The sequence below is a fragment of the Uranotaenia lowii genome, chromosome 2 (assembly GCF_029784155.1).
Source record: "Uranotaenia lowii strain MFRU-FL chromosome 2, ASM2978415v1, whole genome shotgun sequence".
NCBI classification, from domain to species: Eukaryota; Metazoa; Arthropoda; class Insecta; order Diptera; family Culicidae; genus Uranotaenia; species Uranotaenia lowii.
Window position 1 is genome coordinate 179,225,493 of NC_073692.1, and position 72,089 is coordinate 179,297,581.

The 72,089-nt window shown below is 33.4% G+C and overlaps 1 protein-coding gene across 2 annotated transcripts; it reads right to left on the bottom strand.

Annotated features, from left to right (window-relative positions):
* Nucleotides 1-24,971: 24,971 nt before the first annotated feature.
* On the bottom strand, nt 24,972-59,183 carry LOC129746698 (coiled-coil domain-containing protein 170-like). Of its 2 annotated transcripts, XM_055740549.1 has the most exons (10): nt 58,868-59,183; nt 40,037-40,081; nt 38,943-39,687; nt 38,709-38,890; nt 38,477-38,647; nt 38,254-38,421; nt 37,991-38,110; nt 26,097-26,234; nt 25,729-26,022; nt 24,972-25,605 (listed from the first exon to the last, which is right to left on the bottom strand). In XM_055740549.1, the coding sequence occupies exons 1-10, from the start codon at nt 58,952-58,954 to the stop codon at nt 25,198-25,200; spliced, it is 2,358 nt and encodes a 785-aa protein (XP_055596524.1). In that variant the 5' UTR covers nt 58,955-59,183; the 3' UTR covers nt 24,972-25,197. The 2 variants fall into 2 exon arrangements, with proteins under 2 accessions (XP_055596524.1, XP_055596525.1); XM_055740550.1 differs by lacking the exons at nt 26,097-26,234; nt 37,991-38,110.
* Nucleotides 59,184-72,089: the final 12,906 nt, after the last annotated feature.

The window sequence follows — 72,089 nt, forward strand, 5'->3', positions numbered from 1 at the left end:
TTTCTTTGTTTACGACAACCGGAAAAATTCGATAGTATTCTTAGGAACAGCCTTTCCAATCAAAAGGTCAATTCAAAACAAACAATCAGCAGCAGTAGCCTTAAAATCCAAATCAAAATGATAAAATCAGCATCAGCAGCAGCCTTCAAAATCTACGCTTCCTAAGCCAATTCCGTCTTTTTCAACCGGAAGGCCAAATCAAAACAAACAACCAGCAACAGCAGCCTAAAAATTTGTACTTTCATAGCCAAATCCGTTTTTTTTTCCACCGGAAGGCCGAATCAAAACAAACGATCAGCAACAGCAGCCTTGAAAATCTGCACTTCCTAAGCCAATTCCGTCTATTTCCACAGGAGAGCCAAATCAAAGTAAACAATCAAAAGAAGCAGACTTAAAAATCTGCGCCTCCTAAGCCAATTCCGTCTTTTTTCACTGGAAAGTCAAATCAAAGCAAACAATCAACTGAAACAGCCTTTATAACCTGCGTTTCCTAAGCTCATTCCGTCTTTTTCAACCGGAAGGCCAAATCAAAACAAACAACCAGCAACAGCAGCCTAAAAATTTGTACTTTCATAGCCAATTCCGTTTTTTTTTCCACCGGAAGGCCAAATCAAAACAAACGATCAGCAACAGCGTAGTTGAAGATCTGACCTTCCTAAACCAATTCCGTATTTTTCCACCGGAAAGCCGAATCAAAGTGAACAACCAGCAGAAGCAGCCTCATAAATCTGCACTTCTTGTGCCAAATCCGTCTTTTTCCATCGGTTTGCCGAATTTAAGTAAACAATTAGCAGAAGCTGCCAGAAAATCTGCGCTTCTTTAGCCAATTCCATCTTTATTCACCAGAAAGCCAAACCAAAACAAACAAACAGCAGCATCAGAATTAAAAATCTGCGCTTCCAAAGCCATTCCATCTTTATCCACCGGAAGATCAAACCAAAACAAACAATCAGCAGAAGCTGCCTTGGAAATCTGCGCTTCCTTAACCAATTGCGTCTTTTTTCAGGAGCAGAATCAGAAACAACTTTGTTCGTAGCAGCAGCTTTTAAAATCTGTGCTCGCTGTGCCAATCTTTCATTCTACTGGAGGTCAAATCAAAATCCTTTTTTTCTTTCGTAGCAGCAGCTTTAAAAATCTCTGCTTCCTGTGTCAATTCGTCTTTCTACCAGAGGGCGAATCAGAACTAATTATTCGTTGCAGCAGCCTTGCCAATCTGAGCTCCCTGTCCTTATTCTACCAACCACGCCATTGTCGTGATTTAACGATTATTATGGAGCTCAATCCAGATACTAGATAAAGGGTGATACGGTCAAAATTTGGTCAATATCAACTTGACCTAAATCTCTCAATTTTGCATTTAAAAAACCTGAACACCCCTCATTTTTAAGGTGTGTGTGTGTCGAATGTTGCTCCTATTTTGATTTTATAATTCACTCTTCAGTTGTCAAAATGCCGTCCAAGGAAGAAGAGCAGCGTATCAAAATTTTGCTCGCGCATCGCGAAAATCCGAGCTACTCGCACGCAAAGCTGGCAAAATCGCTAAAAGTTGCCAAATCTACTGTTACAAATGTAATAAAAGTGTTTGGGGAACGTTTGTCGACAGCCAGGATGTCTGGATCGGGGGGAAATCGAAAACCGGAAGCCACTGAGATGACAAAGAGAGTTGCCGGTAGTTTCAAGCGAAACCCTAACTTCTCTCTCCGAGATGCCGCAAATAAGCTAGGTGTATCGTCTACAACCGTGCATCGAGCCAAAAACCGAGCCGAACTATCGACTTTAAGGAGGAAGTGACTCCAAATCGTGATGATAAACAAAATACGACGGCCAAAGCGCGATCCCGGAGGCTGTACACGACGATGCTGACGAAGTTTGACTGCGTGGTAATGGACGACGAAACTAACGTCAAAGCCGACTACAAGCAGCTCTCGCGACAGGAGTTTTATACGGCAAAACAAAGGGGAAAGGTGTAGGATAATGTACTAGAACTGGAAATAATAATAATAATAATAAATAAAAAAAATATATATAGTTAAATTTAATACAATATTTGTCCGTTGATAACCCTATGCACTTTTGGTCTGAAACCCATAGCAACGCAAACGCGCGTTCTGGTAAGAAGAAAAGAAAGAAAAAAATCCACTCGCGTTTTCCTCTGCCCACCCGAGTATTTTAAACGTGACACGCGGGTATCACTCGCTATAAATAAAGCAACCTGTTCGCTTAAGACGTCATTCTGAAATCAGAGCTCTTATGAGCAACAAGTAGTGCTTGTGCTTGGTGGTCCGTATCAAAGGTTCGCATCAAAGATCCGCATCAAAGGTCCGCATCAAGGGTCCGCATTAAAGGTCCGCATCAAGGGTCCGCATCAAAGGGTCCGCATCAAGGGTCAGCATCAAGGGTCCGCATCAAAAGGTCCGCATCAAGGGTCCGCATCAAGGGTCCGCATTAAAGGTCCGCATCAAAGGTCTGCATCAAGGGTCCGCATCAAGGGTCCGCATCAAAAGTCCGCATGAGTGCCAAATTAGAGAAGACGGGGAAACGGATCAGCACTAATGCTGATCTGAGACGTGTGGCAAAACAAGCCACAAATCACGACAAAAGGTAGCAGATATTTTCGGTTGTTCCGTACTGTTTTGGCCGGATTTGGCATCTTGCCATTACGGTAAAGAGGCCAAGGAGTGATACGCCGCCAACAACGTGCAGGTGGTTGGACAAGAACCCTCTCAACACGCCAGAGCTCCGCCCAATTGAGATATACTGGGCTATTGTCAAGCGGAACCTAAAGAAGACCAAAAAAAACTGCTAAGGACGAGCAGCAGTTCAAGGCAAACTGGCTTTCTGCGCCGAAGAAGGTGGACAAGGTGGCTGTACAAAATCTGATGGCACGTGTTAAGCGTAAGGCCCGGCAATTCGGATTTGGAAAAGCGGAAGCCTAACTGAATATTTTTCCTGAATCTTATACTAATCAAACTTGAAAAAGAAATTTAATTTGTTTTTTCAAATAAACGATTTCACCGATTTACACGCATTTTCCCTTGACCGTATCACCTTTATTTAATTTTTAATATATATTTTAACATATATATTAATCATTTCGTATCCTAAAGCTTTAAGTACCACTTGTGAAACAAAATAAGAGTCAATATGGTGCAGCTACCTAATGCTCAATTACAACCGACAACATTTGTCGGTGTTGCATTAATGCATCGTTAAATATTTATCATGTTGTTGTCAATTTCGTTCTCGGACAATTTTTTCTTCAACCAACCAACCATCACCTTCTAATGCAGTTGCTGCAAAATTGAAAATTCAATCAAGTCCAAGAATCTTAGCGACAGACAACCTGGCTCCAAAACCAGACCAATGCAACAAGTGAATATTTAATGCAATCATTCAGTATGCTGTTCGAATTTTTTTTATCTCTTCTTTCCTTCAGCATGAAAAGGAAGGTGTTTCCAACTCACATAGTGACTCGATTCTGGTCCCCAGGTGAAAGTTTTACGTAACGTAATGTTGCCTGTTTTCCATTTTTGGGTTCACGTAACTTGTTGCACTTTCGCTTAACGCTTTTGCTCGTTGTTTCTTATCAGCTTGGCCCAGTCCCTTTTGGGGACTGGAGACTAGGTGACCAATATTTTTCCTCGGGCGAATATGTTTCTCAAGGAATCAATCATTTACAAATTATGGGGGTCATTTCGAAAACAACACGTTTTCAATGGTCATCTTAGATAAACGTTAAAGTCAATGGATTACCGAAATTAATACTCCATCAACAAACTGATTCTATCTCCGGGCATTGCCAAATGAAATGATGAGGCAGTCAGTGCATAAATAAAAAAAAATGAACATTGTGTTTAATTTGGTGTAGCATCGCGCATTCTCTTTTAATTTATGTTTTCAACTTAAACCAGCCATTAAAGCCATTATTGGCTATCTTTCTCCTCATTTTTCTTTTACCCGGCTCCAGGTCATAATCATAATCACCCACGATCTCTGCGACTTTTTTTTGCCTTTGCAAGGAGATATGGCCCAGGGTCAGATGATTTACACGAAACTCTGGGTTGCTTTTTTCTATCTGCATTCTTTCAGCTGTTCATCTTCAAGGAATGGAGATCGTCTTCGGTGAAGCATAGACCAAACCAAGAAAAAAAAAGCTCAGTCAAGTGAATCGTAAAGAGGAGCACTAAATTGTACCATTTGCGGATGAAAATCTTCCGGCACGTTTTTCACGTCTCTGGTTGAGCAGAGCTTGGAACGAAAACAGAACCTCGAGAAGGAAGCTTCTTTCTTCTGTCTGCTTCTGGGAGCTTGGCTGGGGTGATGGAAGAGGGAAATAGAAGTGTTAATGATTTTCGAGCGTGTCATCGAGTCTAATCTGAGCGGGGGTAATCTGTTGAGGTAGCGCAAAAAAAACGATGCAATTGAATTCAACTTCGAACACCTTGACTGGAAGATTTATTCGCTTTCTTTTTTTTGGAATTCATTTTTCCAGTAGCAGTATTTAATGGTCATTTTCCATTTTTCATAATTCAAAAACGTTGTCGCCTCTCCTTAGAAGAAGGATACGATGTAAATGTGCTGTTTATTAATCATTATTTTATTTGACTGGAATTGCCAATCCAAAAATCTCCGATTTTTTCATAACTGAACTAAAATTTTACTATTTTAAGAAAAGGACCAATCAAAGAGCAGTGGGGTTAATTAGTTTTGCGCAAACTTGCGCAAAAATGCTAAACTCTTTCATCGAGACGTCCGAAAATAACTTGTAGTCATAGTCGGTGTGATCCTATAGGGATGGTGGTGAGGCGTTGGGGAGTGATTTTAAACAATTTCAAAAACCTGCCAATAAAAACAACTTTAATATTTAGCGAAAAAAGGTAAGTTTTGAAAGAGTTGGGAAGGAGTTGGTGTTCTGCAAACTGCCCCTTCTCGGTCAATTTGAACTCATTGAACTAAATCAGAGGTACCGTAATCCGGGGTAATATTGATCACTTTTTTTCAATATATTTTGATTATTTTTTCTGTTAAGGGGAATGTGGCATGTTTCATATTTTCAAAACCAGTACTGGACTCCGATGAACATAAAACATGGGTGCAGAAATTTATTAGGCCACTTTGAATTTGATTAAAAAATCAATTTCGTCTTCGTTCAGAATTTGATGCTTTGGGGTGACATTGATCAGTCTCTATTCTGACGATTTTAACAAGTTTTCTTGATCATAAAGTATACAAAATACCTTCATAATATTTACAAATACCAGTTTATCAATTTAACCTTGATTTGCAACGTTTTATTTAAAAAATATTTATAATCTAAAAAAGAACTATGATGCTGCCTACATTTAGGGGCAAAAATAATTATAATTCCTTATTAGTTGGAGCTTCAAAATACAAATGGAATTTTACCTTCACACATTCCCCTTGGCCCTCCCAAAATTTCCATTTTCATTTTTTCTTCAAAGTTAACGATTTTATAGGGTTCCTATCCATTTGTCCAATGTGGGCTTACTCTTGGAAAGGGTTCTTATTTTTTAAATATCAAAAATACTTTGAAAAGTTTCAAAATGAGAGAAAATGTATAACATTTTTATTCCATTTTCAATACATACATAATTCGATATATTTTGATACAACTTTATTCAGCGAATCAATCATTTTCAACGAGAGAAAATGTTGAATAAAAGATTATTCAGAATTATTGCTTCGTGAGATCAATACACTTGTTGTTGAAAAAAGGAAACTTCAGTAAAAATTTCAATAATTTCTTTTTCCTGACCTTTTTTTTATATCAGCGCAAGGTCAAAATAATGAAATATTTATGATTCTTATTATAACTTTGCGTTTGAGAGATAATTAATTTGTGATAAAAAATATTTTTAAAACTTTTTTAAAATTTTTTTGGATAGGTATTTGAAAATTCATTTCTCATCGTGAATTGTGATCGAAGAGTCTTGTTCCTCAATCTCAATTCAATTCTGAAATAAAATATATAATGTTATTCTGTAGCATTGTGAACCCTACTTTCATTTGTTTGCTCTAGAATTTTATGCTCTCATACAAACTATTTATCTTATTCAAATCAGAAACGAATGAAATGAAATTGAAGACCTCCGTTTCGAAAAGTTACAAATTTGCAATAAAAAAAATGAATGAATATAGTGAAAAATGTTTTCTTTTTCATTCCTTGATAGATATATAATTTCAATTTCTTTAAATGATTAAAAATAAAAAAAAGGCATGAATTTCATAATACTTTTCCAATTCAAAATAAAGGTTTAACATTTTTTTTTCGAGGACTGTGAGTAATTTTGACTTCTAAAAATGAAACCTAACTTTTTTTTCTGTAAGAAATAATTCATCTGCATAGGACAAAAATCCCAGAAAAAGTAAAGAACAAAATATTTTTATATAGTTCTTCGAAAATTTAGGAATTTGATAAAATTTCAAAGCCATTTTAATACAAAATAAATCTTATAATTTTGAAAGGAAACGCTTTGCAGTCTTCAACAAATTTGTTAAATTAACTAAAATCTTTAATTCAAAAAATGAAAAAAGCCCTGTTATGTTGTCAGAAATACATACCTATTATTTTTCTATTAAATATTCTAAAATTGAGAAAATTTAATTTTTATTCTTAAGTATCGTCGAACGGGGCGCAACAGCGCGGTTGGATGCAACATTTATATAACACCACACTGAATCAATGTTTAACTTAATGTTTTGTTAAAAAGTTATCTTTTAATGATAACAAAATGATGATGACATAATTTCTCGCATCTTAAGCTAGTTTTTTTAAAGTTTTTTATTTTTATATAAAATTTGAAAAATCGACATTTTTTTATGCTTTACCCAGTATGACGGATTGGCTTGAAAATATTGCCTACAAACTTTTTACTGGTTTCCTCATGCTATACCAACACTGTTGGTGTAAAAATATTTTTCGAACAATCAACCAATTTTTTTTTAAAATAAATCATGCATCACGCGTTTGTATACATTGAAATTTCATTCACCCAAACATTTATTTTTATGATTTCAGCTTGTAGAATTTTCCGTAGGATTATTCAACCCCTAAATGTATGCAGCATTATTATTTTCAGAAATTAGTTTTTACCTACAGACCAAAAAATTACTAATTGGTGTTGTCATGCGAAGGGTCTTCAAGGCATCGCAAATATATTAAAAACTATAAATTTCCATACGTGTTCTTGAGATTTTTCATATAAAACAAAGTTTGTTGCAAGTTACTGCATTTTCTAAGGAGGGTGCGAATCGCATGTTTTTAGAAACCAAGGCCGTGTGAACCGTGAGGAGGGGGGGGGTATGGGGGTTTAACCCCCCCGCCCTCCATAGAGATTTTTTTCAAGTAAAATTAATTGTTCAAGTAAAGAATTTACCATATACACGCGAAATTACTTGATCCCAAAAGGTGTTTAAAAATAGGTGTTAATAAACATGTCAGAAAATTGGCTCACCTCCGACGGTATTTAGTCCTAAACTACTCAAGAATTGAAACTTATTATCAATTGTCAATTTCGATGAGCAAATTCATAAGTCTTTTGTACTGAAAATCAAATTCCTAAACACAAAAACCATACTTCGTCTTAAAAAGGTGGTATTTATTAACCAGAGTATCTAAACAAGTTCATCCATTACTTTATTGCTAATTTGATAACAGAAAAAAAAAATTGAATCGAGATGCTATGAATCTACAGAACTGGAAGAGTAGGCGTTGGAGTGAAATGTCGAAAATTTTCTTCCGAAGAAAATTTTTTCTCTTAATTTACCCGAGAAATAGAAAAAAATGTAATTACATATTGGTGAAAGTGAAGTGCCTTTTATTAATCTCAATTAAATGGAAATATATAAAGTAAAATTACTCCGGAAGAAAACAATGTTTTCCAAGTGACGAATCTGGGCTGGTGCTGAACCCTCCGGACCGATATTGGATCATTTGACATCGAGACACAGAAAGGATCCAGATTCAGCTAAGTGTTTACTTGTTTCCTCTAGATAGTTTTTAAGTTGTTGATTTAACAAGCGTTTTTTTCTACATACTTCTTAATTGAATCGAAGTTTTCATAATTTTGACGGTGATTTCACAGTAAAGGTTAAATATTTTCGGTGGATATTCCCACGGAAATATTTCAACGGCATGTTACCTTAAAACTTGTGCATAAGGCTAATATAAAAGCAGCATGCACTCAGGATTTTTTTTTGCAGAAAACTCATGAAGTTAAGCAAAACTATTTTTTGATAAACTAAGTTTTTTTTTCGGTACGGTTATAACTGGTTTACGATTCCTATGTATATAAAAAGAAAGTACGTTGTAAATATTTTAATTATTTATTATTACAAATTTGCTGTTGTTTATAAGGGATTTTTTTTTCTAATAAAATAAATTGTGCCAGAAGAAATAATTTAAAAAAGACGTAGTTCTCGAAACTTGTATACCGGCCTTTAATACTGCTAGCAGAGATTCGAAACGCATCAACAAATTTAGAAAAAAATCTGTAAAATTTACAATACATATTTATTTCAGTGAAACAATAACAATTCTTTTTTGGTATTTCTGATCATATATTCATTTTTCATTTCTAATTGGCAGAGATAATCAGTGTGGTTCTGCTGATTGAAAAGTTTTGCATATTTCAATATAAATAATGTTTGTTGAATGATAAATTAATCAATATCTCTAATAGGAAAATAGTGTGCTTATGACTAATGCAACGTTCAAAGTTCTTCAATTTTAGTATTTTTTATAAGCATCTTTAACTTTTAGTGGATAATTTTTTCAAGTTTTTTTTTCGTATATTCATGTTGAATTGTTTGTTTCCGCCACACAAAATAGTAGTGAAAAGATTTTTTTTCTTGATTGTTTATGTATATGTTTACATTTTAATATAGCTTTTGTTGTCATATCGTTACACTGCAAAAAAGTTATTTAAAGTAACAAAAACAAAGCGTAAACTTCTATTTACAACCAACTCTCTACTAAACCTGGGGCATACATTGATGAAGCATTGAAGAATTTAAATTAGTTTTTTTCTCTTAATTATCATTTATTAATTATCTTGAGCTTTGTTGATTAACCACAAAATCTATTTATTTCATGTTGAAAGTCAATCTTTTTTTTAAAGTTGATAAGCAAATTAATTGAAGAGTATATACTTGATGAAGAGATACAAGTTTGTTATTATATATTAGGACAGTAAGGTTGATTTACTCTTCCTTTTTTCAATATCTTTCAATTCACTTAGATTGTAATGAATAGCAATTTTGGCTTTTAGAATAGGACAGTAGGAGGTTTAAAAAAATCACACTAGTCAAAAGTGTCTCCCGATCATATCCTTTAACCCAACCCTCCAAACTAAAATTGCTTTGCTAGGATGCAGAGGTGACCTCGGTCCTAAAGCACAACATTGTTCTTTTATCCCCCCTCTTTTTTTCCAAACTATCTATTGACTACTAGGACGTGGCCGGCGCCGTTATTGATGATTAAAGAGAGAGCATCAGTTTTGGGCATTGTGAATGTGCTGTCAGTCCCAGACACCGTTCATTTGACCTTTGAACAAAATTGGTGGCCTCGGTCAATCACGGAGTAGCAACCATTGGCGATGTGGAACACGTTCTACTGAGCCACGCCTGCGATCATGGAATTCTAAATGCATTGGATTTGATACAACTGTCATAATGATAAAATAAAACTTTAATAAAATACACTAGGGATCGAACGGAATTGATCAATTATGATCTATTAGTTAAAACTATGAATAAAGCATTTCGGGTTCAATGATTAAAGGTGGATGTGAGTAGTCAATCAAGCTAAGCTAAGCTAAGCTAATTTGATAACAGAAAAAAAAATTGAATCTTTTCAATTTTTTTGCTGATATGAAATGTACAAGAAAACAATTTCAACCTGAATTTTATTTTGCATTTCTTCTTCTAAATGCACAACTTCAAAATCAAAACAGCTTTGAAAAATTATACAAGTAAAAAAATTAACATTTTTCTGAGGTGCAAAGAATTTAAGCGCTTATTTAGATTAATTTTGGGGCGCTAAAATTTGTGAAAATAGGTAAAATAATTAAGAAAATTTCCCGCTTTTCTTTAAAAATAACAAAAAAAATTAAAAATTATCGTATTTATCAACTTTTTTCCATACCACCATTAATTTTTACTTCTGCGGAAAAAAACTTGAGGTGTTATGTATTTGGTCAATTTTTCAAGTCTATCATAAAAAATAAAAGAAATTTGAAGAATTTTTCAGAAAGTATTAACTAGATTGAATTCAAGATATTTTATTAGCAAAAATATAATCGTTTCGCAGACTTCGACAAATTTGTTAAGTGAAATAAAAGCTTCTCTTTCTTCAGTAATATCAAAAATACTTGTTTTTCCAAACTTCAAAAAATTGAAGAATTGAACTTTTTGAGATCATTTATCGTCATCATCACTATCAAAATATAATTTCTTGATTGAATAAAGTGTAGAAAATAAATTCAAAACTAGTTTTTACTTTCATGTAGATTTGATAGTTCGTCATTTTTTTTAATGTTTTAATGTTTTTTTTCGCAATGTTGATAAAATTAGTATTTGCTTTGTGTTCTCAATTTTTACAACACAACTTGGAATTTCTAATTTTTTATTTTTATAATTTTCATATTTGGTCATTCACGAAAAGAATTTGAATATAAAATTGATTTTTGTCTCGGACCTTGAACACTGGCACTCTTGGAAAAAATAACGTATTTTCTTTTTATCAGATGAAATTTAATCCTTATCCTATGTGTTTCAAAATAGAAAATTCACATTTTAAATATTCGTTTAGTCATGGTTCATTTCTGACCTCATCCTAAATTTATTTAAGAAATCGGATTTAATTTGAACTTTTTACTTCTCCTGTGTAGTGATTTATGTACGAAGCTTTAAATTCTGGTTGTAATCTAAATTTAAACTTGCATTAATTTACTGGTGTTTCGAAAATAGTGACATATAACTTTTTGTTTAGATTTATTCAGTATTTAGAGATTATAAAGAATTTTGATGTAAAAGTAGAATTTTGCTTTCGACTGTGAAATTTTAATAATTTTTTTTTAACTACGCCAATTTGATGTCCCATCATCCTTAAAATTTTTGATGCATAAGGGATAGGATTAACTGTGAACATAAGTTTAACTTCAACTTATTTTTCCTAAACTCACTGAACTCTAGCTATATTTTTATGTAACTTTTGTTTAAAATGACTAACTGGGAACTAACCTCGCCATTAGACGGGGCAAATTTTTCATCTCTTCTGCCTAACTTATAATAGATTTTTTAATAAAAAAACTCAATCCAGAATGGTGGTTGCTTTCTGCCAACCATTTTTGTATATCACAAAACACATTGAACAAGGATTTCATCATTCAGTTTCATCATGTTTTAAAGCTTTGCTAAGCTGTAACCATATTTTTAATAAATTAACAGGAAAAAATGTAAAAGCAACTATTCGATGTGGTTTTATGACTTTTTTAGTAAACTTCGCATAAAGGCGGAGATGGAAACAAAGGTTCAAAGAAAGGATATTTATAAAGAAATAAATATTTTTAATCAGTTTTCAGTTATAATGCAGTTTCATAAGTTTATCAACTATCAATGACTGACATCATTGAACAATGGTTCATTTTGAAATTTCCACTAGTTATATAGGGGTGCTGATTTCGAATCTGTTAATAGTTCTTTGAGCTTTTTTGAGCAGTCTTCGGATGAAATATTTTTCATAGTTTATACTTTAAGAAAACCCAATTTTGAAAAAAATCGGCCGTCGGGAACCAAAGTTATTGGTGAAAGACTGGCAGTTCATGTTTCTCCCGAACAAAATGTCTCAAAATCCCATACAAACTTTAGGCTCGTTGAGCGACCCCTTCCCGTGATCCGATCTGGCCCAAATTTGGCATGAGATCTTGTACTAGGCCTAGGATCAATTTTAACTGGCAGCGCATAACTTTTTCAAAAGTCTGGTCATTTGGGGCACTCTAATGTACACATATGTAAATATGTTTTTTTCTTCTCTAAAAGTGTGGTGCTTTTTTAACCTGCGAGTATAAAGCTCTATAAATCGACAATGGAGGCATAGTTCAGTTGATATAACATCTGCTTTCCGAGTCAACGTCTATATGCTTTCAAATCCAGGCGTAAACATCGAACGAAGTTGAAGCTTTTCAATGCCCTTCCGTTTGTCAAAAAAAAAGTGCGAATGACAAAAAGACGTTAAAATAACATTGATGGATTTTTTGTTTTAAAAAATATTATGATATTTTCTTTACTCTTACCATATTGCGATTGAATGTCATGACAAAACGAATGCATGGATAAGGCTCTCATTAGACAATTCAGCTTACATTTTAAACGAATAAATGTGTTTTTGTTCATATTTAATTCATAAGTAGGGGAACTGGGTCCAAAATGCCCAGAGCGGGCAAGATGCGCCACCATCAGTATTTCATTAATCAGACATTTTCAGCATTTCTGAAAAAGCCATTTTGTTCTATTTACACTTTTATGCGTTCATAAACATTTGTGGATCTTCTAAGTTTTTTTATACCACGAAAATTTGACGAAAAACGAAAAAAAAATTGTTTAGGAGTTTTTCTAGCAATTTTTCAACTTTTCTCGTAAGGAATTATGCAAACTAAAAGCAAAAAACCACCTGTCATCTGTTGTAATGATAAACATGTGTTTTTACATTCATCAAAAAACAAAATATTTCCTAGTTCATAATTATTTATATTAGTTAAGCGAATTTAATTAAAAATGTCGAGGCGGGGAAAAGCGCGCCATGTCTTTAAGCATGTTTCATATTGGCTTAAATTTATGTACAATTTTAAACACATTCCTTTAAAAGAAATTTGTGAATTAAATTGGAAAACATAACTTTCATATAAACGGAAAACTTTGAAATTTCTGAATTTCATAAAGATTTATTTAATTTTTCACAAGAATGACAGTATATCTGGCAACACTGTGCGTAGCAATACATTTTTCAATCTGTGAAGTAAAATACAAATCTTCAAAACTGTCATACACTTTCGGGGGCACTTTAATCAATACACACTTAATAAACGTTAAATGGCGCGATTGGGTACACAGATATGCGCATTATACCCCTACTGAATCTGAAATCCAATTTTCAACTAACTCTTCAAACTTCATTAAATTTGTGGCCTTTTTTGACCTTCTAGTTATTCTAACTGTCAGATTTAGACAACAAATAAACCAAACTGCTAAACACAATCGAAAATTAAAGTTAATCTTTTCAAATTTACTCTAAAATAAGGGTTTTCTTACTACCTACATTCACTGATTTTTTTATGAAATGTTCTTAAGCTTGAAATTTCTGGATTGTGAAAAGAGTTTCATTATATTTATTAGCATAACTTTTTAATCACTGTAAAAGTCACATAAACTTCGTTTCAAGATGGAGAAGATTTCAAAATTATAAAAATCAAATGAAACATTCTCCAGAATCATCATTATTTAGCAATCTGCCACTAGCATTACCCAAAATGAGATCTTTATGGTAATACTGATCTAAGTACTGAAAAACTATAAGTTTCGCCATGCTACAAATAATTATTTATGCGACAAGTTGCAAAAAGTAGATTTCTCAGCGCGAGTCGTAAATTTATCCAACGAGAGTTGCCGAGTCGCATAATTTAAACGAAACGAACACAAACACATACAGGATCTCAATTAAACTTGATGTTTCCTCGAAGAGATACCCTTTTCTTAATTCTAAACGTACATCTTTCGAGGATATGATGGCTAGCATCTTACAAACGCTAAAACCACCAACCCACAGAAAGTGTACTATGTATGCCGTGACCGGGATTCGATCTCATGTCCGCTGGCTTAGAAGACTTGAAGACTATCCTCTACGCCACGGGCTGCGGCTAAATTACGTCAAGTGCTAAAAAATCGAGCTAACGAGTTGTATACACAATTTTATGCAAATTCGAGAAATTCCTTTGAAAATTTACCTACAAGAAGCGCATTTCAACAAACAACAACATGTGGTCGATGCCAACAACTAAAAATTTATGATCAAGTAGGTCGTGGAGTTTTCCTTCCGACACTGAATTCAGTGCTGAAATGAAGCACTTTTCGACACTTTTAAAAGTGTCCAAATGTTTGCTGAATTGCATAAACGTTATTTTGAATAAAGAAAGTGCATTGATTTGCATCTGATTTCCACCAGTTTCAAAAACAGAAAAATAATATGAGTGATATGGCGTGTCACAATGTCACACTGTCACGTACTCAAATGGAGCTTGACAAAGAAAAAATGCTTAACAAATGACATTAATTCAATTAAAACCAGTTTTGCTTACAACTTTAAATGCAATGTCATGTTTGATTGGTTGAAATGTGACAATAATAGGAATTGCAAAGAAAAAATTTAAAAGATCATTCTCAAAAAAATAAGGGATCAAAGAAAAAGCAAGCAACTTTTTTGTGTGATGTGCAGTTTTGATGAAGCAAAATAAATCAAACGTTGGAAAATTTGATTTTTCAATTGAAAACTTTGTTGAAAAAAGGCGATACATTTTGAGTAAAAAGCAGGACGGCGGAACATTAGCCAAAAAAGCAGGACATGTCTCGCTTTTGCGGGACGGATGGCAACCCTACTTTATTCAGATTTTATCAATACAGCATAACCCAGACAATCAGTTGGTGGGTATTTTGAATTTGCAACACAAATATACGTGAAAATATACATATGTACGTGTAAACATATCGTATATAATGCAGCAAAACCAGTACATACGTATCATTTTGGAGGCCATATAGGTACATTAGCACACATATTCTTAAATTGGATTGTATTGTCGTAATAAAATCATGCAATGCTTTTAAATACGATAAAGGATATGCATGAGCCGCACATTGTAGGTGCAGATATACGAAAATGAATTTAAATAACATTCTATACGATATCATCTGTTAAATAACATACGACTTCTGGTTGTCTGGGAAGTACATAACTGTACACATATTGGAGAAATTTGTTAAAGTGTTCATTATAAAAGATTAGCTTAAATGTTTTTCAGTTTGATTCCATCAAAGGATTTTGATATCAATAAAAAAAGAGAAAGTCCCAGAGACTCTCGAACATAATTAATTTCTAAATCGGTCCACCTGATGAAGGTTGATGAAGGTTTTGTTGTCTTACATAAACCAATGCATTGATTCATATTCACAAATATTCTGAAACAATCTGAGGTGTCTAAAAAACGCTGTATCTAATGTTGCAAAAAACTTGTCAACCATGCCTTAGGTGCCAAGGTCGGGTGCATTTACCCTACACAGTTATGAGAACCAACAGAAGAAGATTAGGAATTCTAATGTTAATTCTATCCTTAGTTATCACCTTCTAATGAGAGAGTACAGTTTAAGGTGAAATGTGGAATTGGATTGATTAAAGGGTTAGACAAGTTTTTTAAACAGGGATGGGCTTAAATGAAAGGGGAAAGTTCCAGTTTGCCAATAATGGTGCAAAGTTGTTCCTTCTAGATACTCTGTGATTTATTGATAAAACTTTGTTCCTTTTGGAGTTCAAAACTACCTGATCAATGTTATTCTTAAATGGGTGATAATGAAGTTGATCCTTCAATGTAAGATCATAAACCGTTTTGATGATTTTTATCGGTTCAGTAAATTTTTAAGGACAGCTCAATATTCTTCTGGAATCACCAAAATATATCGATCAGATTATACATTTTATACAACCCAAAATCATCACTTCGTTTTGATCGAACCTGGGGAAATATATTTTCATTCGTTGCTGCATCTTAAGCACTTCACAAATTTACAATCGACAACAGGCACTCTGGATTTGTTTCGAATATAAAGCTGTTATTCCAAATCTTTCGATTTATGTTTTCCATTGAGGGCTACCGGTTTCCAATGGGCATATCATGCTCGAGCGAGGGGGCCTGAAAATCCAGCCAGATGCATATTGGATGTAAATTGCCAAAAGGATAACAACCTTTGAATATTTCAGGCACCGGTTATTTGCTTCCATAAATTTTTCGGACCAGCCATGGGGTTTGCTCTCAAGAAGAATGTGGCTGAGACTGGCTAAGAAGAAGGTTCGACTTTAAACCAATGCCATACATGGCTCCCATTTTTCTGATCCCAGGGACGACCCAAAGTTTATTGTCCAGAACATCGACACGATTTGCTAATAAATAAGATACATTTGGAAGACAGACATTATTCGGCAGTGTCGTTCATTGCACGTGGCTGTCAGGCAATAACGGTTGACTTATTAGCGTTGGATATTGGCTTATTGCTTAGTTGAAAGCTCGTTCAGCTAAGTAAATAAAATTAATCATCTCAAAAACTAAGTACGTAGCCCATTATACTTAGTATCGATGATTTTTTTTTCTAAATTTTTAGCTTGATTTAGTATTTCAAAACATTCCAAACTATTTTAAGGCTAAAAATACAAGAAGCAATTTTAAAACCCAAAAAAATGCATTTATGAAACTAAATCTCATTTATCACATTATTGAAACAACAAAAACTATTGTAAATTTTTGTTCTGGTCAGTTAAGTTATTTCCATTGAAATTTTTTGTCTCAGCAGAGTCATAGTTGATGAACATTATTTACAAGAATATCAAACTATATTGATCTTGTTGAAGATTTTCAAATCACTATTGTTTTTGAAGCACTTTTTGTGAAGCACTCTTCTAGATTTCTGAAGAATGATTTATTTGAATTTTTATTAATGCAAGTTTTACACTAACTATTGGTAGTTATCCCTCCTATGAATAGAAAGTATAATATCTTTTAAACGATTATAAAACTTGAGTTCAGTTAGCGCAAGCTTCAATTACACATAGCTCATTCAACCTGCATCATTCCGCACAATCGTCTCGAAGCTCGATGCATAAATCACTTGTCGAGAAAATCTTCATCGCACTCCAATCTTGGGACAATCATCGTCTTTTGCACCGAATCCAATCCGGTTTCTTTTAGCAATATGGAACCGATACCGTGTAAAAAGACCGTTCCGAATGGCCAAAAGGATCACAACCGTCTGTCAACCGAAATGGATTGGAAGGGGGCCGATGGGGTCAATTTTCTTCAATTCATCCACCGAAATGCCGGTTACTCAAAGTTGTTGTAATGGCGAATCGAACTGCATCACGCAAAGAAAGTGAATTTCTCCATTCGTCTCCAATTTGGCCCGAAAGTGAAAAGGTCATTTGCGACAAGCCAGCGCACTTGAGCGAGGGGTGTTTTATTATTTTGCAATTGCACTTTCGGCTAATGGCTCGGACAGGTTCGGATTAATGGCTGTCTGCCTTGTTGGCTTTGTTTACGTTTTATTTATTTTTCTAAACAGCGGTAAATCAGCCATGGTCAAGTCGATGTAAATCTGGCATTGGCATTTGGCTGACCACTCACTGGCTAAGCATATACATAATTAACTTCATTGGAGGTAATTAATATAGATTTATTATTGTTATTAGGTTAGTACATTTCACTGTTTTCGGTTCATTGATGGAGGCAAATGAGCGCTCTTTCGTGCCGCTTTGAAGTATTCAAAAAATTCTCCTTACCAAGTACACAAATGATTTGCAATTTAAATGTGGGGCAGAATATGCTGATAATTTCAATGTTTCAAAGTAAATCTTCAATAAAATTAAATTTTGCAATTTAAGAAGAATACAAAAGTAATTGTTTAAGAATAAGTATAATGTTTTTGAGAACTTTTTTTGCCGCATAAATGAAATATTGAAAAATCAATATTAAAAAAATCGTGCAGAATAACTGTTCTTGGAAAATTTCGGAATGCCTTGAATATATCTTGACCTGAATGAATGTTTAATCTTCAAAAATTAAACTTAACTTAATACAAATCAACAAAAAAAAAACTGAAAAGTTTTGAATACAAAGAAGTGTAATCGATAAAAAACGCTACGCTTTGATATCTGAATAAGGTTTTAATGCATAAAGGGTGATACAGTCGAGATTTGGTCAATATCAAGTTGACGTATCTCTTTCAATTTTGCATTAAAAAAACCTGAACACCCCTCATTTTGAAGGTGCGTGTTGTAGTGAATTTCTTTCACTAAAATTCAATTTTGTTAATTACTTTTTGTTACTACCTTATTTCAAACTAAGTTTAAAAGAGAACTTCCGTTCGCGACAAGAACAGTTTTCTGACTGCCTTGAGAACTTGCTTTCTTTTCGTTTGTTCTCAAGACTCTCTCAAAACTAAATCGTTTCGTGATATCTCTCTCTTGAAATTATTGAATGTGTGTCATATGAGAGAGTGTTCTTTGCGTTCTTTGATGTCGAAACACTGAATGTAGATAAACTACAAGAATTACTTAATTTGTCATGTATTAGCATTATTAGATCCTACACGTGTGTGTGTAGAATGTTGCTTCTATTTTGATTTTGGAATTCACTCTTCAGTTGTCAAAATGCCGTCCAAGGAAGAAGAGCAGCGTATCAAAATTTTGCTCGCGCATCGCGAAAATCCGAGCTTCTCGCACGCAAAGCTGGCAAAATCGCTAAAAGTTGCCAAATCCACCGTTACAAATGTAATTAAAGTGTTTGGGGAACGTTTGTCGACAGCCAGGAAGTCTGGATCGGGGGGAAATCGAAAACCGGAAGCCACTGAGACGACAAAGAGAGTTGCCGGTAGTTTCAAGCGAAACCCTAACTTCTCTCTCTGAGATGCCGCAAATAAGCTGGGTGTATCGTCTACAACCGTGCATCGAGCCAAAAAAAACGAGCCGGACTATCAACTTACAAGAAGGTAGTGACTCCAAATTGCGATGATAAACAAAATACGACGGCCAAAGCGCGATCCCGGAGGCTGTTCACGGGATGCTGACGAAGTTTGACTGCTTGGTAAAGGACGACGAAACCTACTTCAAAGCCGACTACAAGCATTTTCCAGGACAGGAGTTTTATACGGCAAATGGAAGGGGAAAGGTAGCAGATAATTTCAAGAACATGAAACTGTCAAAGTTCACGAAGAAATATCTGGTTTGGCAAGCCATCTATACCTGTGGCTTGAAAAGCAACATTTTCATAGTTTCCGGGACTGTCAACCAAGAAATTTACGTGAAAGAGTGTTTGAATAAACGTCTGCTGCCTTTCCTGAAGAAACACGGTTGTTCCGTCCTATTTTGGCCGGATTTGGCATCTTGCTATTACGGTAAAAAGGCCATGGAGTGGTACGCTGCCAGCAACGTGCAGGTGGTTCCCAAGGACAAGAACCCTCCCAATACGCCAGAGCTCCGCCCAATTGAGAAATACTGGGCTATTGTCAAGCGGAACCTAAAGAAGACCAAAAAAACTGCTAAGGACGAGCAGCAGTTCAAGGCAATCCGTTATGGTTAAATTGGTACAGGCGTATGTTATGAAAATCCGACTATGATCAAAATGTGAAAAGATTCAAATACACAACATTGTTTTTTAAAAAAGATGTTTATGAACAATATTTTGACTTGTTACTCATTCAAATCATTCAAATATATCATTTCTCTTGATAATCTTGCTTGTTTTAATAATTCTACCACGACAAACTGGTGAAAACCCGTTTCAAAATTATTCGCGCATTCTGAGTAACCGCTACTCAGTTGTCGCGAATAGGGCATTTAGTCAGTTCTGAGTAAAGGCCGTTTAGTCAGATCCGAGTAGGTGCGGTTTTGGCGACAACTGAGTATCCGTCACTCTGAACTGAGTAGCTGACAGTTAGCGAGTAAACAAACATTCACTCTAACAGACTCGGATGAGAAATATACAGAATCTATGCAAATAAGACACAACTTGAAAGGTTTGAACTGATTTCCTTGAAGTTGGTACACAAGTAAAATTGGACGTAGCAAATGTTTTCTTGCATTTCTTTTTTAAAAGCAGGAGGGTTGTTGAAATTGGAGGTAACATACGACATTCCCGATTGATTTCCTTAAAAATTCACACAAAAGATGTTCAACATAACCAGCTCATTTATTGAACTGAATTTCTTGCCCCTTTTAAAACAGTAATGTTCTTTACAAAATTAGTTAAAATTGAACATAGCTTGAACAATTAATGAAGGAGTTTCATTAAATATAGAACACAAACAAGTTTCAATATCAAAAGGATTTTCATAACATTGAAAGACTTCTCAATTTGTTTTAAAAAGTGAGGCGAATGTAAAAACCATTACTGAAAGATCCAAATTCAAACAACTATCAAGTGATTTTCATCGAATTCGGTTAAGTCATAACTCATGATTCAAACATGGCAAGAAGATTTACCGTGATAAATTTTGAAACGTTTAATTCTAGGGTTCCCATACATAACTCGAGCCGTTTTGAATTTTCCTGAAAATTGTCATTACAAAATTATTTATTATATTAAAAAACATCATGCAATTGGAGAAGTAGAAGTGAAAATCAATGGTAAATACAGCAAAACATGAACAATTTTTATTTTTTATGAGATTTTGACCTAATTTGAAACATCTACATGTTTTGACAGAATAAGATATACAATACTGGACATAAAAATGCAAAAGTTATAAAATTGAAAAAGCTTAAAACTACAGACTTACCTATTCCAAATAAAAACTACGTAACCAGCAGCCAAACTTCTTATTTGGTCATTTAGATTACAAAACTTATGATTCACACAGGCATAGAACATGAATCTGAAGAGCCAAAAACTACAAATTTTCAAACTTCTGTGTTTGAAAGAGCCACATAAAAGATTTTTTTTTTTTAATTTAAAAAGTTTATATAAATGATCAATGAACATTGATTGTTCGAAAATAACTTTAAAACCATTTGAGTGTTTTTCTTTCATGGATATTTCTTTTAAATTTGTTTCTTATTACCATTATGTACATGGATTCTCTGCTGATCATAGGCAGATTATTTATAATTTCTTCGGCAAAGAAGAGCTTATAAAATTACAGAGTAAAGGGAAATATTTTTTAAATTATCAATTTTTTTATGCATTCCCCAGATATAGCAAATCCTTTCCAAAATCCAAAGGTATAAGGTGAAAATTCTACTGGAATATATGTAACAGAAAATTTTAATCTTTTAAACTTTTTTCTCCTGACAACTGGAAAAAGTTTCGAAATTCATGACATCGAGAGGAAATTCAAAAATTTCGTTGTATTTCATATGTGATTTTCCTGTATTGTGCGTCCAATTGAATGAAGAATTTAATTCTGAACATACAAATCCTAAATCAATGCTTACTGAAGTTAAATTTAGATTACTGGAAAAAATATATGGTTTGACCAGTTGAAATCTACACTAATATGATATTGTAGCCTTCTTTGAAAGTTCGTGACAAATGAATAAGAAACAGTAGAGGAGAGTGGGGATACTTGATCCCTTTTTCTTATTTTCACCATATCTTTTTGGAAAACTTTAGCAACTCGCACTCTTTTACATTTTCTGACAGCGTGTAACTTCAAGTTTCTATGCTCCTAAAATTTGAACGATACTTGAAACCGTAGATGAACTAGAAGCATTTTCGTGGGAGTAAAAAAATTGCGATATTTTTTAAGTTAGGGGAGACTTGATCCTTTATTCAGGAAACCCTAATCCATAGAAAAAATCAAATAAAACCCCAAGATAGAATGTTAATTGACTATTTTGGTCATGTTTGCCCCAATTTCACAATCTATAATTGTCAGAAAAAAAATTCTATAGCTTATTCTCAACCCGTATGACATTGCATACTTACGGACGCATTTTTTTCTAAACAAGAGAAAATCAATTAATTTATCCCTTTTCTTCAGATAATTGATGGATGAATATTAGCTATTGGATAAATATTAGTAATCTCGTAATCAGCAATGACCACGATCCATTGAGAAGAAGAATATACCGGGATCATTTGTACCCATATATAAGGGATCAATTGTACCCAAAATCAACAATTTAGAAAACTTTTTCTGAAAAAAGTTGGGAGTTTTCCATCGCTTTGAAAATATTGTATTTTGAAGTTCATTTTACACTCGAAAGATTGATGTATTGGAATAAATATTTTTGTTATAATATTTCATGTTAGGAACATTTTAAAATAATGAAAAAAAAAATCTTTAAGTCACATTTTGTGAAATTTTTCAAACAAAATTCAATAACCCAAAAACTTATTTTGTTAAAATTTTTTGAGCTTCAACCATTGCTGTTTTGTTCCATTTGGCACATTTTCCAAGAACATTTGATCTTTGTAAGACATTCCAGTTTCGAGATATAGCTAAGAAATCAAGTATCCCCAGGGATCAAGTATCCTCATTCTCCCCTACCGTAATCCGGGGTCAGATTGATCACTAATTTCTCGATTATTTTTGTTTCTGTTAAAGGGGATGTGGCATGTTTCATATTTTCAAAACCAGTACTGGACTCCTATGAACGTTAAACATGGTTGCAGATATTTATAAGACTACTTTTAATTTGATATAAAAATCAATTTCGTCTTTGTTTAGAATTTGATGTTTTGGGGTAACATATTGATCAGTCTCTATTTTGACGGTTTTAACGAGTTTTTTCTTGATCATAAAGGATAAAAAAACACCTTCAGAATAATTACAAATGCTAGTTGCTAAGGCGTGTTGGAATAAACTCAAATGATATAAAACTAATCATGAAACTCTACAAAATTGAACACAACACTTTCGGTGGCTTAAAGATACTTTATATGTAACTTTTGGTCCACTGAATTCTGAGATAACAATGCTGAATTTCGGTGTTTCTTGGTTAAGATTTCTTCGCGGTAAAAAAAACAACATCGTGGTCTTAAGGACGAACAACAATTAAAATCGAAAGATGGACAATGAATTAAATGAGTTTTAAAGTTAAATTCTGCTTTCTATCAACTCCCAAGTCTCTCACACCATTCCCTTTAATTTTTTGCCTTGAAACTTTACCATTTGAAAAGGATTCCCGGCTTACTCTTGCAAAATGTCTCTATTTTTTAAATTTAAAAAAATTACTTCAAAAAAAAAAACTACACCAAAACTATACATATACTATGGAAAAAAGTTGAACTCTCACATGAATCAACATGGTGCTTCAAAACGCTCTGATTTCATCAGGAAAGCTGTTTGTTTGCAAGCCTTTGAAAAAATAGAAATTTAAAGATTTTGAAATTACATTTTTACTAACATTAGAAATTTTTTTAAACAAACCAAGTTTTTCCCAATTTGAAATATTTTAACGTAAGACTCAGTTATTGATGATTTTGTTGAAAAAAATTATGTTGTTCGAAGTTACCACGGTGAGCAATGTTACCCCGTTTTACGGTACATACAATTTAATCATAAAAAAACTGCTTCGGAGTGTAAAGGTTAATTTAGTAATTGATTACAAGTATTAAGCCTATGATAAAGTTTCCAAATAGATTTTCAAAATTGTATTTTTAATTCATGATCAATGCTGAATCGAGTTTAGAAAGCTGTCAAACTTATTTGTTATTCTCAATTTTAGTTTTGGAATTTTATGTTTGAATTGCTTTTATTTATTGCTTTTATAAACCGTTATTTATTGAGTAAGCTTTCTTATTTTTTTCTGTATGTCTCCAGGCCAGGAAAATCCAGGCATTGAAAAATCTAGGTATTTCCGATAAAAAGCCAAGAAAAAAACTGAAACACGCGAAAAAATATTTTTACCAAGACAGTGGCGTTCAAATCTTATCTCACAGTTCCAAAAAGTAAATGCGAATTTATTTTGCTAAAACAAGTTAAAAATTTAGAATTCGTGAAATTGTTAATACAACCGGAAAAAACGCACTTTTTCCTCGATATCTATTATATTTTTCATTGAAAATCCGGGCAATCTGGAATGCTAATGAGTTATCTATATTCAGAAACATTAACAGATCGTTTTAAATTGGAATAATTAGCATAGGATTGAGGTGAATTTTTCAACATTTTTATGTTGTTACACATCAGAGTTTTGTTAATATTTTTCGAAATGGTCGATTATATCTAATACTATTTTGGAAATTGTAGCTGATCAATTTTCATAGCGGGCAAAAAGGTAATTGTAAGTGCTTTAAATATGAAATTTGATGAGGGTTACGTTGTGATATGGCAAGTCAGTTGGCTAGTCTGTTGTCTCCTGAGCCGATGTCCGCGAGTTCGAGCCCAAGAGTAAACATCGAACACAGTTGTACCGGATAAGTTTTTCAATAACAATCCACCAACTGCAACGTTGATAAAGTCGCGAATGCCATAAAGATGGTAAAACAACTATAATCGAAACGAAAAAAAATTAATCTTAATCTCTATGCTGATGCTTCGACACAATGAAAAGCAAAAAATTGTTAAATTAGACTTAAAATTGCTATTTTGCCCTTTAGTCCTTTCCGCTACTTCCTACAACCGAAGAAAAATTAAAAAAAATTACTAGACCTATTAAAATCCGTGTGCTAGGTCACATGACTCAAAAAGCACGATTTTATATTTTTTTATTCAACAATATATACATATAATATTTGCGCAGTGAGCTAACGAGCCGCAGTTTCATATACAAAGAGCCGACCTATGGCATAGAACAATTTTGAAAGATGTGTGAAAAAATGTGCTTTAAAGACTAAAAACAAAGGCATAAGTTACGAATACAAATCTTCAATTCTGAAATAAAGTCAGTATGAACGTAACAAATACGATGATGCAAGTTGGAATGTGAAGCTTTTTTGTAATTCAATAAAATCTGAAAAATCTTATTTTTATGGATATCATATTTCATTAGTTATCATTGCTCGCCCATTCTTTAGAACACGAATCAAAAAGGAATTTATTCTTATTAATAGCAGCACTGGTTATTGAACTTGTTAAAACTGCTACCAGTTATAACCTTAACCAATTATATTCTCAGTCTTAGAACCAACAAAATAAAATAAATTGTTCAGTTTTATTTCCAACAAAATATTTATTCAACATTTCACCGTTACTACTTTGTACAACCGTAACGTACATGTTTCAACTATCGACCGCTAGGTGCCGCCACCAGACGAACATCTAACTTATAGCATTGGATTGCCATAAAACATCTAGCTATGGGTAGGTATTTTTGATATAAACGAACACATTTTTGTTTCCACATGTTTCCGATTCGAAACTGGTATGTTACCGTTGTTAACTCGAAGCACTTTCTCAAAGGCAGTTTTTCTGATTTCGTCAATATTTCTTGCCAAAGTCGAAATCATCGTCAAAGTGATGGTCATGATCGTTGAAGCCGGAATCGATATATCGTCTGGTATGGACGGGACTGGAGCTTAGTGGTCTGCAGCCCGAAGAGCTATTTCCCGGTGGACCCAGATCATCATACCGGGAACAGTGATGGTCACTTCCGGCCAATGGCGAACTAGATCCGTAAGGTCGTCCGGCTGATGATGAATTGCCCAAACAGGTACATCGATGATGGGCACTGGCGATAGATTGAAGCTTGTGAAGAAGCTCAGAATCTGCACAATCTCTAAGGTGTAACAGTTTTGCCACCGAAGACCGAAAGGCTTGAACCTGGGACAGCCGATGATTGGTGTCTGAGAGTTCGGTTTTTATCCGGGACAACTCATCTCGAAGATGCTAAAAATCAACAAAATAACCTTTATCAAATTTCTTAGCCAACATAAAAATAAAGAGTTGTGGATAAAAAATAGGTACCTTAATTCTAAAAAAAACTACCAATTCTGAAAAAAAACAACTCACCGTTATAGTGTGACTTCGTTCATGGGAATTTTCCGCTGCCGACCGTGCTCGATTCTTATAGGCGGCCAATTGAGACACCAGCCGTTCCCGTTCACCTTCCAGCTCACAAAGTCGGGACTGCAACTCATCACACTTCCTTCCCCGTTCCAGGGCAGTAATCTTATAATCCGATGCTTCCTGGAGCTGACCTTTAACTTCACAAAGTTGTGCCTTAACGTCGGCCAGCTGGTGGGCAGTTCTCTCGGCACTTTTGGAAGTTCTCTTGGCTCGATGCATTGCCTCATCACGTTCCGTCTAAAAATGGTGAAAATATGAGTTCTCTACAATTAAAAAGAAGAAAGTAAAAATAGTCGGAACACGAAATCTACTTGTAGCATAGCCCTGCCCCTAGCATTGTCCTCTAGCAGGGCAATCTTCCGGCGCAGCAGTTCCAGGTGGAGATCCCGCCTCTGGACCTGTTCCCTCAGCACTCGGACTCTACGTTGCAGATTGTACAGTGTGGTGCTCTAAAAAAATGGACACGGCAAACATATGGATATGATATGGTCATGAAATGGACATGTGAGATGTAACAAAATGGTTTCTGTTTTGATTCGTTTCAACAAATACATTTCTCAGTAATAAATATTGGTTCAAGAAATGTGCCAAGTTTTATTCAAGTGTTTCACAAAACACACAAAGTAATAAACACCTTTTTTCGGTAATTAACACTTTTAGTTTCAAAATTTATGTAAAATTGAATTCGTGACAGCGTGTATTCCGGGCACGACTAAGTCAGAGATGCCAATTATAATAAGTTAAAAAAAATCCTATTCTTGCACCATAAAAATTTCAAAAACTTGAATGAATAAATGGAATAATAAATAGAATGTTTAACAACAAAATTGTCTATGGTTTGCATATATTTAAATATAAAATGCGTTTGGGAGGGATAGTTTTTGGTTAATTTCCAGGTATTATTGTTGACTACTGTTTGCCCAAGCGATTTGAAGATTTTGATTATGACACGATATTTAATTTTCGAATCAAATGATTTTAAATTTAATAACCTTAGATGGAAGAAAAACAGGTTTAAAAATGCAATGCTAACAAATGGTTGCCGAGAATCCCGTACATTGAAAAGGGAAATTTACATCACTAATGTTGTAAGGACGTAAGCAAGTTTTCAAGTGAGGTCATTCGCAATGAACTTTCTGTTAATTTCCGTGTATTTGTTATTATTGTCAAACTTGGATGCGGGTTTGAGAAACTTCAGACATGCATAAGTATTTCGAAAAAACTTAAAAGATGAGAAGTAATGAATCAAACTTGCGCTTGAAAATCACGAAAGGCTGGTACGAATTTATGATTGGATAAAGATATAATTTAAATAAAGTAAATATACTTTTTTCTAACTCGATACTATAAATTTAAAAAATAAAACATCCCCAACAATCTTCAATCAACATAAATCCTCTATTATTGTAAAATAGTATAAAAGCGATTCTGACGAACGCAAAAAAGATAAGCTTTAACATATATTTATCGATTTCTATTCACGGTGTGTTTCTAGAAGATGTGTAACAGAAAAATAACAGTTACTCTATTTTTTCAGAAAATGAAAATTTAGCCTTTTCTGACTCATTTCCAGGCAAAATCAAAATTCAAGTTTTTGTCATTCTGAAACATAAAAAATTTTCAACGCCTAGAAAGAATAGTGATTTGAATTGAAAAACTTATATTATATGAAAATTTTGATTGAAATTTATTATTTAGAATATCCTCGTTAAAATTGGTGTTATCCAAATGTAAATTTAATTTATATTCCTATGTTTATCACGGTGTATTTCGTAGAAGGACTTAAAGAAAAAAAAAATACAGTAACGCTAATTTTTGTACGGGAAGAAAGTAGAGCTTTTCCCGGTTCATTTTCACCAGAAATTAAAATATTTGGTCGGTGACCCCCCATACAAATTTTTTTTTTCAAAATTTTCTATTTAAAATCTTTATTAAATATACATATATTTCTAGTGTTTTTTAATTTCAGAGGTGTTTATTCCCTTAGTTCTAACTTTCAATATTTTTAAATTAAACTCAACAATCATATCGAAAACTTTGAAAAATTTTAAAAATTATTTCAAACTAGTTACAGAGCTATTAAAACGAAGAAAATTGCATAAAAATATCTTTTAATCCTGAAATTTATAAACAGCAAGCAAATCCTGTCAGCAGTCTGAGAGGGTGAAATTTTTTGAAATTTTAAAAATTATTCGGAATAATTTGAATCTATTTGAATCCATTATCTTTATATATTCTGCTTGTGGAAACACTGAAGAGTATTTCATTTAAAAAGAATTAAGAAAATCAGTTAATACAAGAAACTGCTATAACTTTTTTGTGATAACGCTTATCGTGTTGCGCTCTGGAGTAGAAACGTTTGTCTTAATTTAAACTTTTAAAAAATAGAAAAAGAATTCAATATTCAAAAGTAAATGATTTGTTAAAAACAATTTGTGATAAGAATTCAGTTTTTATACTTTTCCTGAGTCAAATGTCCAAAATCTCATTCGCACTTCAGACTCAATGCAAAACAGTTCAGCAGTTTAATCACTGATTAATCTTGCTCAAATTTTGCATGTTATTTTCTTTTCATAAAATGATTATTATTAAGCTGGAGTGTTTTATAAGTCATTTTATTTCTATTTTGAGTGCTGTTAGTAACTCTCCTGTACTCTGTGATTCTCACATTTTATTCAAAGAGCAAGCATTACTTTTAAGGTTAAATAATCCTAGCTCTTACAGTTCTCAACCCACTATACTATTACAATTATCTCTGGTATTTCTTTATTTTAAATTGAATTTAGAAGTTTTAAGGATTTTTTTTAAATGGATGCATCTAATCTAAAACTGTGATAAATTTGAAATTACCCAAAAAAATGCATTTCTATCTATTTGTCGATCTTAAATTTACAAAAATCAACAGTATTGTTGGCAAAAGTGAATTGAAAATGATCGACAGCGAACTAGCCTGAAACGCGTTAGATTCATCATGTTTTGTTCTTCCCATACTTATTTTAGTTTTTCTACTGAACATTGCAGTCCTTTTCTATTATTTAAAAAAACAGCAATGAAGCATTAATGTAACAGGAAAAAAATCATAATTTCTTCAATTTTATACCAGTTGTGGTAAAAACCTCTAGAAATCATAATTTTGAATTAACCATAGAAATCCATTAAAACTAAAAAAAAAAATTAAATCTGGTCTAAAACTGTCGATGAAATTGAAACTTCTCCTGAATTTTTTTTTTCATCTTTAATCCATTTATTGAAAATTAAAAACAGTGTATAAAGTCTTACGCAAAAATGAAGTTCAGATGATTGAAAGAAAATTTATTTACCTTCAATATCAGTAAAAGAAATTTGAAATTGATTTTTTTGAAGCCTAAGATGTACGGATTTCAGTGCAATTACTTTTACTTTTAACTAAATTTTGTATTTTAAATTCTTTTGAAAACTGGTCTGCTGAGATTTGTTTAAATTTTAATCTTAGGTAAAAAATATTGAAAAAAACTAAAACGAGTGGTATTAAACATATATTTTTTCTAAAATGCGTATTTCTATGCATACAAGTATTTTGGAATTTATTCAAAAAACAAGGTTGAAAAAAATTTTTTTTTTATATTTCTTTGGAAACCTATCAAAGGATGTTAGACTGTTCTTATTCATTTATCTTAAAATTTCATTGAATCAGAAATAGTTTTACAAGATATACACATATGAATGTAAATTTAGGTTTCATTTGGACATCACCCATTATAACAAGGATATTCCAAATAATAAATTTCAAATAAAATGTTCATATAAAATAAACTTTTTAGTCGAAATCACTAATATTAATAGGCGTTGAAATATTTTTATGTTTCAGAATGACAAAAACTAGAATAAAAAAATAAAAAAAATAAGTTTTAAGGATAGAAATTGCAATTCCATTGCACTGGAATAATTTTTCAGATTGAAAATTTATAAATATAGACTATAAATCTTCAAAAAAACAAATCGTATGGGGACTCGCCGACCAAATATTTTAATTTTGCCTGGAAATGACTCAGAAAAGCCTAAATTTTCAATTTCTGAAAAAAATAGAGTTACTGTTTTTTTTCTTTTAAACATTTTCTAGAAACACACCGTGTTATATCTTGGAAAACTTATTCTGATTTAACAGAATTTAAAGATACATGAATAACAACAGTCCAACATCCTTTGATTGATTTCCATCGAAATATATAATTCGAAATATATAAATATAATTTTTCTCATATTGAAGGTGAAAAATTTTCCATCAATTATCTACAATTCATTTTTGCATAAGAATTTAAATACTGTTGATATTTTTGAATAAACGAATGAAAGATGAAAAACTATTTTTTTCAAGAAAAATTTCAATTTCATCGACGGTTGTAGATCATATTTTTGCATCGCAATTTTTTAGTTTTTATGGTTTTCTATGGTTAATTCAAGCTTATGATTTCTAGAGTTTCACTGGTATAAAATGGTAGAAATTATGATTTTTATTCTGATATCTTTAAACATTAATTTAAGTTTAATTTAAATTAATGTTTGATTAACCTTCCCATGCCGTTCGCAAAATATCCGTTTCGGGGAAATTTGCCTTGTAGTTTGATTTCGTTCTCCTGGCTGTAACTGTTAACCGATTTTGATGATATTACATTCATTGTGTAGGTAATTTGTTCTTATTACTCAAAATTTTAAAATAAAGTCGATATGTATTACCAAGTTATCAGAAACTGGTTCAGAAAGTAAAAAGTCCGAAAAATCAATTTTATTTTTTAAATGCTCTATAACTTTTAACAGCTTTTCTGTATTTGAGTGTTTCATTGATATTTGAAATCGTCAAGAATCCATCTATCCGACAGTGTATAGATATGTTGGGGTCCAATGAAAGTTTTGACCGCTATCTCAGATCTTCCGGTAGAAAAAAATCTAACTTCAAAAAAACGTTATCCAATTTTTGCTTTGCTTAGCTGTATTTCATTTCCCAATGAACCGATTCTCAAAACTCAAATTTCAATTTTTTGACGTTAATTTGATCATTATTTTCATAGAACATACTTGGTCTGTCAAAATTCCTAGTTCTTCAGTATATTGGAATTATGATAAAGAGATTTTAAATGTGCGCTTCGGGTCATATTGACCCGAACGGCATGGGAAGGTTAATAAATTTAATTAAAAAAAACTGGAGTATTCAGTTGAATAAATAAAAAAAAGTATGATAAGAACAAAACATGATGAATCTAACGCGTTCCAGGTTAGTTTGCTATCAATCAATTGCAATTCACTTTTGCAAACAATACTGTTGATTTTTGTAAACTTAAAATCGACAAAAAGATAAGAATGCATTTTTGTTTTTTAGAATTATTTCAAATTCATCACAGTTTTAGACTAGATTCATCCATTTAAAAATCTATATACAGTTGCGTTCAAAAAAGAATGAAATCGCGCGAAGCTGCGCACCCACTTCCAACTTTGACAAGCTGCCATTTCTCTCTCGGTTGACATTTTTGCATAACATTTCACACAATTAAGTTCAACTATTCAACTAATACTCTATGAAATTTGAAGTCTTTACAATGACGTGAAACAAAGATAGAGCTATTTCTGTAAAAAGGGAAATTGGGAATTGCTTCACTAAACTTGCTGTATCTTCGACAATTTTCATTGAAAAACCTTAAAATTTGGTCCGAAGATATAAAAATGTTTGATCTAATACCAGGCCAAGTTTCATCAAAATCGATGAACGTAATGAAAAATGGTGGCACGTAGAAAATCAGGTTCATTATCGCTCAGCAGACGATTTCATTCTTTTTTGGATGGATGTTTGTATGAAAAACGTCGTAATCCATGTATTCTTGGTTTTTTCTTTCACAAAATCAAAATTTATTACAAAGAAGATTGTAAATTGATGGAAACTACATTCCTGCTTTGTTTAGAAAAAGAAATTGTTCCAACAGAGCTGGTATTGAAACACAATAGCGAATTGATTACTCGCTTTAATTGTGTACCAAATTTGTTAATCGGAATAATTAGCAGGTCATTTCTGAATCTCTGTTCATCTTATTTCGAACTCTGTTGAAACATTTTATCTACCGAAACAAAGCAGGAATGAAGTTTTTATCAATTTACAACATTTTTTGTGATAAATTTTGATTTTTTTAAAGAAAAAAACAAGAATACATGGATTACGACGTTTTCCATAAGAAAAATCCGTCCAAAAAAGAATGAAATCGTCTGCTGGGCGATAATGAACCTGAATTTCTACCCGGCACCATTTTTGATCACGTAAATCGATTTTGATGAAATTTGGCCTGGTTTTAGATCAAACATTTTTACATCATTGGACAAAATTTCAAGGTTTTTCATTGACAATTGTTGAAGATACAGCAAGTTTAGTGAAGCAATTAAAAATTTCCCTTTTTACGGAAATAGCTCTATCTTTGTTTTCCGTCTTTGTAAAGACTTCAAATCTCGTAGAGTATTAGTTGAATAGTTGAACTAGATTGTGTGAAATTTTTATGAAAAAATGTCAACCGAGAGAGAAATGGCAGCTTGTCAAAGTTGGAAATGGGTGCGCAGCTTCACGCAATTTCATTCTTTTTTGAACGCAACTGTATATAAAAAGCAATTTCTGTGGGTTTGTTTTTTTGTTTGTTTGTTTGTCCTCTATAGACTCAGCCGTCTTAAGAGCAAGAGGTTTGAAATTTGGCATGGATGCTCATTAGGACCGGGAATGATGAAAAATGTTATCAGATTTTCGGATGACCCCTTCTGAAGGGGGTCGTCCATATAAGACAAATAAAGATTTCACGATATTGACGTTACTTTTCGTCGGATTGTGTTGAAAATTTGCACATGGATGTTTTGAAAGACGAACGATTGATTTCAGGTGTCAAATTTTGTGTAAAGGGTCAGCCAAAGGGGTCGTCCATATTAACTGTTCGCTGTTTTTGTGATATTGACGTTATTATACATTGTATTCAGATGGAAATTGGTACACGATAGTTTTGAGTGACGTGCAATCGATTTGAGGTATCAAATTCAGTGTTAGGGGCCGGCAAAAGGGGTCGTCCATATCAACTTTTCAATATCTTAGTTATACTGACGTTTTTATACATTGAATTGGAATGAAAATTTGCACATCTGAGTTATTAGGGACTCACCATTGATTTCACTTATCCAAATTACAAACAGGGGTCGGCCAAAGGGGTCTATTCACTATTAATGCGATAATGCGGATAATGTCGTTATTATACATCGGATTCAGATGAAAATTGGCACACGAGAATTTTGAGGGACGAGCAATGGATTTCTGGTTTGAAGTTTAGGGTAAAGGACCGGCAAAGAGGGTCGTCCATATTAACCTTTCAATATTTTTGCAATATCGTCGTTATTTGACATCGGATCGGGATGAACGGTAGTTTTCGGGGACGGGCAATCAATTTCAGATGTCAAATGTTTTGTCAGGGGTTGATGAGAGGGGTCGTCTATATTAATTTATTTTTCACTGTTTTTAGCAATATTGACGTTATTATGCAATGGATTGCTTTGAAAATTTGCACATGGAAGTTTAGTGGGAAGGGCAATCAATTTCAGATATCCAAGCTTCTATAAGAGGTCACCGAAAGGGGTTTAACTTTTAGCAATAATTGCGTTGTTATGCAACGATCGAGTCGAAAATTATACACGGAGTTTTTTTTGGCACGGTCAATTGATTTCTGATTTCAAATTAAGTTGCAGACGACAGAAAAGTGATCGTATAATATTTTTGCAATTATTACTTTACAATGAATTCGGAAGTGCATCTGGAAAATACTTTGCAAGTGACTTTCATACAAACTGTTCATGACATATTCTAAGTTGAAAGCGAAACGGAGTTCGTATGGGATCAGCTAGTAATCTATAAACTTTAACATTCAATTTATAGCAAAGATTTTAAGAGGTTATTATAATATTATAGTGGGTTGAAAACTGTAGAAGCTAGAATTATTGTACCTTTAAAGTAATGCTTGTTTTTCAATAAATTTGGAAATCAAGGTGTACAGGAGGGTTGTTAAATTGGGCTTAAAGATAGAAATAAAACGTTTTATAAAACACTCAGGCTTATAATGATCATATTATCAAGAGAAAGTTACATGCAAAGTTTAGGCAAGATTAAACTCACTTGCATTGAGTCCGAAGTGCGAATGGGATTTTAAGACATTTGATTTTAGGATAAGAAGATCTTTTTAAACAATTTTCTTCGTCCTTACAGCTCTGTAACTTTTTTGAAAAATTTTCAAAAATTTTGATATCATTGTTAAGCTACTTGTTCAATTTAAAAATATTGAAAGTAAGAACATAGAAAATAAGGACCTCTGAAATAAAAAAATACTTAAAATATATGTATACTTTCTAATGATTTTAAATAGAAAGTTATCAAAAAAAATTGTATGGGGGGTCACCGACCAAATATTATAATTTTTGAAGGAAAAGCTTTACTTTCTGCCCATGCAAAAATTAGCGTTACTGTATTTCTTTTTCTTGAGGTCTTTCTACGTAAAACAAGGTGTGTTGTTTGTGTCTTTCATCAAGGAACTGCTGAATGAGTCTGTGTCATTGAAGATTTTCGTGCTGACTAGTGAAAATTGGAAATTAAATCAGATAGGAATCTCATTTTTTTTATCATTGTGCGTAAATTCAAGGAAAAAGTGATAAAAATTTATTCGAACAGCATCCCCGATCACTTTTTGCGATTGTTCGAAAGAGATGCCAGGTGGTTTTGTCAAAAAACAGTCACCGCTAAGAAAATAACGTAGATTTTTCCAGACCTCACTAGATTGCATAAACAAAGACAGGCACAATACAGGTGCTGAAAATGCCTTAATCTATGCAACAACAGAGAGGGATGTATTTCATATCTAAAACATAATTTAATCATATTCTGAACCGAAGATTACCATCCGTTAAATGAGTTTAGCTATTTTGCTGCAGATTTATTCGATTTTCTCTTAACATGACTACAAATTCAAATCTTATTGAGATTTTTTTTTTCAATCAGGACAATTTAGGTAAAATTTTTGCACTTCATAATATGTGAAATTAGTTGCCTTGTGTTATCTTTAGAAAACCGCTTGCACGACCATCCATCTCTTTATTTCGATGCAATCTATATGAAATAAATTCAAAGATTTGAATTCTAAATTGGGAAAGCTATACTTGGAATTCTAAAATCAATTTGTGAGTTCTTCTTCAACACTAAACAAAAATTCTTAAATGCAAAGTGCAAAATGTTCAATAATTTTTAATTTCTGAAACTGAAACTTTTCTCTTGAAAAAAATAATTATTTTTCGTATTATCTCTAGCATCGGCCTTGTTACTTTAATTAGCTTCCATGAATTGTTATGCTAAATATATTTCTTCAAGTTTAAAATTGCAATAAAAGCAAGATTAACTGTCTTCTATTTCCTGACGATATTTGGTGAGTCTAAAGTAGGTGTGTCTACATTGAAAGTTAAAGCAATAAATTCTCAAATTTTCTCAAATTGCTTTGCAGTAAGCCGAGCCGGTAATGATTAAAGAATTATCTGAAGTGTTGTTTTCAATTTTGTAGAAATAAGTTCGGTAATGCTTCTAGTTAAGTTGAGCTTGCCAGATTTCCCGGATTTATGCAGGTTTGCCCGGATATTCGATTTAAAATTTGAGGGAAGCTTGGTCCGGCCCGGTTGACCGGATTCCATTGAAAAAAGTAAGGATTTTAACCGGAATTATTTCGTTTCGTTCGTTGTACATTTTTTTAACTTATGAATTCAAAACGATTTTTTAGTGTTTTTTTTTTAAATAATCAAGTAAAGATTTTTCGAAGCCTTAAACGTGATAAATTATCTGCTGATAAGTTTTTACGAAAAACGATTTTTTCAAGTTTTTTTTTTGTTGTTGCGAAATTTTTGGGTTTTGGCAAAAATTTTCTGGATATTTCCCGGACTTTTGTCTGAAAACTTTCCCGTGAAATGCATGAATTTTGCCTGATTTTTACATTAAATACACGGATTTGTCAGCCCGGATGCGTGTGCAAAAAATTCCGACAACCTTATTCTTCAGCATTCAATACTTTTTTGGAAAAAGAATCGTCCATTAAAACCTATAAGTGTATTGATCGGAATGATAATTTTTGCTGTAAATTTTCATCGGATAAAATTGTACTCTTCGTATCGAGAATCTACTTGAGTTGAAATACCAAACTTTTGTGTTTTGGGTCAGCCTAAAAATCATAAGGTTCAGTTAGTTTATTTCCTAAGAAAAAAACAACTAACTAATTCTATTCACCGACTAAATTTTTGGCAAGGGAAATTTTTTGTTATTTTTTGTTATTTTTTTGTTTATAAATTACTTGGATCAATAATAACTTTAAGAAAAGGTTTGAGATTTCTGTTAAAATTCTCAAGCCTTTAGAGTATCAAATAATATTCAACTATAGCCCTATTAACATTTACATGACCTAAATTGAAAAAAGCTCAGATTAAAGAAATTAAATAATTTAACAACCTTGCAATTTGGGTTAATCTTAAATATATGAATATCTTGTTATGGTTAAAAGATTGACTTAAAACTACAAATGCTTTGTTCGCTCAAAAATGTGAGTAAATAAATAAATCAACATTGAGTTTAATACTAAAGAATTTCTGAACCGTTTCGTCACGAGTTAAAGCGTGTTCATTTGATCACAGAATAAGAAATTTGAAAATCTCGAAGAATTTCATACCTTTTTAGAAGGGAAAAATGACATAGGGCAGAAGACAACGCCGTAGGACCCTACTACTACTTTTTGATGTTTCATGATTATGATGCTTAGTTTTTTTTTACTAAACATTTCACATACAAAATTTTGGATAGTTAGGTATTTTCTGATTTTAGGTTTGGTGATAAAGTCCTTCTTCAAATATTTTTTTAAGAATCAGGTAGGAAGTAAGTAAGCATCATTCCATTCATTTATTAATATTGTAAAAAAAATATTAACACTTTGAAATCTAAAAAAGATTTAACTTTATTTCAAAATATAGATAAATTAAATTTTATCTTCGGATATTTCAATCAACATTCTCAAAAACATCATCGAGAAAATGGTTCATAAATTGAATGATCGATTATTCGAATAACAAACCAACAAAAGGAGTGAATTCGAAAAAAAATGCATCACTTTGTTTTGTGAAAAATTTTCGAATGCATGGATAAAAACTTATGATATTTTCAGCAAAACTGGACGGTAAAGTAAGGTTTAGTTTCGAAATTTTTGTGATGTTCTGTTTAGTGATTTTTGAGATAGCGTCCTATGATGAAGTGTCAATTGTTATGAAATACTGACTCCTCAAGTACTAGACATCTTTTTTCATTTTTTTTCTAGTTGATTACCTCCGGAAAATACAAGCTAAGCTTGTCAACGAAAAGTTTTTGGCTGGAAATCTGCCAAGTGCCTACTAAAGAGTTCGTTGTGCTGTTCATTGCGGTTTTTTTCGGAAAATCTCCCCACTAGCGGACCAAATATTTTGTGTACGATTTGATCACCCTTTTCTGTTTGTTTAACTGGTGGGAAGCTTTTCTATCTTGTAGAAATGAAGTTAAGCTTTCCCGCTGTTTTTGGGTCTACCACTGAGATTTTTCAGGATTTTGTTCAATTTTTCCAAAAAATTTGGTCTATAAACTTATGCATTGAAAATTTTGTCGAATTATGTAGAATCACAAAAAACTAATTAAGTGGATGAATGACAACAGATTTATTTTATTTAACAAGTTATTTGTCAAAGACCCCATTTTATCAGTAATTGTGCTTGTAGAACACAATTACAGTTGTTTTAACAAAGTTGTTTTTTGACTGAGCTTTTCAATAACTGTCTGCCATCTGGATCTTTGAGTTAAGTTGCGATCGACATAAGCATTGAAAAAACCTTTTCTCAATCATAGGCATGAGCTTCTAATAGTTTTTACTCGGTTTTTTAAATTTTCAGAAAAAAAATATCTCCCTACTTTCATTAAAAGAAGAAAAACGATGCTAAAAGATTGATTGAATTTCTGTTTTTCTCGGTTTAGAAGTTATACTTAATGTGTTAAAATTTCGGCACATAAAACAAGTGTTTAGGGGTTTTCATATAGAATTTGTTGAAACGAAACCAAAGCAAAAATGTGTTTTACATGGCAAATGAACATTGTTAAATGCATAATAAACCAAATAATTACTTCCTTCATCGGCAGATCGGTGCAGGAACGCTCTCTCCGCAGCTTTGGCAAATGATTTTGGTGATAATGCGAATGGGGATGGTGCGTGTGGTGATGCGCATTCGACAGCTCCCAGCAGTTCTTTTTTGGACGATTGAAAATGTGACAACCACACGAGCAGTGAACGGATGAAACAAACAAATACAAGTTGCATTGAAATGAGAAACTTGCTTCCGAAATTGTGATCCACCCTTATAAAATTACAAAAATAATAACAAACTTACTTTATCACAGACTCCGTGAACATGATGATGATCGTGATGTGTAGCCAGCCTTTCAGCTCGTTCCAGCAGTGTTTCACTCATTATGGTCGTATCACTTCCGGGAGCAGGTGGTTCCGAACACTCGCTCCAACAGAGGGCTCGAGCCAATCGAACTAGGTATTCACTTAACTAAAACAAATCAAAAGTTTAGAATGGACATCGCCAAAGCTTAGCTTACTTTTACCGTAGTGTGTTCGGCACGAAAGTGTTGCAACTCATGGCAGGCTTTCTCCAACCGCTCTTCAACACCCGTACGATGTTGTTCCTCCGATTTGAGTCGACAGTTTGTGCTTTCTTCGTGCTCTCGATGCCTGGAAGCCTCCTGATGGAGCTGTTCTTTCAGTTGGGTCAATTGCTGGACGAAAAGGTATTATTAAAACGGGTATCAATAAAGAATCAAAGTCTATTGAACTTACATCATGCAGTGACTGATTATGGTTCATGAGATCCCGCAGCTTATCACGAATGTTGTTTTCACAAGGCTCCTGAACCCCAACTATGCTTGCCATAGTTCTCAGGAACTGGAGCCTATCGGTTTGAAATCGATCCAGGTTATTCTGTAACCGACAACATCGGGACTCAAAACCTCTGAGTTCCTCTAAAATTAAGATCCTTAAAAAATTAAGTATTAAAAAGTATCAAGCCTTTACCTCTAAGTTTATCTCCACAGACTTCACTCTCAGCCAGTCGATCACGTGCTGTTTGAAGATCACGCTCTGCTTGCCTGCTACGTCCTTCTAAACCTTGAGCCAGTGACTGCAAACCATCGATCTGCGTTTGTAGACGCGTTTTCTCGGCCGATGCTGTCGACTTTGTCGTTATCAGTTCTGCCTCCGTCGAAGACAAATGTTCACAGGTACCGGACAGTTTGGAACGTAACCTATGCAGTTCAGCAACAGTTTCTCCGGCTTTAGCCAGGACACATTCCGGTGTCAAGTGGGTCGAATCGCAGACATCTACGCCCAAGCAAAGGCACAACCTCCGAACCAAATCGTGCAGATGAGCTCGCGCCTGATCCCGGTGACCTTCTTCCTTGGTTAACTCACAACCCAACCTCCGTAGTTTCTCACACAACTCTTTGATCTTCTCTTCTAAGTGTTTCTTATCTCGGTTCAAGGTCCCGACAACGTTCTCGCTCCGGGCATGTAGTGTCTTCTCTCGGTTCTCGGACACTGCCAGCCGTTGCTGCAACGATGTGATGAGCGAAGTCTGTCGAGCGCTCTGTGCCCGCAAAGCTTCACATTCGTTTTCCTTGGCGCACAGAGAGCTTTTGGCATCGGACAACTCGGCCATCAGCCGGTCCCGTTTGTAGGTGGAGGCTGCTAACTCGCTCCGGAGTGTAGTGACCAAGTCGATCGAATGAGAAAGGTGATGATCGTTGCATGATGGTTCGGGCTGCAAAAAGTGAAGATCAACGTAAGAAACCGATATGTGATTAACATTTTTAATCCCGTATCTTCAAGGCAAATTCAAATAAGTATCAGGAATTGTAGGAGTGTCATTAACACAAATGAATTTTCTTTTTAATTTGAAGAAGCTCAGATGATGAACGTTCACTGATAACATTTGGACATTGGTTTTACAGTTTCTACTTCAAATTTGGTCATTGATTTGCTATATTTTGACCTTCATTAAAATTTTAAAGTTAATTCTATTCTATTCTATTGGTCTGAAAAATGAAACAATCCTTGAAACAGCATTCAAAGAGTCATATATTCTTAACTTATTGAAGAAAAAAACTTACATGATGGTGATGATGCACCGGGGAGTGATGATGTTTTGGCATGATCTGAAAGTGAAAAAAAGGAAGGCGATCAATAAAGCAAACAAAAAACACAAAACGAGAGCAAAAATAAACGCTACAAAATAGAGCAAAACTTTCGTGTTTCGAGCACACCGTCAGAACGTAACCTTGGATGTGCATCAATAGATTCAGTAGCCCAACTCCTTCATGACAGCTCCTTGCTTGAGCTATTGAATCGTAATTTCACTTACAGCTGGCTGCTCGATTTGTTTTCCCCATGCATACGGCAATAAACAAAACAATTGTTAACCCACATTTTTGGTACTGGATCTAGATCTAGCACAAGTACGCTAGGGAAGGAATCGATTGCCGAACCTCTAATAACATACGTGGAGAAATTGGTATCAAAATGGAGGTGAATGTATTTGTTCTAAATTGTCGTATGAAATAGATTACATGTTCGACATAAGGGGACCTGAATTCTAGCTATGCCGATTGAAAACAAGTAGACAGATAAATATGTTGAAAATGTAAGCTGAAAACCTTTTTCTTATCAAATACAAGTTTATGGGTTACTCGGCGCCAATTGTAAGAAATAAATGGCAATTGAATTGAGGCCCTCAGAGGAATTTAAATGCAAAAATGGTCGAATTTAAGTTAATAGGTAGCTTTATTTTTTGGCTATTTTTCGGTCTTGAATTTCAATCAAACAACTTTTTTTGTGAAATGCCAGATGTTTCGACCATTTTTTGTGGTCTTCCTCAACCATTAGACAATACCCTTGAGGAAAACCAACAAAAATGGTCGAAACGTCGGGCATTTCACAAAGAAAGTGGTTTGATTGAAATCCAAGACCGAAAAATAGCCAAAAATTAAAGAACGAACATCAAAAACGGTCGATAACATAAACCTAACCTTAATAGGTAGCTTCACTAAAAATTTTATCAATTTGCATCCATACATTTAATTTCACGAATACACTCCTTAAACCCATCATGAGATTAAACTTAAAGTATAATCGGTAAGTATAGATCGTAGGTTGCAAGGTTTCATACAAGATTTCTCTATTAAGGTTTTTAAAAACAGTAAACTCCAAAGTTTTTGTTTTGAAAATGGTTGTTGTTGTTTTTTTCACGGGAGCAGAATCTTATATTTCAAACAAAATTACCAGCAAATACATACTTTAATATGCTAGGGAACTTGCCACGAGCAGGCAAGTTATAGGATTCAACCGCTGGAATTTGTTTGAAATAGAGTTTTTCATAAGTTGTGTCGTCCATCAGAAATCATCTGTCTCATAGCCTCAGGACCGGCTAGACAGCTTACGAGCTCTGGAACTCGCAAAAATTTGTCGTTCGAGGTAAGATTTTAAAGACTCATCACTACTAGGCAATACTTTCAGCTAATCAGTGAAAAAATTGTTGGACATTTCAGCAATCTACACTTAATTTTTTGTATTAAAAATTATAAATTCTGGTATGAGACTTGACTTCCTTGACGACCCTTAACCGTAGTTTCCGATCCAGTGCTTCACTCCAATGCTTATTTTGAACTTTGTGGACATGTTTGATAGTGTTTGCATACTTTTCTACCATTGAAACACAGTAATTCTTTCAATAATCAACGGTTTTGTCAGAAATCAATTTAATAATGATGGATTTTGAAGGAAACTGTGCTTTTTTTTCTTCTTTATTTGCATCGTCAATATTTCAAAATTGCGTTGATTTGAAAATTAGGAAAATAGGTGGGATAGTACTCAAATGCAAAATGCTGTCAAAATATTGAATGTCCGATCACTAATAGGAAATGAGCTATCAGTTAATGAAAGTGTTCCATTTCTAAAAGAACTAAGCTTAAGTTGATCATCTGATCAAAATACATAAATTTGTTGAATATGTCAAAGTCTATTACAATATCCTCAGGAGTTACAGTCAAAGTAGTAAAATACCTAGGAAAAAAAGTTTATTTAATCTGATGCGTTATAGATTGGATAAAATCGTTCGCTGTCTTCGAAACAAAGTTGTAACAAGCCAAGATCTAAAATTGTCTCATACATTATCATCATTTTCACGAATCTTTAGTAATAGCAGATATTTCATCTCATGGTCCCATTTCGATAGGGGTTATGATCAAAATAAGGTATTGAGTTTAAATCTAAAATTTAAATTCGTTCTTTGGATGAAATATTGTTATAATTGATGATTTAAAAACACTCAAATTAAAACTAAAATCGGTTGATAAAGACAAAAACTATTGGTGAAAATCTGTTTTGTTTTTCCTCCCGAACTCAATGCACATAATGCCATACAAACTTCAGGTTGGTTTAGCAACACCTTTGCGTAATATAATCTGGTGCAGATTTGGCATGGGACCTTGTGCTAATAAATATTTTAATTTGTTTAATTTTTAAATTTAGTTAAAAGTCTCTTTTTTGGAATTTTATGTGAATATGGGGTTTTTAGTAACATGTTTTGAGGTGGAAATTTTAATAAAGGACAGTTTTTTAGGATACTTTTATAAGAAATTCATTTTCCATAAATGTCTTATGAATTTGTTTTATAGAAAATGTTTATCTGTAAAATTTACAATGTTCATAGGTTTTTAGATTCTCATTGTGTAATTCCATGGATACTTATTTTGTTTGAACATAATGTCAGCAAGTAATAGCAGCTATTACCGGTTGTTTTTTTTTTCATTCTAACATAGATATATGAAAAACTGGATTTTTTTTTATTCAAACTGGTACAAACAAATCAGCCCCATCATTGATATGAAGTACGTTCTATGCAGCTAGAAATTTTAGTTCTAATTAATACTTTCAAGTTTCAAAACAATTCTTAATGATCAACTATTCAGTTTCCAGCGGCCATTTTATTCAGCTTACAAAAACCGTTGAATGAGCAAAAAATTCGCTCTCCATCTAAATGCATCCCTTGGCATCGGTTTATATCATCTTCTCTTGATTATTCACTATGCTCAGTACATGGTGCCGCCATGATACAACGCGCTGGATTCCAAACTCCACAAATTGCTCAATTGCGCCTTTCTTACATTTTCTACGTATATCGCATCAGAATGGTCACTTAAGTTCCAAATTTCTTATTGGAACTAAAAACTTGCCCGGCTTGTGGATCAAATCCCGACATTCGTCGTGAGAATCAAACGCGCTACCACAAGAGCACGCCTAAATGTTATTCTAACTGAATCTAAAACTTGAAGTGGTGATATGATTTTGGAAGCACCACAATGCACTATTATTGACTTAGTAAATGCCGTTTTGAGCACTTTTGTGCCCTTTATGTGACTTAAGTTTCTTACAACGTACATATAATTCACTTTTGCAACTTTCAAATTTATCAATGAGTATATATAGTTCACTCTTGTGAATTGGGCAAAATTTGTCACATACAACGTACAAACTAATCACTTTTGCAACTTTTAAGTTCATAAATGAGTATGGGAGAGTGGGGAATCATGGGCCATTTTTTTTCGTTGTTAAATATCCTCTTTATTAAAGAAGATAAAATGAAAATAAAAAATGTTATGGTTTTCTACATTTCCAAGGTATCATAAGGTTTTTTTTTTAATTTTTAATAAGTTATTTTTCCCAAATTCTGACTGATTGAAAAAAAAAACAATATTTTTTGGATTTTGAAAAATGGTGGGGAATCGTGGGCCACTAAATCCAAATTAACCAAATAAAAAGCAAAGTTCATGAGTTTATTCAAAACTGTGATTTCATAATTCATTTCGTTTTTTTTTAAAGCAATTTCAGATAATGATATAAAAAAGAGAGCTGTGTATGATCGAATAGATTCAAAAACCTGGCTCGCGAAAGTTTCGGCAAAATAGGAATAGGATGGACAAAATATTTTTCATAAATAAGAAAACTTTACAGATAATGAAAAAGTATTTTAATTTCTAAATGTGTATAAAAACATATAAATATAGGTGGTTCAAGATGTGTGGCCCAAGATTCCCCACAAGCTATGATTTGCAAATTGGTTGCGTTTGTGTGACTTATTGATGTTTCATCAAAAATTCCTCTTCCACGTGAAAGATCATGACAAAACTAAGATCATAAGCATATTAGCATATTTTTGTTATGAACTTCAGGTTCCCTATCGATGCAATTAGCAGGTGTTTGTTTTAATTATGTAAGTAAATTTTTCTAACTTTTTTTAGCTTGATGAATAAAAGAAGCATATGATGCGTATGTAAGTCAACAACATATAGGAATATATGCTCAAGCAAAGCGACGACGATTGCAGTTGGTTTGAGATTTTTATCTCAACACACATCTGAGATAATAAAAGTGGCCAACGTTTCCCCATGGCCCACGATACCCCACTCTCCCCTACATAATGTTCACTTTAGTGAATTAGGCAGTTGATTCTCTTTGTCAGCCAATATGTAACTTTCAAAGCCTTCATTCAAGTAAATATGTGGCTTTTGGTTGCTTGGGATACTCAATCCAATAAAAAGTTAACTGAAAATCTTTTGATGGAAAATGAAGATCATGAAATACCTTTTCTAATGGTGTTCAGTTTATTTATGAATAATGAAACATTTAATTCTAATATCCAGATGAGGGGCACTTGGAATGGGTCAATAGTATCTACAATCTTTTTCGCTTTTTTTTTACTGAAGCTAGGAGTTTACATTTTTTCATCTTTACTAAACGAACTTGAAATCTTGAAAATTAAACAACCAGATATAGTTAAAAATTGTTTCCGGAAATATTGAAGTGATTTTAGTGAGAGTTTCTTTTAATCTCTTGAATATTTCTTGTGAATACATCACTCAAAAATATTCACGTGTTTCCAAAATATTTGAACTTTGTTAAGTGTTGTTTTCAAACAACTCTATGTATCAAGGGTTAAAATAGAAAATCCTGTTGATTATTTTTTTTTAATATTTATTTACCACTTATCATAACTAATTTTTAACTTTTCAATCATAATTTGGCCTCTTATTCCATCTGTTTTGTAGTTGGAACAGTGTCATCCAAAAACAGTTTCAGAAGAAAAAGGAGCCAAACACCAGATTTGATTTGATTTGATTTATTGATGTATATATGAGCTGAGCCCGTGATCCCGATATCTTAAAAATTATCTTATATATAGTTGCCTCCTTAAATATAACACATACTTATTTTTCACTGTTTAAACACTGGAGTTTGAATTATTAATATTATTAATGCTGTTAACTTCTCTCATAAATCGGAATGCAGGCTCGTAAGAGTCAAGAGCGTAACGTCTACGTCGTCTAAGAGCCAAGGTACTGGAATTAGCCGTCAATCGGGAACTCAAAAAGGTCGAATTCACGATACCTCGATCTATTTTTAAAAAGAATAAAAAATCGTTGATGCGATGCTGGTTCTTTAACAAATCCAGATCCAACAAGTGACACCAATTTTTATACTCTGGCATGTCGTCTGCAAAACCAAGATTCCTAACTGTGAATTTCACGGATAACTTCTGGACGGCTTTCAATCGATTTATATGCACATGGAAGTTACATTGGTCTCCAAACCATGCTCGCAAAGTTGAATTTCTATTCTACCATGCTGACGTACAGGCTTTTTATTGTATATGAATTTGGTATGAAAATGCTCCAAGCTACATTTATACTCTGAGTTATACTCTGATGACACATTCCACGCGCTTGTACCGCTCAAAAGTGATTTTTATCCGTTCGCATTTCTAAAAATTTCAAAATTGTCTTTAGTTTTGATAAATCAAATCACACAAAATCAATGAAAAAAAGAGAAAAAAGTTTTTTTTACACATGTTTCAGATGATTTTGAAAATCAGTTTTTTTTTGTTGATAAAAGTGGTGTTTTTGATAACTTTTACAAAATCATTTATTTTAATATATGGATGATTTTTTTTGGAAATATTTTTAGTATGTTCATAAGCCAAAAAACACGGCTTCATTTTGTAAAAAAAGAATTTGTTTATATTCAATGTAGTTGAAAAATGAACAAAAACAGTCGCAAATGAGTGAATTCACGTCACAAAAAAGGGAAGTTTTTAATTTTACGAGAAAACTCTGACTTTTTTTGTAATAAAAAAATGAGATTTTCTTTGAAAATGATAAGATAATTCTAAAACTCTAAAATTTATAGAAATCGGCTGGAATCTAACTGAGTTACAACAGCGCGAATGAGTGAATTCACGTCACAAAATTTTATTTTTTGTTAAATTTTATATGAAAAACTAGCTGACCCGGTGTGCTTTGCTACACCTTTCAAAATCGAATGATATTTTAGGAATTTATTTACATTTTTTTCATTGTTTTGTTGGCATAATTTGAAATCAAAATATAAAATAATTCATAAGTAACCGCTATAAAATGAGAGCTGCAGCTGGATTTTCGGATTGCTACACAAAAATAACTTAAACTAATATCTTATAGATCTGATAATTTTAATCTGTTTCTTTAAGCTTCGATCTAAAAAAGGAGAGTTCCAAAAAAATCGTACGCAAACAATCCAACTGATAAAATATGGTTGTTTTTGCTTGATATGTTCTGGATTTATGCTTAAAAACTGTTAAGAGAGACCACTCCCCCTGGCCTTCCCTTCCCCCTGCTGAATGGAAATCGTGATCTTTAATAATCATACCCAATTTCTTCGTTCCCAAAAATCTTCTTGTATCAAATATTGTTCCATTGGTTGATAATTTTTCAAGCTTTACAACAAAGTTTATATGGAGCCCCTTCCTTTTTTCTCCTCTCTATACTGTAAAGCGTAAGGGTCTATAACAATCGTAGAAACATATCGCGTAACCAAGTACCTTTCTGTGCCATATTTGTTTCCATTCGTTGGCTTCGTTAGCATAAATTGAGAACTCATGTTAACAAAATTGTATTGGGTTTACCTCCCTCCTCCTATGTACATACTCACTGAAAACAGGATGGTGTGTCAGCTCTGTTTGCTCTAATATTTCTCAAGTTATGCAAAAAATTGTATGGTAGCCCCCCTTGCCCTCTTAATATCTTTCCGCTGAAAAAAGTGGGGCTTCAACTTATAATAGAAACATTTCTCGTATCCAAATACCCTCACATACCAAATATGGTTCAATTTGAAAGAGACCCCTCCCCCATTCAACTGCAAAGAGGGAGGGGTCTCAAATAATCATTGAAATGTTCCCAAATACCACCCCATGCCAAATTTGATACCATTTGCTTGATTGGTTCTCGAGTTATGCAAAAAATTATCTTTTGTTTAGGAGGCCCCTCCCCCCCCCTTCCTGTTAGGGGGAGGGGTCCCAAACCATAATAGGAACCTTCCCCGGCCTCCAATACCCCTACCTGCCAAGTTTCATGTAAATCGGTTCAGTAGTTATAAAAAATGATTTCAATATTAATTTTTTATTTTATTTTTTCCAGTGAGTGATGTGTTGGCTGCGGTGGACCTAGATTACATGTTCGAATTATACCTTTTCTTTAGATCTATTGATCTTCGTGTAAAAATACGTTTTCTTTATTCTGTTTTCTTCTTCTATACAATGTATGAATTGTTAACTCAAAAACAAGGGTTTGGCTCTTTAAAACCTTCGGTATGAGCCGTTTCAAATAAACACAGTAAAATATTATATAAATTTTAACTTTAAAAAGTAACTTAAACAGGACATGGCAGGCTGTGCCCGTCGATGAAATTCAAAAGTTTAATTTGTGCCTGAAAGAAATACAAAATGCCTGAAATGCCTGAAATGTAACAAAAACACATTCAAATTTCGATTTAATATCTTGAAATTATTGCACGACGGGAGTGTGAATCAGATGATTGATGTCGGCCGTTCACACTAAGCGGAAGAAACGTTAATATTCTCTGGTAAATTTTGAAGCTATGATTTTCATTTTTTTCTACATATTAAATGTTGGAATTTGAGTTTTAACATTAAAATGTTTTCAATTTGAAAAAATATTCAAAAATATTTGTGCCTCATTGAAAATTTGCAATCATGTTCCGTTATTTTGATGAAATTAAGACTTTTATCATCTCTAGTTTTGATTGATGATCTTTTGAAATTCTGGTCGTTTAAGTTAGCTAAAAAACATCGAATTCAAAATATAATTCAAATGAGTTTCACTTACTTTTACGCATTTTTCCAGTAGTCTTCCTTGTTAAAAAGAATTGGGGAATCAGAAGATTTTTTGAAATTTTATGTTTATAACTCAATGGAAATACTCACTTAAATGTGTATTCAATTTTTGAGAAACTACGTAGAAGGAAGAATGCCTTGTATATTATGTAGAAATGTTTAACTGAAACACTTTATTTTCATTTTTTCAACTCGAAATCCTATGAAAGTTGTGATTTTTTGCGTATCAAATATTTCAATTAAATGAACAAAACAAGACAAACTCAGTTGCGGTAAAGAGTTTAAGTGTCGTGTTTATTTAGGTTACCTTAGCTTAGCTTAGCTTAGCTTGTTTGACTACTCATATCCACCTTTAATCATTGAACTCGAAATGCTTAATTTACAGGTTTTTTTTTCAAATCGATTTTAGAGGAATTAAGTATTATTTACATTTGATTTCAAACTATACATTTCGAATTCCATGATCGCTGGTGTGGCTAAGCAGAACAAGTTCCACGTCGCCAATGGTTGCTACTCCGTGATTAATCGAGGCCATCAATTTTGCACAAAGTCCAAAAGAATGGTGCTTGGGATTAGCAGCCATTCTCATTGTACAAAACTGATGCTCTCCCTTTTTTATTATTTATCTGATTAATAACGGCGCCGGCCACGTCCTAGTAGTCAATGGGGAAAAGGGAAGGATTGTTAGTTGGATACTCTGCAAGTTCAACTAGCAACCTCTCACTCCTGCATAGTCGTGTTTATTTAGGTTACCTTACAGAAAAATATCATTTTCTGTATAATTGTATCAAAATTGAAACATTTAAGATTTTTATAGAAACTTGCTTCTGAGATTGAAAATAATTGATGTTTAAATTACTTGATCTTTTCTTTTTTTTGAAAGTCGACCAAAGAAAATGCATTCAGAAGTCAAGAAATCAATCAACTTAACACAATTTTTCAAGCGTTTGTAATTTTTCAATCAAAATAGTAAGTAAAGTAACATTTGTGAATGGTTTGCGAGAGATTTCAAAATTTGTAAAAAAAAAATTCAACTTGTTTATTCAATCCATTAATTTATTGTTTTTACTTGAGGAATAAATCATTTTTAAATATCTACAAAATGAAGGCAGTTTTTTTCTTCAGAAGTAACACATAATGTCAGATTAAGATAGGAAAAAAATATGAGATATGAAAAATATATAGACTTATTCCATTAGGCAATAGCAAGGGGGTAGAAGAATAGGTTTGATAATTTTTATCACACTTGTCAAAAGTATCTCCCGATCAAATGTTTTAGCCAAATATTCCAACCAAAATTGTTTTGCTAGGTTGCAGAGGTGACTTCGGTCCTTAAGCACAAAATTATCTTTTCATCCCTTTCTACCGTTTAAAATCTATCCATTGACTACTAGGACGTGGCCTGCGCCGTTATTAATGTTTAAAGAGAGAACATCAGGTTTGAGCGTTTTGAATCTGCTGGCAATCCCGGGTTTCATTCATTTGACTTCTGAACAAAACTGATGACATTGGTCAATCACGGATGGCGACATGGAACTCGTTCTTCTGAGACACGCCTGCGATCGTGGAATTCAAAATGTTTTTATTTTCATAACGATCCAAACAACGAAAAAATTTAATGATATAATTTAAACTTGCATCATGAATTCATAAGAAATAAATTGTTGATGAAACATTTCGGATTCAATGATTGAAGGTGGAAGTGAGTATTCAAATAAGCTAAGCTAAGCAAAAAGGTAACTTATACAGGAATATTAGATACCTGTAGAGCTGTTGACTTTCATTTAAAAAAGGTTAATCAATATGAACAAATGTCAAATCAATAATATCAAAGTTACCAAACAGTTGGTGGAGACAATTTAAGTAGATATACCTACAGTAATGCTCATAATTCTATAGAAATTCGGGTACACCCAAACAGAAATTCAAATATTCGTTGCATTGCTCAAGTAAAGGAAAAGAGGGGCATTTAGTTTTGTCGAAACTGCGTTTTTAAGTTTTTTTTTAAACGAACCTTCTTTTTGAGTTCATTACCAGTTTTACCACCATATTATAACATGTTTTTTTTTAATTTTTACTTGGTTTCCAGGTGGTGAAATTAATTTTAAAGCAAATCCAAGAAAAGGCGTATCAATAATATGAACCTTGCACAAACTTTTTGTTTTGCAACCACTACTTTTTATGATCGCTAGCACTCGTTTCAGAAGCCATGAATACTGAAATGTCTTCTTTTGAGCAAAAGAAACATAAATAATGCGAAGAACACCAACTTAGGAATCATTTTATCCCATACGTCAGAAACCCATAAAATTTATTAATTCTTAATTTATGCATTTTTCAGCCATTCAACCAGGTATTTTTGCGTATTGTTATAAAATTAAAGTGTCTCACATTCCATTGTATCCATCTATCGAAATAGTCTCAAGTTTTCACTTAATTTCTGTTTTTAAATCCCGCGTAAGCTTAAGTTGCTTGTTCTACCTTTATTCCCACTACCTACAAAATAGAAATATTAGAAACGCAAAATCTCATCACATTAAAGTGAATATTTGATCCAGCTCTAACAGCAAATAGGAGGATAAAATATCATCAGAGTTATTATTATGGATGTGCATAGTTGAAGATCTGTTAGTGTGAGGTTACCGTGCACTTGAATTTCTATAGAATAATGAACGGTTAATTTCAAAATACACATTTTCTCAAATCGGTACAAAGTGTGTATAAAGTGGTACAAATAGAAAAATATATTAAATTTTAAAACACCACCGTTTCTTTGTTTTTAGAACAACTTCATTGATCAAAAGTTCTGCTTTCAAGACGTGGCTGATGAGGCACTCCAAGAAATAAGTGAACCAAACCTTCCCTTCAATTTTTTCTACTTAAGTTAACTCACTTCACAAAACTGTTAATCACTGAGTTTCCATGATTATTCCTTAACAGAGATTTAATCCAATGAGGCTCGAACAGATGCAGTATTAATTCTTCATATCAATAAGCACTTTTAGTCACTTCATTCATTTCACTAACAACAACTAAGCGATGCGATTTTCCCAACCATTCCCGTTCACGACCCGACAAAACTGAGGAAAGTTCCTTCAACGCATTTTCAGGGACCTCACGGGAAACTTCTGTTCCTGTTGGATTCTATTCTGCCTCAACACTAATGGTATGATTATCTGCACCACCTTCAACCTTCATGCAGCCCCCTCTTTTTCCGAACCTTGGAAATGCGGAAAAGTTTGATTCAGAATATCGGAATTTCGCACACAAATACATTCTAGGTGCCCTAGTTGGGATGGACTCGAGCCAGTGGGAAATGCAAAGACGACGACGTCCAGGGAAAAAACAACGGTTAGCAAAATAAAACCAAAACAGTGTTGTGGCGGGAAAATTCTGACTAGGCTGTTTCCATTTGAAGTTTTTTTTTATCCTTAGCAGTCTAACCGATATTTCCACAAATCAAAACCCTCGAAAATTGGAAATCGGGAGCAAACCTGTCCATGGATCGGCTTTATGACTTTGCAAATCGATCACATGCGATTCCGGGGCAAAATTGGGGGCACAAATCAAACATTTGAAGGTTCTTCCTTGGTGCGAGAACGGGGGAGGTGATGAATAAGTTACAAATTTGGGTAAGGTAGATAAAACGTGGTGGCCCTAAGTAAGTGAGAAATACAATAATCGAACCTGTAGGCTTCAATTTTTTTCTGTTATTCTATTCATGACTCCCCATTGCAAATTGGGAAGCACAAAGAAAGCTTCCCTTACTTTTACAAGTTGGAAAATTCATTCACCATACTCTAAAGTCTGGGTGGGAAGAGAAGTTTTTTCTAGCTTTCACAAATAGACTAAACAACGGTGTAATTGTCATGGCAACCACCCTGCGGTTGACTCTAGGTGACGAGTGCTGGATTACTCCAAAGTTAAAAGCTCGAACTCAAATGTGCTGCTTAAACTTTGAATAGAAAAACTATTCTGACAATGTTGAAAGTCATTAACCTTTCTTATTTGCTATTCGATTGAGTTGTTTTTCGGCTATACAGGAAATTGCACGCCAATCATCGAAATCCATTGTTTGTAATTCGTTGAAGATGAAAAAATAAAGTTACTAAACCAAATCAACATTTTGTGAGCTCAATCGTTCTGTGAGATTGATCGACAAGAGAATTAGAAACAAAGGGATAGAATGGCTGAATAAAATGATAAACTAAGCTAATAAATGCTACTATAATGTCATGTGATCAGTAGAACTTGGGTCATTTATAAAAAGCCTACTCAAAAGAAATCTTTTTTTTTTAATGAAAAAAAAGGGATCAACCTGCTTTATTTGCCCCATTACTTCTATATTATAAAGGATAACATAAAAATGACCAATAAGGCTATGATCATTTAGAATCCGGGCAGTTAAAAACGTGTGTATTTTATAAACTATTCATTTCTATTCACTTTCTATGGAGGAAATGAAGGTGTTAATATGACATTTAATGTAAAAATATAAAAAAAAATATTTATCAATGATTTCAGGAATACTCTTACTTTTTCACAAATTCCCTTTTATATCTTTGCAAACTTTTTTAAGTCTTATATTGATCTATTATTTTTACCACAGAAGCAAAACCTTTGCAAAATCATGATATTTTACACAAACTCACCTGGAAAAAGCAATTAGAATCTGTTTGGAACCATTTCATTAGTAGGCATCTCAAAGAATTTGATCTTTTAAATCCGGTTTTAACACAAATTTCTTAGTCTGGAGTTGCCATCCGTCCTGCAAAAGCGGGAAATGTCCCACTTTTTTGATGAAAGTCCCGCCGTCCCACTTTTTACTCAAAATGTCCCCCTTTTTTTTTTGGAATACTTTTACAAAGTTCGCTGACTTACACTGGAAAAAATTAAACTTAAGCCTAAATTTCAATTCATTGGTTCAGCACAAAAAAAAATGTTTACGTTTTTTTCCTCAAAGTAAACAACACAATACACAATTTTTTTCGAAAGTGTCCTTCTTGTCAATATAAGCATCAATTCACAGTTTGCATAAGACCATACTGAATAACTCTAAAGTTACAGTAAAATTCTGATTCAGCTAAGCGATCTAGCAGCACTTCCAATCAATGCAATGTAAACAACATTGGTTGAAAGAAAATATTGTTTCAGTTACAATTGGCAATGATGGAAGTTTTTTTGATTTTTTTTAAATTTAAAAATAAATTTGAAATATATGTGTTATCACACAAAGATTTTTTACGCGAAATCAAAACTGCCGTTTACAAAAAGGACTTGAAATATTTCTCTCCAATAACGTGTTTATTTGCGAGAACCGTGGAAAATAACCGTGTTGATGGTAAAAAACCGTGTAAATATAAGTCATGTAGTAAAACTGAACAAAATCTGCGCATCCGCGTTGAAAAAAACCTTAGTGTATTTTCTATGAATAACTTTGGCTAATGGTATAGTAATCTTAAAAGTTTGGCAATTCAATTAAGTTTTTTTAAGAGTTTCTTAAATGTACGGATTTTTCCTGCTATGTTCCGGGTTTTCTACTTGAAATGTTATCACAAAAAAAGTTCGAAAATTCATCCGAAAAGCTGACGAATGATTTTTATGTATTTTTTTCCTTAAAGTGCAATAAAATCCTTAGAAAATTACATTTTTACTTTTGTTGTACGTTATTTCTATGCGGAGAAATGATCTATTTTATCCAACTAGATTCTATGTGAAACAGACTTCATCGCCTAATTTTGTAAAAACTTATTGATCATTTCAAAAAATCATCTCATTATATCAAAACGCTTTCAATAATCAATTTTCAACAAAAACCCTTCAAGGATTATGAAAATTTTCTCATTTTTCTTTTTGTTAATTTTGTAAGGGAGTTTTGGATCTGGGAAGGTTTGAAAATATTATAGAAACCATTCCCAGTCACACCTAATTTCAAGTTTCTCGAAGTTTCCGGAAATTTTTGAAAAAAATCGAATTTATCTTATTTTTGTATGGAAGCTTCCTCTTTTTGGATTCGAAAAGGCTTGAAAGTATTATAGAAATCATTCTATGTCTTGAAAACGGCTCATTAAATTTCACATTGATAGATTCATTATTTTCCGGAAATCGTTCAAATTGTGTAAAATTTTTACATCATTTCATCATCATTTTTTATTTTACAATTTGAAAACTTTTTCTGGCTTTTAATTTCCAACTAGCATTGAACATTCAGTCATATATGATGCTTTTTTTTATTTACATCACTTGTGATATGATTTTACAGTTTTTTTTTGTAGTATTAACCTACTGTTATAGTGTTATAGACAAAACAGTTCTTAGGATTGCGATGAATATATGCACACGGTAGTTTTTAGGGAAGGAAAATCGATTTTAGTTATCTAATTTTGTGTAAGAGGCCGGGCAAAGAGGTCATCCATATGTACCTTCACTGTTTATCGATAATACGTTATTATAAGCCGGATTTGAATAAGAATTTCCTCATTAAAGTTTCCAGGGATGGAAAATCGATTTCAAGTATCATATTTTGTGTTAGGGGCTGGCATGGATGACTCCTTTATCCATACAACACAACTTTTATTTTGGTGATACAGATGTTGGATTTTGATGGAATTTATTGCATGAGTTTTTTTGAAGAACGAGCAATTGATTTCAATTACCCAATTTTGGGTCAGGGCTCGGTCAAAGGGGTCGTCCATATTTACCAGGGCCATAGGAAGAACCGCCGCATTAAGGGAGGGTTTGATAAAAAATTGTTTCCAATAAAATTTTTGCTTGAAAAACACGAGTGAAAATAAATAAATGTACACAGCAAAAATATCTTAATCCTTAAAAGCACTGAAAATGAAAAATCACAAGATATTGAACGCGATTTCATACTGTAAATGACTACTACTAGTAAGATAATAAAATATAATGCCAAAAACAAATTAATTGAAATAAATTGCACGAAAGCTTGTATGCAACAAAATTGCATACTATATCATTGTATGAATCAAGTGATTTTGTATCAAATATTATATGTATCAAAAATCATAGTTTACGGTTCAAATAACGTTTATTTTCTTCTCTTGTAAATTCGATTCAAATTTAAGATTTTAGTTTAAACCTTTTTTTTCCAAGAATCAATAATATAATGAATTTCTACCTGTTGATGAAATACAAGTTCTTTGATAAACAAATATTATCATCAGTTTTTTTTAACATTTCATAATTAAAATCCAGAATCATGTTTTGAAAATTTTGAAATGAATCCAGATCAAATTTTATATCATTTGAATGTTTATTGAATCAAATATCATTTAGAATCCTTACTCTAAAATTGAAATTGTAATATCTATATATATAAAAAGCAATTTCTGTGGGTTTGTTTGTTTGTTTGTTTGTTTGTTTGTTTGTCCTCTATAGACTCAGCCATCTTAAGAGCTAGAGCGCTGAAATTTGGCATGGATACTCATTAGGACCAGGAATGATGAAAAATGTTTTCAGATTTTTGGATGACCCTTTCTAAAGGGGGTCGTCCATATAAGACAAATTTTGTTTTCGCGATATTGACGTTATTATTCGTCGGATTATGACAAAAATTTGCACATTGAGGTTTTGAGACATGGGGAATTGATTCCAGGTATTAAATTTTGTGTCAGGGGTCGGCAAAAGGGGTCGTCCATATGAGCTGCTCAGTGTTTTTACTATATTGACTTTATTATACATTGGATTGATGTAAAAATTTGCACATGAGTGTTTTGAGGGACGAGCAATCGATTCCAGGTATTAAATTCAGGGTCAGGGGTCGGCAAAAGGGGTCGTCCATATTAACTTTTTAATGTTTTTACGATATTGGAGTTATTATGCATTGGATTGAGATGAAAATTTGACGACGTTTATTATAAGGAACGGACAATCTATTCCAGTTATCAAATTTTGTAGAAGGGGTCGGCAAAAGGGGTCGTCCATATCAACTGTTCAATGTTTTTGCGATATTGGCGATATTATAGATTTGATTTTGATGAAAATTTGCACAAAAGTATTTTGAGGGATGATCAATCGATTCCAGATTTCAAATTCAGAGTCAAGGGTCAGCCAAAGGGGTTGTTCATATTAAAACTATTTTTGCGATATTAATGCTTAAATACATTGGATTAAGATGGAAACTTGGTACGTGGGAGTTTCAAGGAACGAGTAATTTATTTCAATAGTCAATTTTTTGTTCAGAGGTTTGCGGACGACACATCTATATAAACTGTTTAATGTTTTTGTGGTATTGACGTTATTATGCATCCTATTGAGGCACGCTCAATTGTTTCAGGTTTCAGATCTCGAGTCAGGGGTCGGCAAAAATGGTCATCCGTTCACTGTTTCTTCTATATTGGGGGTTATTCTGCGAGCTGAGTGATGTGACTCACAAAATTTCACTTCTTTATCCTGACCCAGGAAATGTTTTTGAGAAGAAACGTAAATATGAATGAGCTTCAAAAAAAGGATCACAGGACATTTGAGCTAAAATTTTTAGCCTAGAGTGTTTTCTGGAGTCGGCACAACGATGTGAAATTTTGCGCATCACGTCACGTGACTCTCAGAATAAACTCCATTGTCTTGATTATACATCGGATTATAATGGAAATTTGCACATGGGAGTTTTACAGCACATGTTATTGATTTCACGTGTCAAATTTCAACAATGAATCAGTAAAAGGTATTCTCCATAATATTTCTCCATAATTTTTTGCAATAACTACGTTTTTAGGCATCATATCGAGGCAAAAATTCAAACACGAGAGTTTTGCAGAACGAGGAATCTATTCCTGATAACAAAGTTGCCATTACACGACAGAAAAAGGGGTCGTCCACATTTACTGTTTAAGGTTTTTCAATAATTGTTTAATTATGCATGAAATCCAGACATCGTGTTATGCATCTTAAAAAGATGTAAATTCGTGCACGGGTATTCTTTTCGACGGTCAATCAATTTCTTAAATTTCCGTTTGGTAGACAAACAAATAGGTCGCTTGCAAATTCTGTTAAGTATTTTAAGCTTTTTTTTTCGTGAAAATGCGTCCCAATTAGCAACCAAATATAAAGTTAAAAGTTAAAAGCGAAACGAAGTTCGTACGGGATTAGCTAGTTGATAATAAAACTTAAATTCAAGTTGAATCTGAATACGAATAGCAAGTCTGAATTCTGCATTTTGAATTTAAACCCTTATGAATTTAAACCCAAAAACTAAATTTGTACCAGAACCCTCAACAGGATTTTTTCTAATTTGATTCTGTATTTATGGTTTTGAATAAAAAATTTATAATTATTTATTCGTACTTATTGATTTGAATGAATTGTGAATGATGAAATTGTTTCAAATTTTTCAATTCTGAACTCATGAAACTTTCTTATGATCAACCGTTTATATAAATTGAGAATATTTGATCTTGGCAGGTTAAATCTGGGTTATTTTATCCTAAAACCTTGCAAAATACGGGTAAATTGTTTCAAAATTCACTCCAAAATTCACCAGGCAAATTTTGGAATGATTTCATTAAAATCAAGAAGAAATACATTTCTAAAACCTTTTTTTTTTTTTGTTTTATCGAAACACATAAGCCTATTTAGAATTAATGAAAATTTCCACTCATTCAAATCCGGTTTATAATAACGTAATTATCGATAAACAGTGAAGGTAAATATGGACGACCACTTTGGCCGGCCTCTTACGCTAAATATGATAACTGAAATTGATTGTCCTTCCCTGAAAACTACCGTGTGCATATATTCATCGCAATCCTAAGAACTGTAGAGTCAATAACACTATAACAGTAGGTACACACTACAAAAAACTGTTTTTTGAATATGTCTTTATTTCTATCAATTCATCATTACATTTATATGATATTATTACATTAAGTTAGGTGTTCAGTTCAATAATGAACTTTCAGATCCCCATAGTTTACTTATCACTAAAATTTATTTATTCGACTTAAATTTGCTGAGCGCAATCAAGTATTTTTATGTAGCAGAACATCCTGTAATGTCCTGTAAAGGATGTTCTCCTACATAAAAATACTTGATTGCGCTCAGCAAACTAAAAAAAACTGTAAAATCACATCACATGTGATGTAAACAAAAAGAGGCATCATATTTGAAGGAATTTTCAGTGCTAGTTGGAAATAACACGGCAGTGAAATTTTTCAAAGTGTCAAATAAAAAATGATGTAAAAATTTATGCACAAATTCCAGGATCAAATTTGTTTAAAAAAAACTTTTTTGGGCGAACAAACATAATTCTTACTACTCTATTTAAATTTCAGTTGGATATTGAAAATCGAGTGAAAAAATCTGAGCAAAATCTGGACAATCTGACAAGCTAAGCCTAACTTTATTGGAATTCAATATTTGGGATTAAATTACTATCAACAAGTGGAAATATCTTTGGAAAACTGCTAAACAATTGTGAATCTGGGATGAGATTTGAGGTTTTGAAATCGAGATGGTTAGTCTTGATTCATTTTAGTTGTTCATCAGAATTTGACTAAGAATGTCAAATTTAAAGTTTAACAAAAAATATTCCGCATCGCATTTAGATTAATAGACAAGCAAACATTTTAAAAAGTTCATCCCAATTACCATTCAAAACCATACTCTTCATCACAAATTAAAAGTTTAAAGCGAAACGGAGATCGTACGGGAATAGCTAGTATCTGTATAAAATCACTTAATCCATATGTTAAAGTACCTCCTCTCCTCCACAGAGTATGTCAAAGATTTCCCAATCCTGCTCACTGTTTCCAGAACCTTCTTCATCTGGTTTCCGTTTCGACATGATGATTGTCTTCTGCTGCTGTTATTTGAACTTGATGGTACCAAGAACCTAACCATGGACACTTAAACACTCTTATCAAGATCTTCGGTTGATCACGCAGCCACCAAAAATCCTTGATCAAAACCTTGCTGCTTTTCTAAACTCACAATCAACGCTATCATCTTCTAGCTTTCGCTTCCGATTCCACAAAGCCAAAAATTCACTTTCACGGCCAGTTTAATACTGAATCATCGAGCAACTAGCAACCTGAACTTCGATTGCACCGATTCAGGAAGGAAAATGTTTTAAGTTTTTTTTTTTTCATTTCCTCAAACAGCTCCAAGGACAATTTGAACAGAAACATGAAAAACAGACAACCAAAAGCAAACCCGGTTGCCTATACACTGGAAGGTTTAAAATTAGTAGCCGAAACTTTCTGAGCCTGTTTCCTTCGTGCAAGAATTTCTGGCGCAAAACTTCTCCAGCTAATTCATTAGATTATTGCCCGGTTCGAGTGAAACGAATATAGCTGAACTGAAACACGTCCCTCGGAAAACACTGCATGCAAATAGCTATGCCTATCAATAACATACATTCATAGGTACGTTTTTCAGGCTTCGAGTGAACTAACGTTGCCACAAAACAGCTGAAGGCCGACTCCTAGCAACTAGGCAACAGTTAGGAAAGGTTCTCTATGATATCTTCCAATTTCCAGAAAATATTTTCTTTAAAAATTAATTATGTAAAATCATGCGGAGTCTTACAAAGAAAATGTAATTTTAATATTTTTGTTTTTACTCATTGATAATAAGATTCATTAAATTTTGTGCTAGTCCTTATTATGATTCATTCCTAATGAAAATTGACTAAAGCAAACTTCAGATGCAATAAGGCTGGATCGATAATGGAGCCTTGAGTTTGTTTATCCAGTTCGAGGGTGTTTCCTTGGGGATCTTGACAGTCCTGCAGGCTGTCCGTTTGCTTCAACAGAAGCGGAAAATCAGTAGGTACACAAACCGGAAACGATGCACACTGTGACTCGAACAGAGGAATTTTCGTGAAAGTTGAACGCTTCAATTTTGTTTATTGTTTGTTTATTACTTAGTCTTTGGATGAGGAATTACCATACAGACAAATTTCTTAAAAACTAGGTTATTCTACTTATGTCTAGTTTAAATTTACGTTTACATACATTAAAATCAAACAGATGGTACACTACATTGAAACGTTCACAGCATTTGTCGATTGGGTGGTTTCGACCATACGCAGTACGGTGGTAAGGTATCCAGAGAAACTGGCGTTGTCGGAGTGTCCTCGTGGATACGTATAAATTGACACGCTGGAGTATGTAAGAGCAGTCCACACGATGAGTCAGGGTGTCAAAAATAAAAGTTTGCTGAAGTTCGGTACGACGTTTTTCAAGCGTGGCCAGATTTACAAGGGCGCATCTTTGTTCGTAAGACGGAAGACGAAGTGGTTCAGTCCAGGGAAGGCGCCGTAAAGCATACCTTATAAAACTACGTTGAACTCGTTCAAGGTGGTAGCTCTGTGTGCTCTGAAAAGGAGCCCATATCTGTGCAGCGTATTCCATAATGCTCCGTACTGATGCGCAGTAAACAGCTTTCAAAGTATAGATGTCGTCAAACTCCTCGGTATTTCGACGCAGAAATCCTAATGCAGAAAAACCTTTTGCGGAAGTAATTGCAATATGTTCAGCAAATGTGAGCCTGTTATCAATCTTCACTCCGAGATCTAAAATGGACTTCACGTTTTCAAGATAACTTTCTGATAGGCGGTAGTCAAATTTGACGATGTTTCGTGAGCGAGTAAAATTTACTACCTTACATTTTTTTGCATTAGCCATCAACTTTAACATTTAACAAATGCTTTGTTGTTGAGTTTCAAACATAATAAGACAATCTAACATAATGTATATTATGGAAAAATAAATTTATTTAAAGGTCCGCTGAAGATGAGTGAAAAGATAAAAGTAGCTCGAAACGACCGGACCAACTGGCAAGTAATTTTGTAGTTTTTTATTCGCCGAAAAAAGTCGATAATAAAAACAAATAACTTATCGCGACGATTAGCTAATTCAACAAAATAAATTAAGCATATTAATGAAAAGTAATATTTTAAATAATATTATAGATCTTTGGAATACTAAGTGTTTATTCGGGTCCTTTAAAAATATATTGCACCACTAAAATTTCTATGTTACACAATAATGTTAACAAAAATAATCAAAAACAACCTAAAATTAAATAAGGAATGACAAATAGCGCCGTTCAGATCGAAAAATTTCAACAATCCAAAGCTGTTCGCAAAATATCCGTTTTCGGGAAAATTTACTTATAGTTTGTTGGCGTTCCCCTGACCGTAGATGTTTATCGATTTTGACGGTATTTGAATCTAATACTAATGGTATAGGTTATTTATTCTAGTTACATTTAAATATAAAGTCGATTTGTTTTACCAGCTTATCAGAAGTTGGTTGAAATAAGTCCGAAAAAAAAACATTTTATTTTTAAAATACTTATATCTTCTAACATCTTATTAGCAGTCTGTATTCAATTGTTTCTATTCGTCGATAAATAAATATGTTAAGGTCCAATGAAAGTTTTGACCAATATTTTAGTTTTTTTTCGTTGTTTAAAGAGCATAGAACATTCTTGGTCTCTCGAAAATCCCAGTTCTTCAGTATATTGGAATGATGTTTGGAAGATAAGAATGTTTGAAGTCTGCCTTCCGAGTCATATTGACCCGAACAGCTTTGGAGGGTTATAATTTAAAGTTTGGAAACAAATGTCTTAAATTCAAAATTCAAGTTCTTTCTTTCTATCAGAATTTTAATTCTTAACGAGAATTTCCACATTGTGAAATCTGAAACTAAAATTATACTCTTAATCTAAAGCAGTAAATTAATAAAAATGCACACTCAATCTGTCTTCGGTTTAGAGATAAAGATTCACTAGAGAGTCTCTAGACAAATATCTCTCTTTAAATCTGCAATATCTTTATGAAGAATCCAGTTTTCAACTCTCTATTGCATGTACTACGAATCTGTTCAGATATAAATTTGTAATTAACGGAATCTTTATTGAGCTCTCATTAATCAGTTTATGATGAAAATTTGTTTTTCAGTAGGTTATATAATTTTTATATGTGGCTTTTTACGGTCTTAGATTTTAATCATCTTGATTAAAATCTAAGACCGTAAAAAGCCAAAAATAAAAATTTAAAAACATCTTCCCGGTCGAAAACATGTTTATGTTTTGTTAAGTAGGTTTTATTGTGTAAAAATGGTGAAAAATTTGATAACTGGCCACTGACCGTAGCCTAGAGGATAGAGTTCAAGTCTTCTAAGCTAGCGGTCTTGAGATCGAATCTTGATCATGGCATACATAGTACTCTTTTTTAACTTTGAAAAGCGAAATTTTATCAGAATACTCAACAACCTGCTGCTTCTATACGCTTTGATTTCATCAGGAAGGGTGTTTGTTTGCGACTTTGCGAGTCTTCGAAAAATCAGATATTTCAAGATTTGGAAAAATAAAACTGTTACATTAGAAATTTTTAAAAACAAATCGGGTTTTACCCAATTTGAAACTCATCATGTAGATTTTCAAACGTAGAAAAAAGTTTTAAGGTATTTTAAATTTACTCCTAGTTATTGATAATTATGTGGCAAAATTTCATGTTGATCAAAGCTACCCCGGTGATCAATGTTACCCCGTTTTACGGTACTCATTTAAGAACTAGTTTATTGTATTTTGTTAAACGTTTGAATACCTTACAGGTATTATAAGCTCACTAGTGTGCCTTTTAAATACCGTTTCCGTGGCCGACTTTTCGGGAAAATGGAATACAACCATATAATATATACAGAACTAACTTCGTTAAACTGCGACAAAACAACTATCTTTATAAACATGAATTTCACATCCGCAAATCATTTTTATTATACAATCGATGAATTAAATAAAAATAAAAGTTCTATTAAATCTGATCGTTTTTCCTTAAAAATCCTTCAACTAAATGCAAGAGGTATCAACAACCCTGCTAAATTTGATGGTATTAAATTAAAATTGAATGAAGTTTCCACGAATATCCACGTAATTGTTATAGGAGAAACTTGGTTAAAGAAAAAACGTATCCAACAAGCTTGTTTACCAGGTTTCACAGCATACTTTTCATGTCGAAAAGATAGTGCGGGAGGAGGAATAGCTATCTATGTGAAGGATGAAATTAACTGTGATGAAATTGAAAACCAAAATGATCTTGAGCGGAACTAAATGGCTCAATTCGACGCAACTCGAAACAGTTGATCAAGCGGTATGGCTGTGGGTTATATCCGAACAAAAAAATTTTCAGTTCAGCGGATAGATCTTGGTTCCTGCTTTCTAATGATGATTTTTAGAATATTTTAGAGTAAATCCTAATAACTCTAGAGCTGTTTTACTGGAGTAAGAATTCTGATCTTGAGCGGAACCACGCTGATCTTGAGCGGAACTAAAATATGATCATGAGCGGAACCATTTTCTTCTGTCAACATCTTTTATAGCTCTCATTCCTAATACTTGTGTTACTGTGAAACTTCAATTAAATTTCATTTTTGAAGATTTTAAAGTTAAAAAATCAATGTTTTTACGTAAAAAAAAAGAAACTTAGCATTCCAAAGTTGTTCTCAAAATATCCGTTCAAATTTATTGCTTGCTTAACCTTCCAAAGCTGTTCGCAAAATCTGTTCGGGGAAATTTGACTTGTAATTTGTTGTTATTCCCGTGGCCGCAAATGTTGACCAATTTTTATGATATTGGATTCATTGTGTAGGTTATTTTTTCTATTTTCTAAATATTTACTAGGTTGTCTGTAGTTGGCTCCGAATGAAAAAAGTCCCAAAAAACAATTTTATTTTTAAATTGTTTATAATTTCTGACAACTTTGCAGTATTTGGGTGCTTTTTTTAATTTCTGGAATTGTAAAGAATATATCTATCCGACGATGTATAAATATGTGGGAGTCCAATGAATTTTTTGACCGCTATTCTGGATTTTCCGGTAGAAAATAAATCTAACTCAAAACAAAGACATCCAATTTTGTCTTTGCATCGCTGTATCTCATTTCTTAATGAATTGATATTTCAAACATAAATTTTAGTTTTTTCTCGTTAATTTGATTAACATTTTCATAGACCATATTTGGCCTCTCAAAAATGTCAGTTCCTCAGTATATTGTAATTATGATTAAGATGCTTTGAATTTGCGCTTCGGGTCATATTGACTCGAACGACTTTTGAAGGTAACGACAGAGTCAGAAATACATAAGAAGATGCCTTAAATTACAAATTTTGCAAAAAAAACTGTACATTGCTCTAAATCAATGTTTTTGAGAAAAAAACTGTTTTTTTTTGTCATTTCTCATTCCCTTAAATCCTTTATTTTCATTGGAAATTCATGATAAAATGGATAATTTTTTAATTTTAGTTGGGAAAAATCAGTTTACGTTGAGAATGTTTTCATACTTTTCTAATAAAAAGTAAGAAACCTAAATTTAATATTGACCAAAAAAAATTATAATTATGGAAATCCGATCAAAGTTCAAAAATTCTGTGAAATCTGTGATGAAAGTTTCCTCAAAATTCTGTGAAAAACAGATTTTTCTGTGAACTCGGCAATCTTGCTCTAAGCAACTCGTTCATAGAATAAAAATTATTATAAATTTCTGTTTCTTATGAATCAAGATTAAATTTTTTTTTATATTTAAAATTTATGGAATCATTAATTATTTAGCTCAATTGATAAAACAATCATTTCTCAAACCGACTTCCAGTTCGAGCTCAAGTGTAAAATCAAACACAAGGGAATTGGATAGAGTTTCAATACCGGGCCACCAATTGAATCGTGGAGTATTATAAAATAGCTAACCCGGTGTGCTTTGTTAAACTTTGTAAATCTGAAGGAATGTGTGTTAAAAACAATTTAAATTTTTGTTTATTAGGTAGTTTATCGTTTTCAATTGGAATTTGAACATATAAAACAACCTCTTCAAATGAAAGCTACTTCTAAAAGTACGAATAGTAATGGCAATGAAGATTGATTCTTATTCTGAAATAATGACTTAACTTTATAGGCTTCATTATCATTATGCCAAAAATATGTATAAAAGCCTTCCTCCTCCTTCCCGGCGACCCTCTGAAAGAAAGAATCAAAAACACATTTCTTGTACCCCAAAAATTTAAACTTTTTGTGTGCCTAGCTTGGTACGCTATGACACCAGTTAATTAATTTTTGTTCTATTCGAATTTAATTTTACATCTTTTCTTTCCCTAAAGCTGATATAATAAGGAAAATATAAGGGTGCTGCATATATTCAGGGGTAAAAATTACGTGTGAGCAGTGAATCAAAAATCGCCTACTATCGAAAGATAATGACATTGTCCCAACTTGAACTTTTCATGACAAAAAAAAACTCTTTGTCGTTGTCGTACGCTCGGAACGATAAAGACAAATTTCTATGCTGATTGATTCCGATAATATTTTTTCAGAACATGCGTTTGTTGCTGTTGAAAAATATAAGGATAAGCGGTTCCGAAAATAGCAACTAAAACGCATCGGAGCATAGCTTGAGAGATATTGGAAGAATGCTCTTGACCTCTTCATTAAGGAAATCGATAGGAGAATCGATTCGGGGACACTTGATCGTGGCCATGGCCAATCTGGTCGGTTCCGTACGAAATATGTCAAAGCTATCGGATTGAGACTTGTGACATATTGATGGAAAGCTCTTGGCCTCTTAATAAACGAAATCGATACGAGAATCGATTTGGGAACACTGGGTCGTGGCCATGGCCAATCTGGCCTGTTCCGGAACAAAATATGTCAAAGTTATCGGATCGAGACTTGCGACATATCGATAGAAAGCTCTTGGCCTCTCCATAAACGAAATCGATAGGAGAAGTGATTCGGGGACACTGACATATTTCGTTCCGGAAGTCTCGATCCGATAAATTTGACATCTTTCGATCCGGAACCGGCCTGATTGGCCATGGCCACGATCAAGTATCCCCGAATCACTTCTCCTATCGATTCCTTTCATGAAGAGCCAAGAGCTTTCAATCAATATGTCGCAAGTCTCAATCCGATAACTTGGATATATTTCGTTCCGGGACCGGCCAGATTGGCCACGGCCTCGACCCAGTGTCCCTGTACTACTTCTAGCATGGTTTCCCTTAAAGTTAGGCTAAGAGCTCTTCTCAGATAGCTTATGATCTGGTCACATAATTTCTCATTATTACGAAATCAGATAGATCACCCACATAAGCGAAGCGGATTGTCCCAAGTTGTAAATTTCAGGACAATTTCACATTAGAATTTGTCATTATCTTCTCAACGACGCGACAATTCTTGATTGCCTATTTCACTTTGTCATGATACACATACGGGAGAGACAAAAGGTTGTCGCACAGAGAAAAAATAAAGACAAAACCACACGTCTACTTGCTCGTTTTTTTTTTAGATAATATCAGGGACAATTTGCTTCACTCCGTGTGAGACATTAGGCATAAGACAGCGCACCTAGCGGTTTATTTCGGAAGCTAGTAGTTCCGCTCAAGATCAAAGATGGTTCCACTCAAGATCATATTTTACTTTTAAAAACTACGCGATTTATTGATATTTTGATAGAAAACTTGTTACTAAAACCCGAATAATGCTTCTTTAGGAATTTTTCTACCATTTTAGTCATTAAGAATCAGTTTATAACGGCCAAGGGTTACATAAATTGACGTTCAAAGTCAGCGTAGATTGATGAAAATTGCAGCAGAAATGCGTATGTTTTTAAATCTTCTAATAACATTTTTTCAGTTAATAAACTTTAGCAAAAATGTTAATGCTTGTTTGAATAGATTTTAAAAAAGTGTTTTTTCGACATTTTGATAAGATTCATAAACAATCATTGCCTATATCTTATGAAAAATAAATGGTTCCGCTCAAGATCAGATTTCGACTAGTTCCGCTCAAGATCATTTACCCTATTGATGGAATGCATCACATTCATGTTTGCCTACAAGGAAGTGAAAGCAAAGTCAATATCCATGGTATATATAGACCACCTTCTGGAAATATGCCACGTTTCTTGGAAAAATTAGAAACAAAACTATGTACAAACAATCCAAGTGCATCATGCCTAATTGTAGGAGATATAAATATACCGACAAATAGAACACAAAACCCAGACACAGTCGAATACCTGGAATTATTGAACTGTTTTAATTTTAAAGTAACAAATACCCACGTAACAAGACCTGCTAGTAACAATATTCAAGACCATGTAGTGTGCTTCGAAAACATCAAATCTAGCATCATGAACGAAACTGTTTGCTCAGACATCAGCGATCACTCCCTCATATTTTCTACAATTTTATTACAGAAAAAGGTTGTTCTACGCATGCTTGAAAAAGTAACTACAAATAACGCATTGCTTAATCAGCTATTTGCTGAAAAAGTTATTAATCTTCGGGCTGATTCTGCAGAAGAGTTACTCTTGAAAACAATCAGCGCTTATCGTGAACTTAAGACTAAATGTTCAAAGACCATCACAGTGAATGCCCGGATAAAAGGAGTATGCCCATGGATGACGGTTGATGTTTGGCAATGGATGAAAATAAAAGATAACCTTTTTGCAAAACACAAAAGAAACCCTTTCGATGTAAGCACACGCCATTTATTACAACATGCGTCAAAAAATCTAAACTTATGCAAGCAAAACGCGAAAAAGTTGTACTACAGCAAACTATTCAACAGCTCCGACAGCAAAAATATTTGGAAATGTTTAAATAATTTATCTGGTAAAGGATCGAAAGAGCATGATTCAATAAAACATCTCACAACGGAAATCTAACAAGTCACGAAAACACTGTTGCTAACACTTTCAATACATTCTTCAGTAACATAGCTAGCCTCCACTTGACCGAGCCAGCGAAATACTAACCGATTTGGAACATTGTCACAACTGCGAAACTCAATATTTTAGGAACCGGCTACCCAACAAGAAGTCATCACGAAGATACGAGATCTGAATCCAAATAAAAGTGCTGGACCAGATGGAATACCCGTTTATTTTATTAAAAATCATTTTCGATTCTTCTCTACGTTAAAACGAGATATTTTTAATGAGATCCTCTCTACTGGGAAATATCCGGAATATTTAAAGGTTGCTAAAATCATTCCGATACATAAATCAGTATCAAAATTTGACGTTAGTAACTACCGGCTAATCTCCATTCTACCTGCCCTAAGTAAACTGCTAGAAAAATTACTGGTCACGAGAATAGCAAGGTTTTTTCGACGCCAAGGAGTTCTATATGACTGCCAATATGGTTTTCGGGAAGAATCCAGCACAACTACAGCCGTTTGCGAGCTTTTCCTCGACGTTTACAAATCCTTGAACCAGAAGGACCCTGTGGGACTTCTTTTTCTCGATAAAAAAAAAGCGTTCGACACCATCGATCACGAAATATTGTTGGAAAAACTTAATTTCTATGGTATAAGAGGGATACCGTTAGAAATTATTAAAAACTTCCTGACCAGAATCCAGTACATTGCAATAAACGGAGTTCGCAGCTGTCATCAATCGTTGAGAGTCGGAATACCCCAAGGCAGTAACCTCGGTCCTCTACTTTTCTTTGTCTACATCAATGACTTAGCTAACCTCAATCTGATCGGGAAGCCACGTCTATTTGCTGACGATACTTCTCTGTTCTACACTGGGAAAACCGCCCACTCAATTGTCGAGAGCATGCGTGAGGACTTGAAGGTTTTACGACAATACTTTGATGAAAACCTATTATCACTGAATATAGCGAAGTCCAAATATATGATTATATCAACATCCAGTAGGACACAGCAGTTGCATGAAGACTTGACTATTAAATCAATACCAATTGATAAAGTGTAAAACTACACATATCTCGGACTGAACATCGATAGCAAACTTAAATGGATCAACCATATCGCCAAGCTGCACAAAGAAGTCAGTGCTACGTGTGGTTTATTATGGAAAATTAAAAAGTTCGCACCAAGAAAGCAGCTGTCTTGGATGCACCAAGCATTTATGCAGTCTAAACAGCAATATCAAGTCTTCATTTGGGGTGCGTCAGCAGATATACACCTAAAAAACTACAAGCTGCTCAAAATCATTGCTTAAAAGCTATATTTAATAGGCCCAGAACGTACTCTGCACGACTCCTGTACTCAGAAGCTCCGCACTCGACACTACCAATAAAAGCTCTATGGGAATTGCAGACGATCCTGATCATCCATTCACACCTACACGACCAGCAAGCTCATCACAATGTTGTATATGAACAATAGACTGGCCCATAACAAAAAAAATCCTTATATTCCACGCGGCACCCCCTAGGTTGGTGCATTTAGGTGAAAAAATTAGTTTCTTAAAGTTTCAGGTCATTTGGAAGAAGCACGAGCTGGCGCAGAGGAATTGAAATTTGTATGGGGATTTTCGACAAAATGTATGAAAAATCGACATACTTTTACTCTTTGTGTTCTAAAATATGTTTCTAGTATGCTAGAAAGCTCAGAATTTCAGGAATTGTAGTTCAAGTAATGACAAACAAGTTTGTAGAAGATTGTGACGCGATACGAGTCGACTGTGATGAGTTATCCGCAATTGAATGTGTGATTTTTTTCGCATATCATTGAGATATCGTGAACGGACTATTAGTAAAAAGTTGATCGTATTGTCACACAATGAGAATTACAGATAGAAAGTTTGTGCCTTTGGCAAAGTTGTGGCTAATTTTATTACAAATATCTTTGCAAAAAGTTGAAAGAAAGGTTTGAAAAACTATAAACAGCTGCATTGTGCGACGACGCGACCAAGTTAGTGCGATTATTTAATTATTAGCCCATACACCGTTCACGATATATCAATGAAATGCGAAAAAAATCACACATTCAATTGCGGATAACTCATCACAGTCATCTCGTATCGGGTCACAATCTTCTACAAACTTGTTTGTCATTGTTTGAACTACAATTCCTGAAATTCTGAGCTTTCTAGCATACTGGAAATATATTTTAGAACATAAAGAGTGAAAGTATGTCGATTTTTCATACATTTTGCCAAAAATCTCCATACAAATTTCAAGTCCTTTGCGCCAGCTCGTGCTTCTTCCAAATGACCTGAAACTTTCAGGAAGTCATTTTTTCACCTAAAGGCACCAATCTAGGGGGTGCCGCGTTGAAAAAAATGTTGTAAAAATCATCCCATACAAATTTGGGTCAGTCTAATGAACAACCAAGCCATGCATACACCCTCCGTAACCAAGCTAGCCTCTCAATTAGTAGACCAAGCTCTGAAATGTCACGGAAGGCATTTCCTTATTACGGCAAACTAATTTATAACAACCTTCCTAATGTTCTTAGAAATGAAACGAACACAAACAGGTTCAAATCAATGCTGAAGCAGCACTTCAGAACTAAACTGGAAAGTTACTTCTACCCATAATAGTTCATATGTTGAAAGAAACCCGATGATCCATAATCCTTGAGACACCGCCAATACGCTTCCTTCAAAGAGATTTATCTCGCTGGAAGCAATGTGGAAATTATACTTCCCATCATTTTCTTTTGAAGAATCTTGAACGACACTGGGAAAGTTGCATTCAAACGATTTACACTCTCGTTTTAATTCTTTTCTTTTCCGCCAACTGCCACCACCCTCCGCCGCCAACCGCCAACTCACCGCCAATCACCGCCAATCACCGCCACCCACCACAACTCCACGCCACACACCGTCATCAATCGCCGCCATCACTAACTGCATCGACCACCACCAAAATACCAATACCAAGTGTTCTAAATACGCAAAAGAAAATCAACTAAATGTCAAGTGTTCCTTTCCCAAGTGTTTGTTGAGAAGAAAAATTACGGGATCGATGTATATTATTGTAAAACATGAATGAAAAAAAAAACAAAAATAAAAAATGATGAGGAGGTTTTGCGCCCACTGGAGAAGGACTTCGAAAAGAAAGTACACTCCCGTGGACTTTTCCCTGCTCATAAAAAAAAACATGCCCTATTTAAAACACTCAAGTCATATGTTTTAACTATGGTTAAAAATAAGCAGTATTTTTTAGAATAGATAAAAACCAATTTCACTGTTGCTAATCTAGATTAAATTTTTAATGTCTAAAAATATGTTTTTTTTTATTTGATGTGTGATTCAGAACTATGAGAATGACTCTAGTTGTTTATGGTTCAAGTTGCAAAAACGTCGATACTTTCGATATGAGTCGAAAATTTATCGACGATAATTTATCCAAAATGCCGATTTGAATAATTGCATAGAGTGATTTAAAAATCGAGTTTTGCAACGAGTTGCAATTCCTTGGAAAATTTATTAATTATCCTACAAGAAGCGCAGGTCATCAAATTTTACCACGAGAACGACCATTCCAACGACTGAAAATTTATGATCAAGTAGGCAATGGAATGTACTTTTTGACACTGAATTTAGTGCTGAAAAGTAGCATTGTCGATACTGTTTTCAGTGTTGAAATGGTCAATGGTCAACACTGAATTGCATAAATAAATTTAATAACCTGTCAATCCGCGATCAAATGTCTTTCAGATGTTTTCTATTTGAATTTCTTCGTTTGCCAGTCTTCACTGCTGAACATTTTAAATGCTTCAACCCACTCGAGAACCAAGTGCGTATCGTATGTGCAGTGAAATATTTGTACCATTGTCAGCAAAAACATTCATTGTGAGTTTAAAAAAATAATGTTCATATACCAATAGAATTTGTAATGTTGAGACAAAACATATAGAATCAGGTTACCCGATTACCTGGTTTTACTCGGGTTTGCCCGGATATTTAATTTAAAGTTTTGATGAAAAAAAATTGTAAGGATGTATTGAGTGAGATTTTCATGTTTTCAGAAAAATAAAATGTTCTGTTGCGTTCCCAAGGTTTTCTTGTAAATAGATTAAAAAAATGAAGATAAAGGTGAAATCAAAACAACCTATCTACAATCTTGAAAATAAAATGAAACCAAGAAACAAGTGGAGCCAATCTGAATAAAAAATCTTTTCGTTATTTTTTATTTGTGATGGTTGGCTTTTTCATGCTT

What these genes read in the sequence shown, in the direction of transcription:
- LOC129746698 (XM_055740549.1), bottom strand. Translation starts at nt 58,954, where the DNA reads ATGTCGAAACGGAAACCAGATGAAGAAGGTTCTGGAAACAGTGAGCAG. An exon ending in TTCGTGCCGAACACACTACG is followed by an intron (nt 38,422 to 38,476) that starts GTAAAAGTAAGC and finishes GATTTGTTTTAG; the next exon opens with TTAAGTGAATACCTAGTTCG. An exon ending in TTCACGGAGTCTGTGATAAA is followed by an intron (nt 38,111 to 38,253) that starts GTAAGTTTGTTA and finishes CGTCCAAAAAAG; the next exon opens with AACTGCTGGGAGCTGTCGAA.